Raw genomic sequence first — 72,089 nt, forward strand, 5'->3', positions numbered from 1 at the left:
TAAACAGCATCCAGGAGGACAATCAAACTGGCAGTGGAGATACAATATTCTCGGAGAATGGACAGCTCAACCTTTCTGTGAAGGACAATCAAACTAGCAGTGGAAATACAATATCCTCAGAGAATGGACAGCTCAACCTTTCTGCAGTGGACTTAAAAATCCAGTTGGAGCTAAAGAGACTTGAGTTGGAGGCCAGGCGTTTGGCGATAGAAGCCAAAGAAAAGCAGTGTCAGAGGAAGCATGAGAGGGAAATGCTGACTCTTTGCCAAAGTCATGGAGGTAATGTGGAAGGGAGTAACTAGACCCCAGAAGCACAGCAGGTCAGTAAATTTCTACCACAATTTAAAGAGGGGGATAATTTTGATAGTTTCATTCACATGTTTGAAAGGGTATGCAAACAGTATAGTGTTGACCAAAGGCTCTGGATACCATTCCTGACCCCCTTACTCCATGGGAAAGCTGTAACTTGTATATCACAAATGCCTGACTCTGTTTTGATTATACTGCTGCAAAAAATGTTTGTTACAATGTTTTAAGCTAACACCTGAAATGTATAGGAAAATGTTTCATGAGCATAGACACAAGGCAGATGAAAATGTATGGGAATATGCTGTTGAACTGAGCACTTATTTTCATAGCTGGGTGAGTGGATGTCAGGTCACCACTTTTGAAGGACTGGCAGACCTTTTGGTGAGGGAACAAGCCCTTAGCACTTTGCCTGAGGACATGAGGATCTGGTTAGCTGATAGACAATGTGCTATTTCAGATGAGTTGAGAAGGAAGGGAGACCTATACCTGGCCAGCAGGGCAGCCCTGCACAGGAAGGGGACCCCCAGTACTGCTCATGGGTCTAAAGGAACCCATGGTGGGCAGCACAGACTGCCCTAACAGAACCCCCCAGTAGCAGGAGAAGCCACTAGTCCAGGTACACATCCAGGACCTAGGCTGAAATGTTTTGAATGCAACCAGTGGGCCATGTGGCATACAGGTGTCCACGGTGGCAAGGTGGGGAGCCAAAGGTGAGGCAGCCAGTAAGTGGGAAAGACAAAATGCCAATAGTAGGTTGTCTTGAGACAACCGGGGTATGGAACTACCATCCTGCAGATGTCCTTAGAGGGAAGGATTTGGATGAGGCAGTCCCATGTACTTATGCAGTTACATGCAGTGAGACTAGGAGATAAGCATTGTAGGTCTGGTAGCCTGGGGGAGACCCAGACAGACTGCATACTTGCAGCCAGGATTGCTGAGGTGGTTACTTCAGGGAGTGAGCTACACTGCAGCAGTGAGACTGAATGTGTGCCATAGCTGCTTATGGGTACTGATGTTCCCTTGGACAGGGTAACTGCAAAGGTAGAGGTGAGTAGTAGTACCCAGGCTGACAGTGAAGCACCACTGTCAGAGGATGCCAGACTTCCAGTGGAAGGGGAGCTGGCAAGGGTTACAAGGAGGGAGTTGAGACAGGCTCAGCTCTCAGACCCTATGTTGCAAGGCCTGAGGCAGGTAGCTAGGGAGGCACCTGATTCTCAAGGGAAGGAGGAATCTGTATACTGGGACAAAGGGTTACTGTACAGAGAGTGGAACCTGAAGAAGGGCTAGAAGGTGAGAGAGTACAACAGTTGGTAGTGCCTAGAGCTTTCTGTCTGGCACTTCTAGCCATAGACCATGATATTTCCTTTGCAGGTCATATGGGCATAAAATGTACAAAGAGGCGTATTATGCAAAACTTCTATTGGCCTGGAATTTCCAGAGATGTAACAGGATACTGCAGGACCTGTGAGCAGTGCCAAAAGGTTGACAAGGCAGGAGACAAGTTGAGAGCTCCTTTGATGCCTTTCCCTGTGACTGAGGAGCCATTTCAGATGGTAGCTATGGATATTGTGGGTCCTCTGAGTATCCCAAGTTCCACAGGGAAAAAATATATCCTAGTGGTAGTGGATTATGCTACAAAATACCCTGAGGCAGTGGCTTTGTCCTCCATTAAGGCAGAGAAGGTGGCAATGCTTTGTTAGAGATTTTCAGCAGGGTGGGCTTCCCAAAAGAAATACTGACTGACTGAGGTGCCAATTTCATGTCAGACCTGCTGGCTTGTCTGTGGAAGTCCTGTGAGGAAGCACATGAAGACGACCCCCTACCATCCCCAGACTAATGGTCTTGTTGAGAGGTTAAACTCTACAATCATGTCCATGCTACGAGCAATTGCGGATCAGTTTAAGAGGGTGTGGGACAAATATTTGCCCCATCTGCTTACAGAGAGGTTCCCCAGGAATCCACAGGTTTTTCACCCTTTGAGTTGCTGTATGGGCATAGGGTGAGGGGACCTCTAGATTTAATTTGAGATGAGTGGGAAGGTGAGTGTGAGTCTCACAAGGAGTCTGTTGTGGCATACATCCTAACCCTCAGGGCAAGGCTCAGAAAACTCATGGGCTTGGCCCAGGAGAACCTGGCAGAAGCCCAACAACAGAAAAAGGTGTGGTATGACAGGAATGCTCGAGCTAGAGAGTATGCTGTGGGGCAGCAGTTAATAGTTCTCATTCCTGTCAGACACAACAAGCTGCAAGCAGCTTGGGAGGGACCCTACAAGGTGGTAAGAAAGGTAAGTGATGTTAACTACATGGTGGAACTGCTAGGCAGATGGCAGGAGCACAAATTGTGCCATGTTAACATGATGAAACCTTACCATGATAGGGAGGCCCTTGTGCTGAGCATTTGCAGTGGATCACAGGAGAAGTCTGAGGGAGATCTGGGGACTGATCTCCTCAGTGAGGCTTGAGCTGATACCTCGGTGGAAGGGGTAGCAATGTCCCAGCAGCTATCTCCTACCCAGGTTCGAGAAATCCAAGTGGTGTTGCAGGAATGTGGGGACGTGTTCACTGGGAAACCAGGGTGCACCCACCTGGTGCAGCACCAGGTGAATACAGGACCCCAAAGGCCTATTAGGCAGGCCCCTTATGGGGTGCCTGTAGGAGTCAAACAGACTCTGAGGGAAGAGGTACAGGAGAGGTTGGAACCAGGGGAGATTCAGGACTCCAACAGTCCCTGGGCCTCACAAGTGGTGTTGGTGCCAAAGAAGGATGGCAGCACCAGGTTCTGTGTGGATTACAGAAAATTAAATAGTCACACAGAGTCAGATGCTTACCCTGTGCCTAGGACAGATGAGGCCCTAGACCAAATGGGTGGGGCTAAGTATCTTACAACCATTGATCTTACCAAGGGTTACTGGCAGCTGCCCTTGACATCCATTGCTAGAGAAAAGTCAGCCTTTGTGACTCCTTTTGGCTTGTATGAGTTCACAAAGATGCCCTTTGGGATGAAGAATGCTGCAGCGACTTTCCAGAGGCTGGTGGATAATATCCCAGCAGGAGGGTTTGCCCCTGCTTACCTAGATGATATTGCCATCTACAGACATTCCTGGCCAGAGCACCTTCAGCATGTCAGGGAGGTGCTGGGCAGACTACAGAGGGCAGGGCTGACCATTAAGCCTAACAAATGTCAGGTGGGTATGGCAGAGGTCTCCTACCTAGGACATAGAGTGGGGAGTGGAAAGATAAGGCCAGAACCTGCCAAAGTGGAAGCTATTCAGGCATGGCCTGGACCTGTTACTAAAAAGCAGATGAGGGCATTCCTAGGGACAGCAGGGTACTACAGAAAGTTCATCCCTAGTTATAGTACCATAGTTGCTCCTCTCACAGACCTGACAAGGAAGAACAGGCCAGATAAGGTAGTGTGGACCCCAGCATGTGAGCAGGCATTTCAGAAGCTTAAAGACACTTTGGGAGGACCCCCTGTGTTAGCCAGTCCAGATTACAGCACAAAAATTGTTGTGCAGGTGGATGCTTCAAACCATGGGGTGAGGGCTGTACTTAGCCAGATTTCTTCAGAGGGGGAAGAGCACCCAGTGGTTTATCTCAGTCATAGGCTCCAACTCAGGGAGGAATGCTATGCAGCTGTAGAAAAGGAATGTCTAGCCATAGTGTGGGCACTGCAAAGACTTCAACCTTATCTATATGGAAGAAAATTCACTGTAATGACAGATTACAACCCTCTAATATGGTTAAACAGAGCCAGTCAGCAAAATGCCAAGTTGCTAAGATGGACCCTGGGGTTGCAAGCATATGATATGTTAGTGCAGCACCACAGTGGGGTGAGCAATGCCAATGCAGATGGGCTCTCAAGACAGGGAATGGGGTGAGGTGCCCTCAGATAGACCTAACCCTCTCAAGCGGCGTTTCTAAAGGGTTACTTGAAAAACTAGCTTGAGTTCTCCGGGGGGGGGGGGTATGAAGATTGGAGAAAGATGGGCGAAGGCTGCCAGCCTAGTCAAATAGAATTTGATACATAATTCTATCATTTGTATAAATAAATGTAAAATACAGGCTTGTATTCTTAAATGAAAGAAAACACTGTAAAATGTGAACTTCAAGATTGTTGCAACATTGCCATCTGCTGTAAGGAAAACCAAGCCAAGCATTTCAAATGTTCTTTGAAGTTACAATTATCTAAAAAAGTGGTGCCAAAGCATCTGGCTGAACACATTCTTTCTATTGTTTTAACTTAAGGAATAATTGTTAGAATATACATGTGAAATTTCTTTTATTGATGTAGTTTCCTGAGCAGGTGTTAGCTTGCTAAATAATGCAGTTTGTTTGCCTGGGAACTCCAGACTAAGTGTCAAAATGATGTAATTTGGAAGGGCCTTAGCAGAGCTGTTTGTTAGTGTTTAAAAACTATTGTTCAGTGAGAGACTAATAGCATTTTGTCTTGGACCATCAACCTAGCACTGCTTATGCTCTACATGTCTATAAGTAGGATTATAGCACTGTGTTTTCTCTTAAGATTAGCTAAAGATTAGAAAGTTAGATTGTGTTTTTCTTTGACATCAGACCTGTCTTACTGTATAATTTTAAGTTTCTGTGTGATCTCTCAACTCTTAGATATCTCTGTGGTGTAATAGTATTGTCTTATGTTTTAATTATTTATCATTAAATATTTTAAAAACCTTTACCTGTGGTTGGTTTGTGTAGAGTAGGCTCTAGAATACATTGCATATTCATAGAGTTTACCGTAATAGTCCACTCTAGAATACGCCTTAGACTGAATAGTCACATTACCAATTGGATAATAATATTACACAGTAATAATTGGACACCCTTTCCTCTTCTAAGAGACAACCTTCCTGGTGTTAGTGGTGAGGATTGAGGCTCCTTGATTGCTGGGCCAGGGCATGGTCATCACAGTATCTTTATGTGTATTTATATGCATCACCATCTTCTTTCGGCTGTTCCCGTTAGGGGTCACCACAGCAGATCACCTGTTTCCATTTCTTCCTGTCCTCTGCATCTTGCTCTGTCACACCAACCACCTGCATGTCCTCTCTCACCACATCCATAAACCTTATCTTAGGCCTTCCTCTTTTCCTGTTACCTGGTAGCTTCATCCTTAGCATCTTTTTCCCAATATACTCAGCATCCCTCCTCAGCACATGTCCAAACCAACGTAATCTTGCCTCTCTGGCTTTGTCTCCAAACCTTACAACTTGGGCTGACCCTCTAATATACTTATTCATAATCCTGTCCACCCTCGTCACACCCAGTGCAAATCTTAACATCTTTAACTCTGCCGCATCCAGCTCAAACTCCTGCCTTTTTGTCAATGCCACTGTCTCCAACCCATATAACATAGCTGGTCTCACTACCCTCTTGTAGACCTTCCCTTTCACTCTTACAGGTACTCGTCTGTCACAAATCACTCCTGACACTCTTCTCCACCCACTCCATCCTGCCTATACTCTCTTCTTCACCTCTGTTCCACACTCACCATTAATCTGAACTATTGACCCCAAGTATTTAAACTCATCCACCTTCGCAACCTCTACTCCTTGCATCCTCACCATTCCTCTATCCTCCCTCTCATTCACACACATATATTCTGTCTTAGTCCTGCTGACCTTCATTCCTCATCTCTCTAGAGCATATATCCATCTCGCCAGAGTCTCCTCCACCTGTTCCCTACTCTCACTACAGATCACAATGTCATCTGCAAACATCATAGTCCACGAGGACTCCTGTCTGATCTTGTCTGTCAACCTGCCCATCACCATTGTATTTATATGCATATATTTATTTATTCTTTATGCTTGTGAACATAATTTATTTAGTACTTATATATATTTCTAAATCAAATTTAAAAATAAATAAATACATATGTATGTGTATTTAGATATGTATTCATTTGTGTAGGAGTCTATGTGCTTGTGTCTTTAAATGTTGTAGGGTTTGTGATTGATTAACTAATTGACTGGTAAATGAGATAATTCAGTTAAAGAGTTTTATATGTAAAGGCTTGTTCAACTGTTTTAAACATTTTTGAACTCTAAAGGCGTAAGCCAAGGCACTAGTTCAGAGTGTTATGCTCGTTGTCCTAAAACAAAGCTGCTTCCATGTGACAAGTGGTGTTTTGATAACCTGGAGTACAGTGAAGTTGTTATTTGGCACAGCTCATGAAATTTGTGTGTGTAAAATTGAACTATACTGGCTCCCAAGTCTGAGGCTTGAAATACTTTGGTGAAGGCTGTCACCAATTCTGACTGCCATTCCACTCACTGGAGAACAGTGCAGACATCAATTTAAAGACCTGAAAAGGAGCAAGAGGAATACACTCAACCAGTGGCTGAATGAGTTCAGGACTGGTAACATCCTACAGCTGTCTAAGTATACTGATAAAGAGAATTTATAGTAGATAGAAAGCTGCATATGGGCAACAGTGCTATGCATAATGCTCTTCTCTTGTTCTCTTCTCTTTATTCCACAGCTAATGTAGAGATTACGATGAACAGAGAGGTCCATTCTGAGCATCTAGAGAGACTGAAGGAGGCAAGAGCTATGTATGCAGCACAACTGAAGTATTATTTTAGCTCCTAAATTTATTTATTTTGTATACAGTTGTAGCAAAGCAAGCATGCATATCCTAACTGTAAAAGCAAGCATGCATGCTTCAGTCTGTAGCACAAGCCAACTGTAGGAGTCAAGTCTAAGACTGTACTCAGATGTTGCGGGTTCAAATACAACAAATAACAAATTTAAAATAGTAAAATCCTTTAAAATATTACATAAATTAATTTCCACACAACTGCCCTAAATGTCCTTCTGTTAAGTTAATCTGTATAAATGAACCAAGCATATATGCAATATATGCACACTGCAAGGATTACTTTGAGCAATCCTTAATTATAGTTTGTAGTTCTTAAGAAGTATACTTAAATGTAAAAAAAAAATATTATATGATGGTACTAATTTTATCTCTTTTCTCTCACCCCAACTCTTATCTTTTTTTCTTTCTATGTGTTGTCAAAACATTTCATGTCATCCATAGGTTCATAGGTAGGTACTAGGCTATTGACCCTAGGGCCTATATAAGCCTAGCCAAAAAGGTACCCTGGTTTTCATCACCCAGGAAATTATTTTCATGTGCCCCTGTCAAGCAGAGCCACAGAAGTGATCCCTGGGGTGAATTTCCTATCTCCCATACAATCATCAAGATTTTTCTTGAAGAGTGCTAATGAGGAGCTTTGTTTGATATAGATAGGTAGTTTGTTCCAGAGTATGGGAAGTCTCTGGGACAGGAATCTATCCCTCCAGCATGTTCTGTTTATTGTTGTGACAAGGTTTAGGTCCCTATAGCGTGTAGCTTGGAGGGATTGGGATTTCTTTAAGTGGAGCATGTCCAGCAGCTCTGTGTTTGACATAGCTTTGTATATTAGGCAGAGATCGTCTCTGAGTAAGCAATATGTGACGGAGTAAAGCTGGAGGTTTTTGAGATGGCCTGCATAGCACATCTGTTTGAGGCTGGTAATTCTCTTTGTGAGGTATTTCTGTGGCCTTTCCGGTTGTTGTACATGTCTTGTGAGGTATATACCAAAAGGGACACTGTATTCTATAATGGGTCTAATGAGTGATGAGTAGAGGGGAACAATAACCTCTTTTTTCTTGGATGAGAAACCTTTTGTGATGAGGTGTGCCACGTAGAAGGATTTCCTGACTACTGTGGTGATTATGAAAGGAGAGACTACTGTCCACCTGTGTCCCAAGGTCTCTTATCACACTTTCAGTGTTAAGTAGACTACCGCCTATCTGGTAGTTCATGAGTACAGAGATTTTACCAAAAGGGATGACAATGCACTTTTTGGCATTCAGCTTGAGGCCATGGATTTGACACCAGGCATCTGTCTCAGTGAGGCCTTTTTGTAGAATGTCCACATCATTAGGAGTTTTGATTATGGCTCCTAGTTTGCAGTCATCTGCGAACTTCATTAGCCAAAGACCTGTGTTAGCTTGTAATTCACAGAAGTAGATACCAAACAGGAGAGGACCCAGGACTGAACCCTGTGGTACTCCACTTGTCACTGGTCTGAAGTTGGATTTAGAGTCTGCTACTTTCACAATGAGGGTTCTGGCAGTGATCCAGTTGGCAACCCATCTTGTGACATAGGGATTTATACCTAGTTTAGTGAGTTTATCTATAATTCCAAAGTGGAGGATGGTGTCGAAAGCCTTGGCGAGATCTAGATAGCCTGTGTGAACCACCTTACCCTCATCTACGGCTTTGGTGACCACTTCTAAGAAGTCTATCAGGTTTAGGAGACATGATCTGAATTTTACAAACCCGAACTGGGTGGGGTCCAGAGTTTGGAGATTACCAATGTCATTGTTTATAAGTTCCATGATGATACGTTCCATAGCCTTGCAGACCAGGCTCGTCAGGCTAATGGGGCAGTGGGATCTGTCCTGGGACCCCTCTTGTTTGGCATTTATTTCTCAGATGTTAAAGCAAACATGGGAGGGTTGTGGCTGACAAAGTTCGCAGATGACTGCAAACTAGGTGTCATAGTCGATACACCAGCGGACACATGCATCCTACAAAAAGGCCTCACAGAAACGGACAACTGGTGCCGGAGTCATGGCCTTAAACTAAATGCCAAAAAATGTATAGTCATCCCCTTTGGGAAAAACAAAGTACCCACAAATTATCACATAGACAGCAACCCACTGATTACGGAAAAAGTAATCAGAGACATAGGGACCCAAGTCAACAGCGACCTCTCATTTGACACCCATGTTGCCAAAATGGTTAGAAAAACATTCTACCTTGCACACCTTATCATGAAGGGATTCACATCCAGATCCAAGGATGTCATTGTACCCCTATACTCCTCCCTCATCAGACCCATGATTGAGTACAATGACCCATTTGGTATGTACCTCACCCGGCACTTGCAACAGCTGGAGAGACCACAAAAGTACCTCACCAAGAGAATCAAGGGTCTCCAACATATGTCCTATTCTGCCACACTAAAAAATCTCCAGCTCTATTCAGTAGCATACCTCCTGATCAGAGGTGATCTCTGCCTGACATACAAGGCCATGTCCAATCAGGAACTGATGGACATGCTCCACCTCAAAAAATCCAAATCCATCAGGACCACGAGAGCTAAAGACTTAAACCTCGGCACAAGTATGAATAGGACATGCTGGAGGGATAGATTCATAACCCAGAGGCTTCCCATGCTCTGGAACAGGATCCCAGTTCATGTTAGGCAGAGCCCCTCACTGACTCTCTTCAAGAGAAATTTGATGAGTGGATGGGAGATCGTAAGTTTACCCCAGGGGTCACATCTGTGTCACTACTAGACAGGGCACAGTAAACTAATTCTATTATATAAGGGGACCTTCACTGTGTCACTACTAGACAGAGGCACAGTATTCTAAATCTATTCTGTGCATTTTTTGGGGTGGCGAAAGCCACATCACTATGGCTAGGCTTACAAATGCCCCAGGGCAGATAGCCTAGTACTAAACTATGAAACTATGAAACTATATGTAGTTCCCAGGTCCGTGGTAGCTCCCCCTTTGTGGAGTGGGATGACTGTCGCTGTGTGTCATTCAGTGGGCACAAAGCCTGAGATAAGGCTATGATTGAACATGGTACTTGGGTGGGGTGCCAGTTCATTCTGTAGTTCATGCATTATGCAGCCTGGGATGTTCTCAGGTCCCATGGATGCTGTGTTCTTGGCTTTGGAGAGTGTGGTTTTTACCTGTGCAGCCATGATTACAGGAACTTTGCATTCTTCTGGTATAGAGATGGGCTCTTTAGGAGGTGAGAGGAGGAATAAACTTAGCACTGAATCTATCTGCCGGGATGTTGGCAATATCAGTTGGTTCTGTATATTTAGTGCCATTGTGTTGTAACTCAGAGCAGATCTGAGTATTGCCATTGAGATTCTTGACATAGCTATTTTGTTTTCATAACTAGCTTTGGAGGATCTTATGAGGCATCTCAGCTTCTTATTGAGGCTGACCAGGGAGTTCCTCCAATCATGGGATTTTACTCTTTTTTGCAACAGTTTCTTCTTCTGTTGTAGAGTTTGTTTATGGCAGGGGACCACCAGAGTGGCTTCCTGTTTTTGGAGGATAGCGTCTTGGTTCTGATAGGGATTGCATGATCCATGCACTCATGTAAGTGCTTATAAAGTGCATTTGTGTAGGATTCAGCAGTCGTACCTCTATTGTGCGTCTGCATGGGTGTCGTGAAGTTGCCACTTCTGTCTTAAGAAGCATGAAGTTGGCTTTGGAGAAATTCTTTACGGTGGTTTCCCTAATGGAGGGTGGGGGCGAGATGAAGATGTCTAGGATGATTAGCTTGTGGTTGGATCTGACCAACGAGGAAATGATCTCTGGTGTGGAACACCAGTTGCCCATGTTGGTAATGACCAGGTCTAGGATTTTGATGCCCATGGTGGGGGTATGGATAAGTTGATCGAACGCGTTGGAATTTATGAATTCCAGAAAACATTGAGCAAATGAGTTGCCACATTAGTAGTTTTCCCAGTTAATGGTGAGGTAGTTGAAATTGCCCATTATTAGGGTGTTAGGTTGTACCCTAATATTTTCCAGTGTATCAAGAAATGAGGAGTGAGAATGCTGGGGCATGGTGTGGGATCTGTAGCAAGCTTCAATTTGGATTGCGGTCTTGCCCAGAGTTAGTTGCACTTGGATAATCTCAGATGCATTATGCTGAGCAACTAGCCTGGAGGTGTGGATATCCTTAAAGAATATGGACACGCCTCCGCCTTTAGTGTTTCGATCAAGGTTAGGTGGCCAAAAGGTGTGGTATGAATTATAGCCTGGTAATGCAGGGGTCCTCTCTGGAGCCTTAAACCAGGTCTCTGTCACTGCACAGATGTCGATGTTCTCCATTTTAAGGAGTGCCTTGAGTGAGTGCATTTTGAGGTTTAGACTTCTAGCATTGAGTAGCATTACCCTCAGATTTTGCTTGCTTGTACCTATTATGGTGGTGAATTTGTGATTTGAATCTTGCCTAAAAAAGGCACTATAGGAGTGGCAAAAGCCTTAGCCAGTATCCGGAATCCCAAGGGCAACAGGTGCAGGCCATCTCTGGCAAAGCATCGTGGTCTGTCGATCATGTCATCCCAGGCAGACAGATACTGGATCCCCTTAGAATGACACCAGAAGCTTAGCCAATTGTTGAAGTCATTCATTTTGTCCTTGTACTGTGGTAACATTCTGGGTGATGGCAGGATGCTACTCAGGGCTAGGGTCACACCTGCCTAGGGTACAAGATCAGAACGCTCCTCCATGTCTCTTTTCATGTAGTCCAGGGAGGTACATCTCAGGTCATTCACACCAACATGGACAATGACAGAGTCATATTTGTACTTGTTGTGGAGTGACCTGCATGTTTTATATGGTGGATCCTGGCACCCGACAGGCAACTGACAGTAACTTTCTCCTTGTTTAGCCTGTTGAGTAGAACATCAGTGTGCCTGACTATAGAGTCACCTGTGACTAGAGTGTTAAGTACGTTGTTATCCCTTATCAGCTGTGGTTGAGTGGCACACGGAGTTTGTGGGCTATGTGTCTTTTGGGTTGTGTTGGGGGGTGGAGGTTGTTTGTGTTTTTGCTTTGGAGTTCCCTGTTGCTTGGGCAGATTTTTATTGAGAGCCTCCGCAAATGTAGGTGTGAGTTTTGTGTTTCTATGTGTGTGTTTTGGTTGTGTAGATTTTGAGGGACTATGTGATGAGTGTGGTGTGGTGCAAGTGTTTACCTTATCCTCTTGACTGTCTAGTCCAGTCTTGCGTGAAGAGAGCTTTGCTTCCAGTTTGGCTATATAAGTGCATCTCTCACAGGTTGTAGAGTTGGGTGGTAGGAGGGGATGGTTGTCTGTGTACATGAGGCAATTGCTGCATTGCCCCAAGATGCCCAGATTCATCAGGTAGACAGGAGAAAACACTGGGAGCTGACTCTTAGTCATGCCTGGATAGGTGCTTATTTATTAAGTACTAAAAATTGTTTTCCTCTAGACAAGTGAGGAAAGTTGAGTGCTGTAGTAATTTGTAGCTTATTTAGTGCTTACAATGAGTTCTGAACAAGAGCTGAGCTTAAAGAAACAGATTTAATTGCTAAAACCAAAACTGGCTAGTTCTAAGGGAAAATTCGAAGAGCAGACTTTATGGCGCTGGGAATACTTTAACCCTAGCTAAGCGGTGATGCATAAAGTATTTTTTTTTACATAAGCTACCTAGTGCTTACCACTCCCACTGATAAGCTAGGAGGCTTCCCTCCAACACAGAAAGGCTTGCAGTCTCAGAAACTTACAAACAGTCCTGGATACAGCAAATCTGTATCTGGACTAGACTACCTACAAAGGCAGGAAACAAGCTTAGAATGTTTTCAAGGAGGAGGAGCAGAAGATAATTCAAGGTTAATAAACTAAGTGGGTTGGCCTTCTCAAATGTTCTCCCTGTATTAGGTAGAATGATATAATGACACTAGACTGGTAGGAGTGTCCCAGATCAAATTTACAGTAGGGGTGGGCAACTGCAAAGTCACCAAGTATAAGAACAGGATACCAATAGGGAGGGAGGGTGTTAAACAAAAATCAGAACAAACAAACCCAAACAGATGGTTAACAATTGTAGAAAATTTCTAGTTAATACCTCACACACAGTGAAACTAGCTAGAAAAGTATGCAGCAGACAATACAAAATATGTTACAGCATGGGGAGGTAGGCCAACCCCAGTGGCTCATCCTGCCCCTGACCCACCAGCTCTGGCACTAAAGCCCATTACATCTGGGATCCAACCTGGCAGTACTTCCTCTGCTGCCCCTGCACTACCTGCACCCTCGGGTAGCACTACCTCAGCAGCTGCTGCTGTGGTACCCTCTGGGAATACTGGAAGAAGTGGGGATTTCATCACCTGCCAGGAGATGCCAGGGTTGGTGCATAGGACTGTGTACAGCACCATTGGTGCATGCCTAAATCAGATGGGGAGGCTGCTTGCCCTTATGGTCCATAGGAGAAGAGGTCAAGCTCTCCAGCAGCCAGATGAGTAAGGTGATTGTGATGACAGTCCTGTGGATGAGAACTAGATTCTCACTGTCCCCATGTTTGATGGGCCTGTTGTCCCTCCCTAACCTCAATCATGGTGTCCCCAAACTGTCGTGCCCCTCGCCATCCCTGTGTCTTGTCTTGCTTACCCTGTTTGTTTGCATCTGCTTCCTCACCTACCCTAATTACCTGACCCAGAAATATCTACGTCCATTACCCAACATTCTTCTCTTACTAAAGTAAAAAAAAAAGATGGGCATCTGTCCCACAAATAAATATTGTCCCATACATAGCTCTCTACTTCACACAAATGTCTTCTTGAGACAATTGATTCAGTCCAATTGGCTATACAACATGAATGCATTGTTGTCACACCTCTTTGTTGAGGTGACAGTCCAAATTCAGCCAATATTCTATACATATTCATTTTACACTATATAAAGTGGATAGCTATGTTTCTTTCCTCCCTTCTTCCTGCACATTCCTATATTACTTTCCCTTAGTTCTCCCCCATGCTTGCCTCCATTTCACCACTTTTATCTACCCCCATTTTAACAATTTTATCCTGGTCAAATAATAGAATCACACACAACACACATAAGTTAAAAAAAGCAATGGAGTTCTTCACTTTTTGTCCTCTGTGTTTGCGTGGAGTTTAGAATCGCTCAACAATGCCAAGTAACAGTGAACGGCTCTTCAGTGGTGTGGTTACCTCCATGCAATGCCACTTAAACACACTGCACTCAGGTAACACACAGTGAATGTAGAATAAAGAATTCTTTCATTGCTTTATAAATACGTCTTTAAAACTATTACATACACCTGGATTCAAACACTATATCATCTGGTCTCCAAAAGAAATGTGTCAATGCATTTACACCTGCTGCCACAGAGTCAGTTAAACAGCTGGTGTGTTTCATACACTCAATACTCAGAACTCTCATAATTTTTGTAATGAGGCTCACATTTGCTCACCACTTAACTATGAGCAAACAGGGAAAGCAGTGGAAATGTATATCTCACATGGGCAAACACTTTGCCTTGGATTGTGCAACACCACTGCTAGGAACTGCGCTATGGAAAGTGCACACTAGCATGTATTACTTATGTGTATTGCCCATTTAGTCTTCATCCCATGAAAGTACATATAAAAACACAAAGGGAGAGCATGTTTTAAGGAAATAACACATACTTACAATACAGCTATCTGTTACCTCCACCCATACACCTCAGACTTGGCATCTCAGTACTTGTTCACAAATATATCAACTGCACTACAGAAATGAATAACACATGCTTTCTTATATACCATACACATCTTTATAATGACAATACATATTCAGATTTTCCAATATTTGTAGTAATGTGGACAGCTGTTTGCAAACTTGTTTTTAAGTTATACCTGCACATTGGAAACACAACAGCACACTCATCAATGTGGTAACATGCAGATCTTTAATATCTTCACAGTAGTATACGGCTAGCTATCCATTCCAGACAGGCCTCCCAACATCTTCTATCCAACATCCAATGTGCTTGCATTAAATAATAAGTTCTCCAGTCTATTTAGTTAGGTAGGGGTTCTAATATCACTGTAGTCAACTGGTGTGTCTGTCTAGTCAGAACAGCATAATTGTGTATCTTGCAGTCATCAGTTTAATCCCATGGAGTACCAATATTTTGACAGTTGTGCATGCCTACACATCCTTTTCATTCAGGCCTACCAACATCTTCTATCCAACATCCAGTGATAATGTCATCAACTATAAATTGTCCTGCAGCCTTGTAAAAGTCAGACTTGTGCTGTAGAGTTCTCCAGTCTGTGTTCTTAGATAGGTAGTGGTTCTGTTCTCACTACAGTGAACTGGTGTGTGTGTGTGTGTGTGTGTGTGTGTGTGTGTGTGTGTGTGTGTGTGTGTGTGTGTGTGTGTGTGTGTGTGTGTGTGTGTGTGTGTGTGTGTGTGAGTGTGTGTGTGTGCATGTGTATGAGTGTGAGTGTGCGTGTGTGCGTGTGTGTGTGTGTGTGTGTGTGTGCATGTGCGTGAGTGTGTTTGTGTGTAAGAGGGTGATAGGGGTGTGTGCATGTGTGTGCATGTTTGTGTGTGTGTGTTTGTGTGTAAGATGATGCTAGGTGTGTGTGTGTGTGTGTGTGTGTGTGTGTGTGTAAGAGGGAATTAGGGGTGTGTGTGTGTGTGTGTGTGTGTGTGTGTGTGTGTGTGTGTGTGTGTGTGTGTGTGTGTGTGTGTGTGTGTAAGAGGGAGGTAGGTAGGGGTGTGTGTGTGTGTGTGTGTGTGTGTGTGTGTGTGTGTGTGTGTGTGTATGTGTGAGGGAGGTTGGTAGGTAAGGTGTGTGTGTGTGTGTGTGTGTGTGTGTGTGTGTGTATGTGCATGTGTAAGAGGTAGGTAGGTAGCATACTTCTCAACTCTCCAGATGTTTGCAGAATGTTCAGATTTTTGCCACATATTTTCTGTCTGTTTCTGATAAAAAAAAACTGAAGTTGCTAAATAATGGCAGAGATTTGAGTTTCAGTCTTAATATCCTTTAGAAAAATGCATACTAACACAAATCCTGTTACTCTAGCAATTTTCTAAGTTCATGAGAGCAATATTTATAATCTGTGCCTATTTCTTTGAGGCTTTGTCCAGATTTCTTGCACTAAGCGGTCGAGGTGTCTGTGTGTGTGAGTGAAGTGCCCTAGTTAGGGATAGCAGGTGGTTAGTAATTTGCTTAGGTTTAGACCCTGTATCTTAGACGATTCAGGCTCTTGCTTCCTGTTAACTATCTCAACTACCAACCTGCATTTTCAAGGAATTGTGACCTTCAAGGGAAGAAGTGTTTACTGCTGCTCGTGCTAAGTCTTTTTACAATGTGCAACTGTTTTGATTAGCAAATGGTATCACTATTGTTGTTTAGAATTTAAAAGCAGTGTTAGTAGTATAACAGGTAGCATGTTTACTTTTGATGCAGAAGGCTGTGGGTTCTACTACCACAGCATGTAGATGGACTGCTGATACTGTGTTGTATTTTAAGGAGGGTTGGGTGCTGCAGTACTGAGTATGTCCTCCTTTGGATTAGATGCCTAGTAACTGTGAACCTGTTATCCATTTGCTATCCATTCCCCATTGCAATATTACCAGCTTGCCATTTTTTTAATGTAACAGGCAATTTATTCTTCAAGGGCAGCAGGCACTGAATTTGTAGATGAAACAGCTATTGCTAGCAGCAATCTGTTCATTAGTTACAGATCTCTTTAATGTGAAATTATTCAGATGACTTTTACTTCTGCAAAGATTGTGCATATTGACTGATATTGGTGGATTGTAACCAAAGAAGTTTGAGTGACGTTTTACGGTGAAATGTTCTGAATTGGGCAGTTTTGTCATTATTGATTCATATGTTTTGTTTCAAGGCTTACTGGAAAATGTTCAAAACTATAAATTTAAAACATGCTCTAACAAGTGGTGCTGTATTATACAAGAGATATCATTTAATACAACCATGAAGGTGAATCAGAGAAATCTTATATGTTTGCATGGTTCTAAAACTGTGTGCAGGGGGCCTACCATTTGAAAGCAGCCCAAAGGTAAACTTAATCCACCACTGGCCAGTCGCATTTTTGTGACTGTGGGTTTTGATGCTGTTTCAATGAATGTGAGTTTCAAGGGCAGTGAAGTTTTAACCCTAAGTCTGTTTTCATTGTGACTGTATTGCTTTGTTTAGCAAATGTCTATCAGTGTTTACTATAAAATTTGAAATAAAAGTTTTAAATTAAATCCAAATATTTGTAATCATTGTAGAAGTAAAGCAGAAAACAGTATACACACTGAGAGTTTTGAACAGTGTTTATGGTAACTGGGGAGAAATAGCCAAGTAACGGGCCAGCCACTGAAATGGCTGGGGGGTAGGTTGTGTATGGGGAGGCCTGATCCATTACCCTGCCTAGGGCCGCATTTGACCTTGATCTGGATCTGATGTTGCTACTGTCACATTGCATGGCATTCATATTCAGTGCCTACACAGGTATAATGAACATATCAGGCGCAGTGTACTGCTTAGTATTTGGTTGCTGGTACATTATGATCATTGTGTAACCTTTGGAATAGCTCTTTATTTCACTACCACTTGGGGTACCATTCACATAGCCCCATATATCCTCCTTTGTCCACTAGCCACATGACCTCTTTCCTGCAGAGGAGCAAAGCATGTCCTCATGTCAAATATGCACACACACATCATGAAGTGGAGCCCTTCCATGAGCCTATGCAGGACATCTCCAGACCACTCCATGTGTGATTGTTAATTTTACCATGGTGTGGTGCATATGTCCCATATAGACAGTGCCAGAATGCAATGCAATCCAACAAATATACACATACACAATAGTCTTACTATCTTCCATAATATACATATAGGCATTTTTGCTTTCATTTTATAATAATGGCTAGGATTTTATGTGACGTTGGCCATCAGCCTAATAGTGTCCTATGATCAGTTGGCCTGCCAATGTTGCTATCATTGACATATTCTATATTGAGGGGTGGACGTATAGTATGGCTACAAGATGGTATTACAATCTGTGATGTGAGCTAAAGTATTGATGGCCATTGCTGCCATTACAGTACTTACATGCTCCTTCTATAACAGCTGTAGTAATATGACCCCTGAGAACTGTTGACATAGGTTCATAGTTTCAGAGGAGGATACTAGGCTAATGGTCCTACAGCCCTTACAAGCCTAGCCATGTTCAATGCAAGTAGCCCTAATTGTCCTTATTAGGTGGACATAATTCACAGAATAAGTCTATGGTCAACACTGACTACCGCTATCCATGAGGGACATGGGAGCTACCTCTGAGGTGAATTTGCAGTCTCCCATCCATTTATCTAGGTTGTGATTGAATAGGGTCAGTGAGGAGCTGTGCTTCACATGATTTGGAAGTTTATTTCATAGAAGTGGTGATCTCTGGGAGATATATCTGTCTCTCAAGCATGTTCTGTTAATATCACAGCCTAGGTCAAGATCCCTAGAATGAGTGACTCTTGTGCCATGAGATTTGCAGATGTGTAGCATTTCCATTAGTGCAGGGTCAGAGCCTGTCCTATAGGCCAGGCACCAGTCACCTCACAGAAGCCAGTACAATACAGAGTACAGTAACAGGGTTTTCAGTCTATCCAGGTACACCATAGCATGGTTGGAGGCCCTGTATTTTCTTGTTGGCAAACTCCTGTGGTCTCTCCAGCTGTTGCTGCAGGTGTTTGTTGGGGTACATGTACTCTATTAATGCTCTGCTGAGGGTCAAGTATAGTAGTGTTATAACATCCTCAGATCTGGATGCAATGTCCTTACTTATGAGCTACACAATATAGAAGGCTTTCCTTACCACTGTGGAAACTTGTTGGTCGAAGTTCAGATTGCTATCTACCTGTGTTTTGGGAGTGGATTGGAGCTTGGGGGGGTGTTATCAATACATTAATTCCACTTTGCCAAAGGCAATAATAATGGCTTTTTTTTTTTTTTGCATTTAGTTGTAGACTATGGCTTTGGCGCCAATCATTTGACTGTACTAGCCTCTACTGTAATATGTTAATATTGTTGGTGGACCCAGTGATTGCATTTACAAGCATCAGCCAACTTGGTAAGCCAAAGGCTGTCTAATGTAGCCTGGACTTCCAAATAATAGATTCTGAACAGTAAAGGCCCCAACTCTGATCTTGTGGTACTTCACTGGTGACAGCTTCCCTGATAGATGTTGAATCACCAACTTTGACACAGTGTGTTCCAGTTGGCTATCCATCTAGTGACATAAGGGTTAATCCTCAGCTGAGAGAGTTTCTCAATGATACCTGAGTGGGGGGTTATGTCAAAAGCCTTGGCCAGGCCAAGATATGTGGTATGCATTGTTTTACCTTCATCGAGGTCTTTGATGACTTTCCCGAAGAAATCTACTAGGTTTAATAAGCATGATCTACCCTTATCAAAGCCAAATTGGTTTGGGTCTAGAGTTTGAAAGTCACTTCTGTCCTTGTTGATAATGTCCTTGATGATTCTTTTCATGGCCTTGCAGATGAGACTGGTTACATTTATCAGTCTATAGTTCCCAGGGTCATTTGATGCCCCCCCCCCTTTGTTCAAGGGGATTACTGTTTCTGTATTACACTCTTCTGGAACAAAGGCAGTTCTCAGGCTACAGTTAAAGAGGATGCTAAGTGAGTCCACTAGGTCCTCTTTTAGATTGCTTAGTAAGCAATCTGGGATGATGTCTGGTACCACTAGGCTGTGTTTTTAGCCTTGGAGAGCACACATATGACCTGATTTCTAGAGATACTTGGCAGAGGACTGTTGTCAAGTATGCTTTGGGGTATGGCCTGTGGGTCCAGGGGGGGTAAAGTTTTCACCAAATCCATCAGCTAGCAGGTTGGCAATTTCCTCCAGTGCAGCTTCATGCTGCATTAAGCAGCAGACCCTCGAGTTTGCCTCCAGTGGAGTTTTTATGTTGGAATTTATGTTGCCTTGACATTGCCTAAAAAAGGCACTATGGGGAAGGCAAGCATCATTGTCTGTATCAGACAGCCTAGAGGACACAGGTGTAGACCATCTCTGACAAAGCAGTGTGGCCTGTCACCCATCGCATTCCAGGCTGAGAGATATTGGATACCCCTGGATAAACATCAGAAGCTAAGCCAGTTGTTGATGTCAATCATTTCTTGTTTATATTGTGGCATCTTCCTGGGTGACAGTACAGTCTACATATACATTTAGTGTCCTGTCCGTACTGTATCATGCTGATATATGGTTAGTGTTCATGCTACAACAGTCTTCACTGACATGCCCTCATCTGCTATACATTACCCTGTTTCATCTGTCCTCTTTCCCTGTGTTCACTCCTACAAGTCATCTGTGTGTCCCTATTGAATACACACACTTCCACTGAATGTTTATTTATAATACAGTCTATGCACCCTTACTGATCACTTACACAACCTTTTGTTCAGTATGCCTGAAACAGGTTTCCACAATACTCAGCATTGTATACACACACTGTCATGTAATGTGTTGGAAATACATATATTGCTGTATTAATAATCCTAGTTTCTGCCTGTAGGTAAACAGGTTTACATGTCTGCTGCTGTCTGTGTTGCTCTACACTGTTGCTAGCCATGAAACTGCATTTGTTCACGTTTAAACATGGTGCACGGTATGAACATGTAATTAGCACTGTTGCTCACTGTGCAAACATATAAACTCTGTGTAGGCTTCATGGTAAGCCTACAAGGAGTTTATAGAATACCCAGTAGAGACGTTTTATTTTGCCTTCCCTGAGTCACTGTTAATTCCATTTTTAGATATAAGAAATGCAAAGCAGTCAAAATGGTTAAAGAATAAGTTATTAAATAAAATAAAACCTATAATAAAGCAACATTTAACTGATAATACTTTATGACAGTACTCTGTCAGATAAAATACATGTAGGATGTGTACAAACAATCTATATGCTTTTAAACACTGTATGCTTGAAAAAGTATTTGTACATACTTGAGTATATTTTCTTTCATTTTAGGTAAACAACATGTACAAATTCATAGAAAGACAGAAGTGAAACATGGAGCAAATTAGTGTTTGTTTACATTGGCTATTATTTAAATCTTTTTCCAAAGTATTAGATGTGTGGCACATGTCAGCAAGGCAGGCATTAATTTGTTCAGCATTTAAAGATGCTCAGCCAAAAAATGTCAAAGATAATTTGGATATAAAAGACACCCTTCCTATACAAGAATGCTTTTCATCTTCAGTCATTCTGCCTTGACTAAAAAGTACTTGCATTGATAAACAGCTACATTTTTCAGCCTGTGTTATGCATATGATGTACAAGTTCATTATAAGTCATTTTAGTTAAGCTCCCACAAATCTGGGAATTTAAATCAAGATGACATCAGTAGCATTTTGTTTCTGTAAATGCATCTTGTAGAACAGATAAAAAAGTGCATTTTAATACAATATGTTAAAATATGTTTCCATTTAAACAAATCACATAATTTATTTTTACAAGGTTCAGACATTTGTAGCAGTCCACAATTTGGGATATTCACTAATGTTTCATGTTATTTTTACCTTACTTTTCTGTATTATATAACTCTTTAATTATGTATCTCTCTCATCTCAAATGGAAGGGCCATACAAAGCAGCATGTTTAAAGCATCACCGTCTTACAAGGATCTTCAAAATGTTGTATAACTCTTATGTACTCTAAAAACAGTGGAAGCACTAAAATAGTACATTTTTAGCTGATTTGTTGGCATGTTTTGTGTCACATATAAATCATTAACTGTTTTATAAACTTTTAAAGCCAATTATGTTTTGCACTACATCTGCTAATAAAGTAACTTAAAACAGGAAATACAATCTAAGTCTGAAACATTTTCCTTTGTACCACTATATAACTGTTATCTCAACTTGATAAAGGCATGCCACATTTTTAAATGTTTCTTCTTAGGAGCATAATATCAGTCCAGATTTTACATTTTACTCTTAAATCTACTGTGGTGGTGGTGGTGCTGCGGTAGCGTTGTCGCCTCATAGCAAGACGTTGTCCCGTTCGATTCTCAGCTAGAGCGTCTTCTGTGTAGAGGTATACGTTGAAGGTTGTGCATCAGGGCTGGTAACCCGGTACATAAAAATCCACTACCAATCATTAGCGGACCAGAGTTCTGCTGTGGCGACCCCTAACCGGGAAAAGCCGAAAGACACAAACAAACTCTTAAATCTACTCTTGCATTATTTGCAAATGCAGTATAATTCAGTGCAAATGTTCTCTTAAGTTAGTGGGTCTGCTCACATTACTCGTATTAATGATAAACATCTAGTCCTTGTTAAAGTGTAAAGAATTATAGCCATAAAGTTTGATCTTCCTGACCAGTTCAGAAAGCAGTCACTGCAGACTCCATTCTATATTACACAGTGATGCTGACAGACAGCTAGTCAAAAGGAATAAGCAATCATGACATATTTCTAAATGCTTCTCCTGTTCATTCAAGGTAAAGGCATTCTCTGACAGCCATGTATTTATGAAACATGTTCAAGGGGCTATTGCAGTTTGGATATGGGTAGTTAAAGGGAGTGCATAAAAAAGCGGGAGACAGAAAAGAAAGGCCAGACTAAGGAAGAATATAGACTGGTTAACAAAGAGGGTAAGAGGGCAGTTGCAATACTAAGAGCAAGGCACCAGAGGCACTCTACCGGTTTCTGGAAGGTGATTCAGTGGATGGCACAAAAAACTCTTATCAGGTTTCAAGGCAAACACTGAAGGATAAAGAAGATAGTCACTAGACAGCCTTCACAACCACTCACCAGTGCACAGGACATCAAAGGCAGAGGGAAGGAGTGCTTCCAATAACTTCTGAATGAAGAAAAACCCACATAAGCTGCAGTGCCCCAGAAACAGTCTATAATGAAAGAAAAAGATGAGCCCTCCCTAGAAGAAATAAGAACAGCACTAAGGAGATGATGTCAGGGAAAGCAGCAGGCATAGATGATGTCACAGCAAATATGATAAAGATGTTGAGTGAGATAGGAGAGAAATTTCTTCTGAGGGTATAGCAGTATAGAGAGAAAGGTGTATCCCAGATGACCAGAGAATAAGCATACTAGTGCCAGTGTACAAGAACAAGGGACATTCACAACTATGGGCAGTTTTAAGGTATCAGACTTCTGTCATACTGTACGAAAGTGCTGGAGAGAGTAAATGATAAACAGATACACAGAGTAGTATAAAGTAAGATGGATGCATAGTTTGGATTCAGATCAGGATGCAGCATAATGACCCAATGTTTGCAGTGAGACAGATAGTTTAGAAGAAGCTAGAGTTGAGTAAAGAGTCCAACTGGGCATTCTGAGACTTGAGGAAAGCAAGTAGGGTCAGTGGCTCAAAATAGTTGAACAGGTTAACAGCTTCAAATATCTGAGAGTGGTGCTTGAGGAGAAGGGATGTCTAAATGAGGAGGTCAAAGACAGAATCAGAGTGGCTGCAGCCAAGTGACACAGAGTGTCAGGGGTAGTGTGTGACTGAAGAATTCCAAAGAAGTGAAAAAGTGTACAAAACAGTTGTGCCAACAGTACTACTGTATGGTACAGAAACCTGGGCAGTAAAGATAAAGCAGTTGAGGAAGCTAGAGGTGATGGAGATGAGGTGCCTGAAATGGGTGGAAGGGTGCACATTGTTGGACAGACAATGAAATGAGGGCATCAGAGCAAAAGCCAATGTATTTCCAACTACAGGGAAGGTCAAAGAGAACAGATTATGGTGGCTCAGGCACGTGTGCGGGAAAGCAGAAGACAATCTGGTGAAGAAGATTTGGAACAGACAGGAAGACGGCAATAGGAACAAGGGCATCCAGCAAAGAGACAGATGGATTGTGTGAGAGAAGACCTGCGACATTCAGATATGACTGTCAAAAAAGGTAGGACAGTACCATTAAATCAAGAGAGATGGCAATAGTCTGACAACCCCATGAAGAAATGGAAAAAAAAGTCTGTTAACGACGATGATGACAATTTAGAAGAATTGTCCCCTCAAGTCCTATTTATAATTTAAGCTGTGTTTTCTTTTTAAAGTTTAGGATTGCCCTTTTTTAATATAACCTTTGCAGGAGTATTACCATTTGTCTGTCTATCTCATATTTATGTTTACCATAAGCTCTTTCAGTTAACCTAAACTTAGAGTTACATCACAGACTCTCTATTCTACACCTTTGATGATTACTGTTAGTATAAAACAGACAAGAGTCTGTTAACTGAACTACATAGTGTCATGTTAGTAAAGATTAGCCCAACAATATTATAGGCATTTTTTTCTATTCTAACTTTTGTTAATAGGTTCATAGGAGATTACTAGGCTAACAGCTCAAGAGACCTTATAAGCCAAGCCATTATTACCCAAATTTTACCAAATTTTCAGTCCCTAAGGGCTAGAGGATGGCTTAGGTTTGTGCCTATGCCTTTGATTTTTTTTTACAGACTACCCCTGTCCATAAGGAACATGGGCACCACCCCAGGAGTGAATTTACAATTCCCCATCCATTTATCCAAACTACATTTGAAGAGGGTCAGAGAATGGCTCTGCTTTACATGAATAGGAAGCCTGTTCCAGAGAAGGGGTAATCTCTGAGACACGTATCTGTCTCTCCAGCATGTTTTGTTCGTGTCACAGACCAGGTTTAGCTCCTAGGTCAGGTGCCCCTCATGCAATTTGTCTTGCAAATGTGTAACATTTCCATCAGGACTGAATCTGAGAGTGCCTTTTACGTTAGGTATTGATCACCCCTTAATAGTCATTAAGAGACAGAATAAAGGGATAGGGTTTTTAGTCGATCCACATATGACATGTTGTGAACACCCAGTATTTTTTTGTAAGAAATGTCTGAGGCTACTCCAGCTGTTGCAAGTACCTGGTCAAGTAATGCATTGTACTCAATTATTGGTCTGATAAGAGATGAATACAGTAGGGCTATAACTTCCTTGGATCTGGATGCCATGCCTTTACTGAATAACTGAGCCCTCTTCTGCCACAGAGTGCAGACTTTGACCTTCTTAATGTAAAATGAATGGTTTGGAGCCAACATGTTAGGGAACCACAAAAAATATATGCCTAAAAGGACTAAAAACAGCAATGTATTTAGAGTACTACAATTTCACAGCAGAAGCTCTTACAGCAGTGGAAAATGCACCTTAAAACTCTAAGGAAATGCAGGAAAAACAATAAATAGCACAGAAAAATTTGAGATTGCAATGAAAACAAGCAATACAAGTGCAGAATAATATCTGTAATGTCTGTTTGCTTGGGAGTCATACAGCATAAGTGTTAAAATATACTGCAGGTCATATAAACTCACATTTATTAACTGTTGAATTCTCTTCTGCTATTTTCTAGATTATCTGGCCATTATCCTATCAAAGTATAAAATATAATCCTGGGATATTCCAACAATGCTTTTTTTTTTTTTCTCAGCAATTCACAAACAATAAGATCCTTACTGCAAGAAGGACACAATGAACACAAAAGTACAGATGAGCGCTTTCGTTCCTTTTAATTGATGTAACACTCTTACAATATAAGGGTGAATCCCAGAATGTCAATTTATCTGAAGTTCAATATGTCAATTAAAAGGAACAAAAGCGCTCATCTATACTTTCGTGTCTGTTGTGTCCTTCTTGCAGTAAGCATCTTATTGTGTTTTTTTTTTTTTTTTTTTTGCAGTCTGGTGAAATGAGTTATGGTTGAGTTAAGGCTGATTCTTCTGCTGCAGTGCATCAGCCCTGCCACTTTAGTCCAAGTGAGTGTATGTAGCTTTAACTAGCTTTATTATCAGCTAGGATTACCAGTCCCTCCTACAAAGTTAATGAATGAGGCCTCATGGGAGGCAAATGGCTAGAGAGCCACAGCAGTTGCTTGCAGATGTATTTTGCTTATGGTAACCGAGTTCTTATCCCCTACACACTGGTACCACCAATACTGGCCACTGTTTGTTCATAGGTAAATACTAGGCTATCAGTCTACAGACTTTTACAAGCTTAGCTAATAACTTGAAGTCTGAAACAAGTCCTCTACTTTGTATCTAAGAGGTAAAGACCTTAACCATCGTGTCAACCTTACCCCCCAAAACTCCTCCTCTTTCGTGTGTTAGAGGAGTGGCATTCACAGGCCCTGATGAGATTTGAACTCATGACCTCTGGTTTACAACCCAATGCTCTAATCTCAGAACTGCAGAACCAGGCTTTTATTAGGTGTGGAATAGAACCATCCCTGCCCCTCCACTAAGCCTGCCCCAGCTGTTGTTTTGATTCCCTCTCTCCACCAGTACTGCAAGAATGGTTCACCCGCACCAGTACATTACCTGATCTTACTCCTGAGGTAGGTGAGCAGACAAAGCTTCATCATTCCTCACTCCCCACTGTCAACACCAGCAGGTACCTGAGCTGCAAGCAGGGTCATTTCTGGACTTTCTCCTTCTATGCTAATGAAGCAAAAGGGCACGATGCAGCTGTTAATGTTAAAGTCTCATTGTGATTTGAAATATTTTATCAATTGTTTGGAATTATTGCATAATAGACTCCATTTACTTAATGCAACAATCATTTCCCTTTTTTTTTACTTTTTGTTTTTAAAATCACATATAAGTATACATGAAATAAGTCAGTGTTTCTCTAGTTTGAGAGGTCTACCTTCTCATACATAGTATCCAACATCTTTTACACTGAGAAAATGTAATGGGATTTCTATTAAAGAGCTTTAGCAGAGACCACATACAAACACACACACACTTTGCCCACGTGAAGTTCACCACTGAAATAAACATATGCTTCTCAGCAGAAAAAAGAATACAGGCAAAATCCTTTCACACCCAACATACATCTCTTGTCATACTCAGTCATAATCATTTAGGGAAAAAGGGTATGTTGAGAAATCCCAGAGGATGGATTAGTCTCTGCTGGAAAACTCCACAAATGACAGGGATAAAACTGCCCAATCTGAGGTGCAATAACAACATTACTGCAACAAAAGATTCAGTTTCTTGTAAAATGTCAATACCTAGAGATTTTACATTTCCAGTTTTACAAATTTATACTAATGGATTAAAGTTGTTGATGTACTCCATCTGCAAATGACACACCCTGATACACATTCACATATATTAGGAGAGGCACATTCACAGAACACCACATAACCTGAATATAGCAATATTACTCTGCTAATCCCATTAGCAATTACATTCCCTGCTAGCATCTCACTAGCTACCTCTCATTTGACATGACTTTCTGAGATATCCCTGAGATTTTGCTTGAAAGTTTACTGTGTCCCTCCCAAAACTGGTGACTTTTAGGGAAGAAGGTGGCAGATTATAAACCATAAACAATAATAATCAATACAGTTACAGACATCTTTTACTTCAGAAAATAAATACTAATTCAAGTCTTCAGTCTGACAATTTTTAAAGTATGCAGTGACAGTAATTAAAAAAGTATCCCTGATTCGGGACCTTTTGTTACGGATGACATTTTAAGTCTGTCCCTTATTCAGGATGTAAAAAATTTATGAGCTATTCTAGCTACGTGTTTTCTTTTCCTGGACTTTGCCTGGCCTTACTTTGCATGCGCAAATGTCTTAATTGATTTTTATTTTATTTTATTTTATTATTTATTTATTTATTTTATTTTTTTTACAAAAAATGAACTCATTCTACTAAAATTTCTACAGATTCCTACAGACACTTTAGAGGGTTCTTTCAGTGCACACAACCAGCATTTATGCTCCAACCACAGATTTTTAGCATTTAAAGAAATCACTTGCTATAAACTTGATGCACACACGTGGTCACATCTAATACATTACCTACCTTTATATATATATTTCCATACTATCTGTTAGCAGCAAGGGGGAAAGTATTGTTATATTTTGTCCTAAAACAAAACATACAATATATTTCCTTGCCAAGTGTAATTAACAAGAAAACCACCAGAGAGAGCCATAACAGCACATTTACATCAGAAGGTATTCCTGCTTTTGTTTGACAGTCTGTCTAACTAATTTGAGACTTAAAAACTGCTTCATCTCCTACCTGCACAGAAAAGAATCTGTCAGCAGCAAATTATAATTCAGTCTTACAATACAGTTCCTCTGATCCCAGTGGAATCTTCAAATCAAAGAAAAGCTCCTTAAGCATACTATGGCATCCTTACTAGAAAACTTGAAATGACATGTTATTTAAAAAAATTAACCAACTGTTCTTGGTAGAAGAGTGAATTATTCATAACCGCTATAGTGTCTAAACAAAATTCAGCAAGGTACTATCTCTTTTTTCATAAATCTAATAAGTTATTTCTATGAGAAGATACAATTTTCCACCAATTACCATGACAATAGGTCATTTTCTTAATTTGTTATGGAACAAAGACAGAAAAATAAAGGTTCAAGAGGTTCGTATTTGCAGTTCTCATGGATCCTAATGATGCCTGTCTCTGTCTAGATAGAACTGAATTTCTCCAGTACTGTCGATGTCCCCACCCCCACCCCCACATCTTCCACTCCTTTCTTGGGATCAAAAGTCTATTATAGAAGTTATTTAATTTTCTCATTAAAGTCTTAAATGTGACTGCAGTATCACCAAGTGTAGCATGTAGTCATGCAAGAGTACAGCTTTCAGTGCAACAGTTTCTGCTGTTACATTTTATAATAAAATAAAAAAGCTTAGAAATATAACTTTCATTTATAAAATGCTCACACATAAAATGCTACACATCAATACACATTTAAGACTTCATTTCTATTATAGCATTCTAAGTGTATTCCTATATCAATGAATATTATACCATGACCCCCCCAAAACGTGCACGCTGATTGGCCAGCGTGCACATTGTAAATCGAGTTATACTAATGGAAAAAGGTCCGGTCGCCCGGACTTTTTTCCATTAGTATAACTCTACTTTTAAAACACTGTCTCGCTATGTTAAATGGGTTTAACATAGCGAGACAGCTTTAAAATAAGCAACGGAGATCTCCGTTGCTTATTTTAAAGCTGTCTCGCTATGCTAAACCCATTTAACATAGCGAGACAGGTTTTAAAAAGCAACGGAGAAAGCAAGATCTCCGTTGCTTTTTATTCGCTATGTTAAATGGGTTTAACATAGCGAGACAGTTTAAAATAAGCAACGGACATCTCCGTTGCTTATTTTAAACTGTCTCGCTATGTTAAACCCATTTAACATAGCTAAACAGTAAAAAGCAACGGAGATCTTGCTTTCTCCGTTGCTTTTGCTTACAACTCTGATGTACTGCGCAGGCGCGCAGTACATCAGAACTGCCGCGGATGCCAGACATCTGCGGAAGGTCAGTAAACAGGCATTATACTATGCCATTATTTAAGAAAAGTAATAGTTTCTTTTCTTAAATAATGTCATGGTATAATAGCAATAACCCACTTCTGGGTGTGGGTAATGCTGTATTTACCCACGGTTGGCTTTGTTTGGTCCCTCGGGCTTCGCCCTCGGGACCAAACCACGCCAATCGTGGGTAAATCCAGCATTACCCACACCCAGGCGTGGGTTATTGCTATAATACTTCATGAAGCTATAGTTTCATACTAGTTAAACTAGCTACTTTAATGATATATTATGCATGCAAATATCTATTTCATTAGAAAGCCCGTTTACTCTTCTGTATTTTCTGACATTTCAAAGCATGATACTTCAGTCAGCAGCATTAAGATTTTCAATAGAAATGGGACTTGAATCCTAATTTCAGATTTTTTTCCACACTTACTCCCATGGGCTCACAAATATCATATTGGGCCAAGCACTCTTCATATCTGATTGATTTTTCAAAAACATCCACTATTCTTTGACTGCAGACAACTCTCCTCCCAAACAGAGCTTTTATTCATGCCTTTGGCTTCAAAAACTTGACAGGACCCCACTTTAGACCTTCATTTCTTCTACTGTTTACTTGCACCAGTTCTAAGCAAACTCTCCCCTGTTAGGCAATACAGATTGTATGGAATGTCTCTCACCATATCTCAACTACCAAAGGAACAACCCTGATCCTTATGAAAATACTCACAAACCCTCATAATCACAGTCTTAAAAAAAAAAACTTTAAACCAGACTATATTAGCTTGTTACAGCTGCCAAGCTGTCCTATTGCAGAGCTTAACAACAGCATTTATTAGGCAACCCTAAACTGTACTGGTGCGAAGTAAAAAGCTATTTGACCAAAACAAATGTAACAAACAACAACTACTCAGAGACTCTAGTAATAAAACATTATCTGTTACTAAAACAACAGAAACATTTAAAGACTCCTTCCTCTGCAAAATAACCACTTGACTTCCCCAACCAGATTTCTCATTGCACAATACTCTGTATTTACCATTTGACTTTAACCCCCTTTCTCATAATTCAGTTCACAAATTTATCACCAACATGCCCATTTACTGGTTTATTTATTCATTCATTCATTTAAATGGGTAACTAAACTGAATCTTCTCAGCCATTTCGGTCAGCTGGGTGACAAGTGTTAGGGGTAAATCCAACATATACATGGACAGTTTTAGTGCACCCAGTCGACTAGCTTGAGTTTAGGATGTGGGAAGAAATGGGAGTACCTGGAGAATACTGATACAGGCACATGGAAAACGTACAAAACTCCGCACTGCCAAGAAACCACCGCAAAACCTGTAGTTGTGAAGAAGAGAACTTACCACTAAACAACCGTCATACATCTCAACCTCTTAGCATAAGAATTCTGGGCAAAGCCAAACATAATGGTGGGACAAAGGCCCAAAAGTAAGGTAAGTTTTTAAATATTGCCATTATAAACTAAGGAAGTTGATAGAATAACAGGTTTTGCATTAGTCTGCATTTTCTGAGGGGTATGAAGTCTGGGGTCTACTTCAGAAGACTGACAAACCAAAAGACTGAATCCCAAAAGATTGAACATTCAAAATACTGAATACATTTTTAATGCAGGGGGCAAGCCTCCCTGAACCCCTTATGTGGGAGGCTGAACCCCACCACACCCCCCTGCTAACTATATATACCAACTCCAAGATCACAAAACAGTGGAGAAGGGGCAAATTCCACCATTAAGGATTTTGAATTTTCAGTCTTTTGAGATTCAGTCTTTGGTTTGTCAGTCTTCTGAAGTAGACCCGAAGTCTGAGACTCAAATGTATGTGATTATTTAGTGACTTTAATCCTAATAATTTGCCAGAAAACAACAAATTTTATGAGGAACAGGCCAAATATATGAGTCAAAAATCTGGACAGTTGAGAGGTATGATTGCCATGCTAAAATTATAGCAAATCTGCTGCAAATCTTGCAGCCAAGTATGAATCCTTAGCTAACTCCAGAATGAAATTAGGGGAAATATGTATTTATTCATTTATTATATTTTAATTTATTTATCTACCTGAATTTGCTCTGTTTATATCACGCTATCGAAAGATGAAAATAGCAAACGCTATTTCATCGAACCTCAAATATCTAAACCACATAATATTGAACATTCAGAACACCGAATTTTTTCCTTGGGAAAAAATTTGCTATTCCGAAACACATACACACAACACAAGCACACCTAAAAAACATCAATCCACACACATACACTTATAATCCTACAACTAACCCTACACTAAACTGTACATACACTACTATCCATCCACTTGCCTTAACCCAAACCCTAACCCTAAGGTCCGTCACTATCGCACACTCACCTAACCCGCCCCCTAACCCTAACTCACTTAACCCGCCCCTAACCCTAATTCAACTAACCCGCACCTTAACCCTAACTCACCTAACCCGTGCCCTAATCCTAACAACTACACAATCACACACTTACCTGAACCCGACCCATAAATTTCCACCATAGCGCTAAAAATAGTGAAGCCACAGAACCGGCCAACCAAATTCTTTCCTTAGGAAAGAATTCAGTGTTCTGCAGCTTTGCTATTTTTAGCGTTTGCTCAAAATGGGTCGATATTAGAACATTCGAAGTTTTAAAACTTCGATGTTCTGATATAGACCCAATTTGTTAACCAGGGTAGAGAACATATCAGCATTAGCCAATTCCAGTTCCATCATGAGAGTATACTGACAGCAACATTATAGATGGCAATGCAATGAATAGATGTTATTCTACAATGGTGAACATAAACTACAATGAAACCTGGTTCTAAAGCACAGTGAATCCCAAATAGAAGCTACTGTACAATTTATTTAGTGCTTTTGTCTTGTGCCAGAGCAAGACTTCTTCAGAATAAATAATAAACAAAAATGACCCAACTTTATATAAAAGCTTCCCATCAGATTATAAAAAACATCTAATCACATAAATAAAAACCTTCCACTCTCAATGATAAACATAAAATTTGGTTTGTTGGTTGGCAGAGGGTTAAAGCTGTGAGCTGCAGTAACTGTGGTACAGGGTTTGATTCCCTCATCCATCATTTTCCTGCTATGTCACCTAAGCTGACCTTGCTCCCAGGTCACCCCCAAAAATGAGACTGTGTATCCAGAGGGCATACCTGGTTAACAAATGGGTATCATTATTATTATTAAACACAAGAAATAATGTTGTATATAACAGCAAGTAATAAACATATAAAAATTTACAACAGAAAGTAGGAGGAAGGAGTTGAGAGGGTAGATATGGTTGTGATGGGTAGATGTTATGTTCAAACCTCCAACAGGTCCACAAGTACGGCAAGTGCACAAGCCAAGTAGTAGATGTTACGTTGTCCCTGTAAAGATGGACAGCAAGAGTTCTGCAGAGCTGAGTAAATGTTAGGGAGATATTAAACTAAAAGAGGCAGTAGGCAGAACACATTGGGTAATTTAGACTATGTGTACAGTCTGAGGACTCCTACAATTTGCCTTTGTGCTGAGTTGGATGTTTTAACTGGGTGTGGAAGATGGTGCAGTCTTTCCTCTAGCTTCCCCTAACTACTCATTGATTATATTTTTTTGGGGTAAATAACCTTTTGAATTTGCACCATTACAATTTAGAGTTGCCTAATTAATTTTGTTCAGTAAGTCTTTCTATCCCTTCCTTCTCTTTGTCCCATATTTTTAAGAAATCAGCTGTCCACATCTCCTATCCACTAACCTACTTTTCTAATCTTTCACTGCCAACAGGAAATTATGCTGCAGGAATGGAAATGTCATACCATCATCTCTGTCGCTAAAAGTGTAGCTCTCACCCTCCCTGAATACATCTGTCCAAGAGCTATCTTACCCCCATCAGCAAACATCTTTGAAAACCTTCTGTATAAACAAATAGTACAATTATTATAAGATATTTACTCTTAGTTCCCAGTAACACAACTTCAGTTCTGCCTATAACACATCTACTGTTCTATTATGGCTGCTAACACTGTTTTTAATAAAATGGATAAGGGCCTTTACACAGTTGCAGTTTTGGTAGACTTGTAGAAGGACTGTTACTCCATTGGCCAACATCAAAACCAGCTACGTCTCATGTGATTCTCCTCTAGACATCTTACTGGGTTGACTAATTAGTCCTGTAACGGACTATTCCAAGTTCAGCACTAGCATGCCCTCTCTTCAGACTCCTCATTTATTTATGGACTATTCCAACAGTCTTTACTCGGACCCATGCTATTCTTTTTTTCTTAGCTCCCACCTCTTTGACCTTTACCATATTGATATGATACTGAATGCAAATTATTCATTTTATTTCATCCAGTAAGCTCACCTCCCTACAACAATCCCTTAAAGATGACGTCCCTATCAGTTACTTCTGGTTCTCTGACTACATGCTGATAGTAAATGTGACCAACAAAATCACACTTTTTGACACTTCTGATAGATTTTCCAATACCTCTAATCTGTCACTAATTCCACTGGAACTCTCCTCAATCTTATGGAATAATACAATTATCTAGCGGTCGTACTTGACCTCTGTCTAACATTTAACTAACATTTTGAAAGAATTGCCATCACGGTTCTGAAACAATGCAAACTCTCCTATAGAATCGCCAGCCCCCTGTCCTGTAGTAATAGTATTGAATTGCCAAAAATGTTCTGCTCCCTAAACTAGAATATTCTCTAACATTAGTTATAACAGGAAATTCCAGAAGCACTGAACAATACAAAACACTCTAAACAAGATCAGTCACTTTATAAGACTTGACAATAACAAGACACCGCTGCAACCTACTTCAGTTTAACACTCTTCCCATCAGTCTATGTGCAACCCTCCAATTCTTCCTACTATCTATAAAATGACCACCTCTCGCTTTAATTCCTAACTACAGTAAATTTTACTCCTTAAGAAATATAGACTCAGATGCTGCCATTTTGTAGTATTCTGCATTTATTCTAAGCACTGCAGGAAGGGCCATTAACAAATTAGCTTCAGCAGTCTGAAACTCATTTCTAGCAACAGCTCACAATTAACCCCTTACTTCATTTAAAATCTCTCCAAAATTCCATCTGTGTCACATCATCCAGTACAAATGCTTTAATGAACCACCAAAGCACCAACTTGTGTTTATATCCATTAGAACCTGGACAACAGCTACTCTACAGTGAGGTTTCAAGTGGGAGAAGGTGTGAATCAGGGTTCAGCTCTGAGTGCACTGCTGTTCAAACTGGTGATGGACTACATTAGCAAACAAGTTGGAGGGGACAAATCAGCAAAGTTGCTGTATGCAAATACTGTTGCATTTCAAGCAGATCCTGGACAAGAATATGAGCAAATGATAGGGGAATAGAATGAAAAACTGAATGCACAGGGGATGAAACTGAATACAGTAAGACAGTTGGAATAGTAAGTAGCAAATGGGGGAAATCAAAAGAAGCTGAGAATTGACACAGAAGTGAAATAGTGGAACAGATTAGCACATTCAAGTATCTGGGATGGGTGGTTGAGAAGCAGGGAAGTCTGAATGAGGAGGTCAAAACTAGAATCAGAGGGGCTGAAGCCAACTGACACAGAGTATCAGGGGCAGTGAGTGACAAAAGAATGCCAAAGAAGCTGAAACCTGTGACCAGTACTGGTGTATGGTACAGAAACATAGTCAAAGAAGACAGAACAGTTGAGAAAGCTACAGTTAATTTAGATGAAGTGCCTGAGATGGTTGGTAGGATGCACACTGCGGGATAGATAAAGAAATAAGGACATCAGAACAAACACTTAAGTAGCTCTAGTTGCAGAGAAGGTCAAAGAGAACAGATTACAGTGCTTTGAGCATATGTACAGGAAAGCACAAGACAATTTGGTGAAGAAGAATTGGAAAAGGAAGGAAGAAGGCAAGAGAAAACAAGGGTGTCCAGCAAAGGGATGGATGGATTGTGTGAGAGAAGATCTGCAGCAGTCTGGCATGACTATAGGAAAGTGGCATTGAATCAAAAGAGATGGAGATGGTTGATGCAGCACCCTTACCCCAAGTAGAAAAATGGGAAACAATGGGTTGATGATGATGAAATCCTTTATAAATAAATATACTGTATTAATGTTTGTTTTTGTAACTTGTCGGTTAATTATGTTGCCCTTTCACATAATATTTGCATACAAAATGTTCTCTATTTTTATATGCCTCTGGGCTATCTTGGGGGTGAAAAGGGAAATCAGACCAGCTCATCTACCTGATTATTAATTCTGTAAGCAAGTAAGTGAAGAGATAGATAGCTAGATAGACAGATAGATAGCCAGATAGATAGATAGATAGATAGGTAGATAGATATATAGATAGATAATAGATAGATTGATAGATAGATAGATAGATAGATAATAGATAGATAGCTAAATAGATGATAGATAAATTGATAGATAGATTAGATAGATAGATCGATAGATAGATAGATAGATAGATAGATAGATAGATAGATAGATAGATAGATAGATTACTGGAAGAATACTAAGCTATAACTTCAAAGGCCAGATATAGCTCCTGGCTGTCATACCTTGGAGAACTGCCATGACAAAATTGTTTCTTGCATTGTCAGCACTATGGCGCACAAGGGTAAAAAACAGACTGTAACCAAGATAAGACAGGATTGCTTGGCAGCCCATGAACTGAAGGAGCCAATGAGAAAATGTGGAAGTCAACAGCCAATTGCAACTATCCATCTTGAGAGGAAGGAGGTGTTCTGGCCAGCTCACTGCAATGCTAGTACCTTATGGAGAATGATACATGACATATAACACATGGGCTGGGAAAAAAAAAAAAATATATATATATATATATATATATATATATATATATATATATATATTTGCTCTTTAGAGCTGCATCTACATGGGAGATGTTATGGGCTCCAATTAGAATGTGCACATCCCCAAGAGCAAGTTCTTGCTTCTGTGCTGGAGGGAGGGGTTAGGGCCAGAAATTAGAAAATCCCTCATGGCATCCTGGATGACAGCTATGCTGTGAATGATTCTCACCAAAGCAATGTGAAATAAACGTGTATAGTCATGGATGATACCAGATGGTCAATAGGTACAGGAAATGGGAAGAAATACACACAATATACCTTACCTTGTAATCAAGGTCCCTTTATAATGCACGGACTAAAGAGCACATGGCTGCTGCAAACACATTGCTGCTGCAAACACATGGCTGCTGCAAACACATGGCTGCTGTGCAAACACATTGCTGCTGTGACTTCATTGAGCAAAGCCACACAATGTGTCAGTCTTTCCTGTGGAATGTACTATGACAGATCATTGGAAAGGGTTATCAGCTGAGCATAAAGGAAGCAATCCAATTCATTGTGTCTATTTACCCGCAGAAGTTTCAAAATATGGAGAGCAAAAGCAGCAAACGCTGGTAAGGTTTCTTAAATGTCTTTGTTTCAGAAGTATACATGAAGAGTCAATTGATTTCTGCAGTCCATGATATCTAAAATACATTCACCTGTATCCTTAGAATGAGGACAGAAGGAGGAAAGCTGGATCTTTTGGTTGAAAGTACCTACACATAAAAGAAAGGATGGTAGAGACAACTGCCTACTTTTATAGAAAATTGTTTAAGGATCTGAACACGCAACAGTTACAACTCAAAAATGTTCAAGAGGTGACTGCTAAAAGTATTATTTTCCAGTTAAGGCATTAAAAGCAAATGAAGAAAGTTGGAGAAGGCTACTATGGAAAACAGGTTGATAACGCAGATTAAAAAAAACTTTAATAAAAGAGAGTGAGAGACTTTCATAACCAAATAAGAAATATAATCTATAATGTTAAAAACTGAACTTGAAGATGTAACAAACTTTTTTCAAGACACCAGTAAGAATTTTTTTCCATTTTGAAAAATAAGGTGTTTTAGTAGTAGGTGTTCTAGTTTTCTACAAGACCTTTGCTACCCATGGAGGAAACAAATCTCCTTTTATTATTTCAGCTTCCTGCAATGTATAGAGCTATGTATCTTTTAAGATTCCCTTCAGGCTACAGAGCATGAGAGATGTCACATGATGATGTTCTGCTCTTCAGTTACTACCATGTCAATAAAGTGAATAGTTACTTACATACTATCACCTAAATATCTGTGTTTGCTCAGCATTTAGTAGGTTGTCCACATGGAAAACCTGAACCCAGTAGGTGAGAGTGCAGTAAGTTGTGTCAGGTAGGACTGTAGCATTCAATACAGCTTTGACCTTGAGACTTAGACAGTCTTCTGGTTTGCCTTCCACTTGCCATTGTCTTCTTGGTCTTCAGCCTTATGTGGGTCTGGATTTAATAACTACAACATTTGTTCAACAGAATTCCACTAGATCACCTTGAGCAATTTTGCTCCCAAACGATCACACCAGTAGGTAATCAGCACACAAATTCACAAAATGAAGAAAGTATTATTAAATGGTGCAAATGTGTGTAAAGCAACTCAGTTAACCAACATTCAGGTGAAAGAGCTTGCAAAAGATGTGTAAGTATATACATTTAAAATGAATCTAAAGTATGTCAGTACAAAACAATATTGTAAAGGCAAGGTACAATGTCAGAAATGCTTCAAAGAGTACATTAGCAAAGAAGGTTACTGATGTGCATAATTCTGATGGCACAGTTAAAATTATTAGCATTCAGCTCAGCAATAACTAGTCTGTTCAAGTTGTGGATATCATCACAAGAAAAAGCCATGTCCCACTCTTAGTAGAGAATGTAAGAAATGTAGACAACACAATCATTTTCTTCAACTTTACAAGTTATGAACAAAAGGTAGAAAACATGTTTTGCAAGCAAGTGATACAAATTAAATAGATGACTGCATATTTGCTGACTTGGCTAATTCCCATAATGGGTCAAATATGGCAGAAAATGACATGGTTTTGAATTCAGCTTTGTGTGTGTGGAGAATGTGTGCACAGTTTATTCAATGAGCACAGAAAAGCATCAGTGTTGTCAATAGCAAATCACTTACTGAAAAGCTCTGCATAAATGGAGCATTTATTACATTTTAACTAAACTCAGGGACAGAGTATAACATTATTATGGAAACTGTTCAGATAATTTAGCTTGAAAAGGTAACTAAGTCAAAAACTTTATTACTGAGTTATTCTGGTCATAAATTAACACCACTGGCCTGGGTCATATTGAGCTGTGTTGTATGTATAAAGCCAAACCATGCAAATTCTTATTTCAGGGTTTTGTCGTTGCAGCAAACAAATGTATTGGAAAGGCATGCTTGTAAACACAGGGATATGATGACGTGAATTTACAGTGTGCAGAAGTGAGTGTAGAAAACTAGAAGTCGCAATGCAGTGAGACACAATGATTCACTTGTCACAGAGTCAATGATTTGCAGGCTCAGAGACAATAACTTACACAACCAAGTCAGTGATTCACAGATTCATCATGAACATGTTTTACATGTTACAGTAATTGCTGCAGAAAATTGTTAACATGTTTTACATGTTACAGTAATTGCTGCAGAAAATTGTAACCTAAGCAGACATTTCACAAAGGTTAATCTCATACCTGCTGAGTGTTACAGTTCCCAGAATTATTTCTCTGTACTTCCTAGCAGATAAATTTATAAATACTCTCTCCTCACCCTTTACTACTACTGACTGCAACCACCTTCTCCATCTCAAACTCCTTGCTTATCTCTGCTCGTACCTACTCCTGACTACCAATCTTATCATTAGTATCCACCTCTACTGATTGTTTCTTGTCAAGCCATTTTACTACCTGCTTCAACCCGCTCTGTTCGCCCTGCGGGCCCACTCCGCTCCCCTCCTTACCCCCTATTCCCACCCACCCCCAGAGGTCCTAGCCTTATAGCTCCCTGGACACACCCCCTACTCTAATCTTCCAATCCTTCTTCTTCACACTCTGCCTCCCACCCCCACTCACACCCTTTCACAGCCATACACTCACACTTCTTCTATCTATTTCTCCCTCTAATTTATTCAACATACCCCTCCTAATTTTACTCCTTTATACAATAGAAATACCTACTCCTTTCTCTGTTTTACTAATATCCCCTCTTGTGTTATCCTAAGTTGTTCTATACTTTTACTTAACAATAAAACACCCCTTTCTACTTCCTCCTCTCATACTCTTCTTACCTTTCTCTAATACTCCTACTCCTACTATGGCGCCATACCTGCCAACCCAGCTTTTACTCCCAAATCTACTTTTTTCCACCCTATGCTCAGTTTACTTCCTATCCATCTATGAGAAACCATTGTATGTCCAACCTTTCAATCCACATAAACACACTACAACATTTCTCATTCCACTTAATTCATATCCATATACTTCTCCTACCCCTAACTATCAACTACCTAAATTCCACCGATTTTCACATCTCAAATATGTCTTGCCTTCTGATAACAAAACTAAATTATTAACCTTTCTAAAATGTAACCTCACTATGAAACCTATTAATCTTACCCTTCAAGCTGGAGATATCCACCCTAACCCTGGTCCTACTTCCCCCTCTCCCCTAATATCCATACCAAAACTCAATAACACCTTCCTAATAGGACATCTTAATACCCAAAGCATAAACAATAAAATACCCTACCTGCATTCCCTCCTTCACATACATTCATTTGACATTCTTTGCCTCTCTGAGACCTGGCTAAAGTCTTCCACTAAAGACACTGAGATTACTCCCCAAGGGTATAATATGGTAAGACTTGACCGTCCCAACCATAAAGGTGGGGTGTTGCAATTCTTATTAAAAACCATCTGAATATTACTACCCTTCCTGCCTCTCCAACTCAAGATAGTAAGGTAGAAGCAATCATTGCAAAACTCGAATTAAATTCCAAAAAATCCCTTTATATTATATGTATGTACCTACCACCTGGTAATAATATACCAATCCTCGAAAATTACCTTAGCTGGCTATCTGCCACATATCCCCAAGAAACCATTATACTAGGTGACCTGAACATAGACTGGAATAGCATTAATGCTGATAATCCTTCTTCTCATATCAACCTCCATGGTTTTACCCAAACCATTACCTCAACTACTAGGCTCAACAAACATAGCAATAGAGAAAGCATCTTAGACTGGATTCTCATAAACAAAGTCAAAGATAGTTACAAAGTAGGAACATTGCCAGATGATGTTAGCGATCACTCCTTAACATTCATAACAAGGGAAAAGGCAGATTGTGTAAACCCCTGCACTATAAGAAATATACGCACCATCAAACATTTTAACCCTGAATTGTTTCAGTCTGAACTAAGTGCATGTAACTGGAACCCCTTAAAAACACTCCCTCTCGAAAATGCAGTACTATACTTTAACTCTACTTTCTTATCCATTCTTGACATTCATGCTCCTGAACGTATCATTAGAATTAAATCTAAAGCAGCCCCCTGGCTCTCCCATGAAACCAAACAACTTATTCTCACTAGAAATAAAGTCTGGGCCACATGGAGTTCCCACAGAAATAACCCTGATCTTCTACACTTCCGCCAGCTTAGAAATTTAACCAAAAAGGCAATAATAGCTGACAAAAAGAAATTCTACTTCAATCTACAACAAACTCACCTTAATAATTCTAAACTTTTCTGGTCCTCAGTCAATAGACTCCTCTCCCCAGGAAGTTCTAAAACTCCTTCCCCACTTAATGCTGATCCTGATACCCCTCAACTAACTGCAGATGCCTTCAATACATTCTTCACTGAAACTATACAAGCTCTTGCTAAACAACTAAATGCCAATAACTCACACACACCTTGTAACCTTACAAACTCTTCCTTTAAATTCTCTCTACATCCAATCTCTACATCTTACACATATAGACTCCTTCTCAAACTAAAACCTTGTACCCCCTCTGCTGACAAGCTACCTTCACTCTTTCTACAAAAAGCTGCCAAGGTTATCGCATATCCTATTTCCATTCTCATAAATAGGACAATCAAAGAAGGAATCATCCCAGATATCTGGAAGGTCTCTCACATTATCCCACTCCATAAAGGTGGTAACTCCATAGACTACTCCAACTATAGACCTATTGCTCTCCTCTCTCCTCTGGCCAAAATTATGGAGAAATGTATCCACCATCAGCTTGTACAACACCTCTCTCTCCATAACATCATAGCTAACTGTCAACACGGCTTCAGACCATATCATAGTACTACTACCGCCCTGCTTTCCTTTGTAGACACTATTAATCTGAACCGTAACAACAACCTACACTCTTCTGCCATCTTCATTGACCTCTCCAAAGCATTCGATATGGTTAACCACTCTTTATTAATCAATACTCTTGAATCCCTATCTTTTGATATCCCTGCCATTAGATGGTTTAATTCTTATCTTACAAACAGAAAACAAGCAGTTCTCTGGAATAACCACATTTCTTCTCTTTTGCCTGTTTCTATAGGAGTTCCACAAGGCTCCATTCTTGGCCCACTTCTCTTCTCCCTCTTCATTAATGATCTCCAAACAGTAATCCCTCAAGCTACCTGCATTCAATATGCCGATGATTCCACACTCATCTGCTCAGCATCTTCCACCTCAGAACTTATCTCTCATACTCAAAAAATCTTTAATACCGTTGAAACATGGTTCTCTAGTAGATTCCTCTTATTAAATGCTAAAAAAACTAAACTTCTCCTCTTCACCCCCACTACCAAGACCCCCCCCTTAAACTTCACCATCTACTCCAACAATGCCACTGTCATTTCTCCCAACTCTACCACTAAACTGTTAGGTATTACAATTGATAATAATCTCTCTTTCAGCCAACACATTAACAACTCCATAAAACTTGTCAATAGAAAAATAGGATCCTTATATCGGATTAGACCATTTCTGACACCTTCCACTAGAACTAGGATTGCTCACTCCCATCTTCTTTCTACTCTTCTCTATGCTTCTCCCATCTTTACCAACCTCAAGAAAAACAACCTTACCAAATTGACTACCTGCTACAATAACATTGCTCGCTTCGCTACAGGTAACCCCTACAGAACACACCACTGTCTCAACCTAAAACCACTAGGCTGGCTAGAGTTTCAAAACTATCTTGCAATCCAACAACTCACTATTGCCCATAAAATTCTGTACCAACCAAAGAACACCCCTATACTCTCTCAACTCTTAATCCCCTATAACAACCTTAACTCTCTCCACTCCTCTAGTAAACTATTGACTAGTTCTATAAAATCTAATAATACTGCTGGTGACTCCCTTTTTACAAATTCAGTAGGTACAAAATGGAATTTATTACCTAGCAACATAACAAAGATTACATCATTGCCTCTTTTCAAACAAAACATTAAACTGCACTTCCAAAACCACTGGCTGTGCTCCTGTAGTAAACCTGATTAACTTTCCACTACTTATACTCTACTTTGAACTACCTCCTACTTCTCACTGACTCTACCCTCCACCTGGCTTTCTTCTTCTACTCCCACTTGTCTTCCAAATTACTTCTTTGCTTGTTGACTGTCTTACTTGCTCTCCTTTCCATAACTTATCCCTTCCTACTTCCCTTATTCTCAGCTCTCTTCTCGCTCACTTCCTACCCTGTATCTTTATCTTACAAAGTATTTTTATCTTTATTCAAAGTTTTTCAACTATGACTGTGTGTGGTAGTAATTATTTTATATAGTATCATTTAGTATCTTTATCATACTAAGTATTTTATGTTTGTATAAGTTTTTTTGGACTGTAACTGTATGAACTGGTAAACTAACTCATTTAGTAATAATAGGAAGCTGAAGAGTTATAGTTTTTTGTCTTTTACGAACTTTCTTACAAACACTATGATATTTTTCTTTATTGTATTCTGTGTGGAGCTTTTCTCCCCGGGCCTCTACTGAAAATGGAAATATCTCCAGCTAGACTAGCCCGGTCAACAAATGTAAAATAAAAATAAATAAATGTTCATGAAACACATAATCCATATGGTTGAAGAGACAGAACATCACAGATTCATACAGTACAGTTTATTAAGCCTCTAAGTGCAATGTTCAGTGATGAAGAATCTCAGAGTACAAATGCAAACTTAACTTCAGATAATACACTTGCTATGTTTTAATGTCATGTGTTCTAATCACTGCACTTAACATTTTTGTTTATGACTTCACCTATGACACTGAAAATTACTTAAAACCAAAAATGATCAAAAACATGCCAGTTATAGTAATATATAGGAATAAAGCCCTGACTGTAACCCGGGTGGCCCAGGTTAGATTTGTGGCATGAACACCTATGGGAACTGACTGGAGGAAGAACCCAAGTCACCCAGGTTAGACTAGTGGCATGGACACCTCTATGGGAGCTGACTGGAGGAAGGAAGGAATGATGAAATATTGCCTGCTTGCCTCTTCTTGGAGTGTAGAGATATGAAGGGGTATCACAGTTTTGGGGCTCCTGTAGTGATACCAGGTCCAGGATGAGAGCTGATGCTGCAGAAGTGGGTGAGTTTTCCATTGTTGTACAGCTGCACACCAAACTAGTGACATCATTCCTACATGTCATATGGTTAAGGTCTAAAAAAAGAGAAAAAACACTGGTGCAAGTAGTATATTTGATTCTGCAAGTAACCTGTTTTTCTAGCCTCTTACACCCCAGTATTCTCTTCCCTTTCCCACCCTGCCAAAGCAGCTCTGTCTAGAGGTAGTAACAGGCTAGCTCACTGATCAATTTCCCCTTCCTCCTTGTCAAGGCAACCCCAGCTGGGTGTAATACAGTTAGAGGAGGCAGGAGAAACTAGATGGGTGCCTAACCACTGATAGACTAACTGCATCAACAGAAATCCAAAAAATAAATGCTTAAAAATACACTACTAACTGGATGGTGAGAAAAAAAGTTTCATTACTTGTTCGAGTCTATTACACTTATTGTGATGAAGTCAGGAGTCATAAGAGCTGATGTTCTAAACCAGTATAGTGATTGCACAATACAGATTATCTAACCAAATGTTGGAAATATTCCATGAAGTACACTAGGGCATTGTCACGTGTAAAGAACAGGCATGTGACATAAAATGTTTGGACTTAGAAAGTCTCATCCAATAGTATTTATAATCAAAAATCTTTCACATCTATAATATATATCATAAAAAAAACACATTAAGGACTCTGTGAAACCTCAGAAATGCCAGATGACAGAGTAAAACTAGCTTTGTTTTAGTTCAAGTACAGTCAGCATCTCATATGTTTTGTAAAGTACCAAAAGCTCCATGAGGTCATCAAACTGAAAAGATACCTCATATCAGTCTGCCATCACATTTACGAAATTCATTTTTTAATCCCATAATATGTCTGACATTCTCATCTCTGATAATGTTCCTCAGGGAATTTCAGCATATCCACTGTCTAATGGTCAAGTAGAGTTATCCAAATGGTAAAAAAAAATCATAAAAATGTATTACCATCTCAAAACAAAACTATTACCTTGCTCTTCTCAACACAGCATCAGTGTGTGATCAAATTTCACACTTGTATGTAGAGTCTCACCAGACATCAAACACTTGTCTGAATTCAAAAGCTTAAACTGAGAGTGCTGATGTGATTCCTGGTGGATCCTCCCTTACCTGAGTCATCAAACTCATCTTGTTCTAGGGGGAACCAGGGACGGAGATTCCTTGGTTCCAGGTACAACTACAATTTTATGGCCAGGTAAGTCAAAGGTCTGTTCCCTATGACCAAGCCAATCACAAACATGTTATTTTTGATTGAACATGGAAGCAGTATTTCCTACATCCTGGGGCACATACCCAACAAAGTGACAACAGAAGATGCACTTCCCTCAGATCCCTTGTCATCTGTTGTGTTGTTAGATGGGAACTCTTACTAGCTCAGAACAAGCGCACCATGCAAGGACAGCACATGGTGGTTTCTTACATGGACCTATCTTCAGAAATGTTTTACAGAAGCTTGACCTTGTTTCTGTCCTTTTAATAGTGTTCTGGTAGAGACCTGAGTGTGTGTGTATGACAGTCTTACTCATCCTAATTTGAGAAATGTCCAGCCACTGTCTTTCTAATGTTAGTGAGGGAGACCTGGACTTTCTCCTTCTGACATTTCCATGTGACTGTGTCTAATTACGGTTACTTATGAATGTCTAATGCCATTGTCATCTCCTAATCAGTAGAGACAATGCAGGTCATAACTCATTATTTAGCAGTCACATAAGCTCAAGATTTCTGTTGTTGTTGTAGGCATCAAACTCAGGAGCTTTTCCAGGATGCAAGTCAGGAATGCTGCACCAAACTCCATAACTTCTGTGTAAGTTAAGAAAGACGCAACAGACTCTGGAACTTTTCCAGGATGTAAACAAGGAATGAGATCCAAACTGTGCAAGCATCAGGAAAGCACTGCCATGATCATTGTCTAGGTATGATGTCATGGAATGCATTATGCTCTGGTATATGGTGCATGTGATCTCAAGCATAGAAGCCTCTGAGAAAAATATCATAATTGAATGGGAAGAGGGTGAATCGAATTGAAGACCAGCTAAGCAAGACCTAGTATTAGATCAGAAGGTTCACAGATTACACTAAATCCATCAGCTGTATCACTAATCTATAAAACTGGTGCAGCCTTGTTCCTCTCTGTTTATGTGCCACATGACTGTGTCATCGTTAGTGACCACCCATAGAACCCCAGTGTGAGGACAGTGTTTGAATTCTCTGGTTGCTTGAAGCCTCAATTGTTAGAATCACAGCTATAATCCACATCAGATGGAGGTACACAGGGCAGTCATTTGTGGCTGTGATCCCCAGGTGATCAGTGACACTAAGTACTAATGTCATGACTGTGTGAGTAACAAGTGTGCAAATCTGTGTACGTCTGCATTATAATTAAAAAGTTAAAGGATTGTAGGGGGCCGCAACCTGAATCTAACAGTTTCATGACAATACCCTAAGGCAATGGCAAACTCAGAGTTAGAATAATAATACAGAGTTTGGGGTGCAGAGGAGAAAATTCCCCACATAAGCATGAAAACTCAAAAGTGTATGCACCTTGTCTTTTAATAGGAGATCAGGAACAGAATCAGGGAAGGTTTTTGGTCTAAGCTGTCATTGCCTGGTCCCCAAACACTTCTCAGATAAGGAAAAGATTTTCCCAAGGGAAGCCTGGAATTTTTAATCATCTTGAGGCTGACCAACATACAGTATATCAGAAAATGGGTCTATATTACAAGACTGAAACTTTAGTTAATCAAATAACTAAAGATTGATCTTGTAATATCGAAAGCCAAAAGCCTCGAATGGCCGATTTAATGCAGGGAAACTTTTCCCTTGACCGTTATGGGGGATTATGCCCTTTTCTCCAATGTGGAGTGATCTTGGAGTTGATATATTTAGTTAGGGGGTGGGGGGCACAACCCCCTCCCCCCACATCGGGGGTGCCCGGGGTCAAACCTCCCCCCCCCCACACTTGGTTTGGGATTAAAAGTTTTTTTTTTCATGAGGCTAAGGGAAATATTTCCCTGCATTAAATCGGCCATTCGAGGTTTTTGGCTTTCGATATTACAAGATCGATCTTTAGTTATTCGATTAACTAAAATTTCAATATTGTAATATAGACCCTCAAAGAATAACTAAGGACATCCTGGCTGATAATTTGAATTAGTGCATATCTTTCTGAAACAAGATACTAAGCAGTGTATCCTTTCTTGATTCAAAAGACATTTTTTGTATGTTAACCAGCATAGCTATCAAAATACATCCAAAAGAGAAAAGTTATTAGATGTGACTTTTTTCATATTTACTGCAAAATCCAGGGAGACCAGGAAGAGACCAGTTATCCTTAAGCTATCCAAAAGTTGATTACCAGACTGTGCTTGAAGGGATAAATATGCTGAAAAATATGCATTCTCCTCAGTTCATGAACCACCTAAGCATGGAGCTAGAAACTGAAAGAAAATGTTAGGCGAAATGGAAGAAAAGTGAATGAGCTACATTGACTGCAGGACAAAGCCCTAGCTGTGACCCAGGTGACCCATGTTCTACCAGAAGCTCAGGTACTTTTTAGAGATGGTATGGGGAGAATGGACACACCTATCCTGGAGAGGAAGGAGATGGATGTGGGACACCCAGTGCCACGATCTCTTGGGGACACAAGAATGGCCCTGTGTCGGCATTCAGTCACTAACTCACCTATCGGGAAGCCTTCATTGCTGGTGCATGGAAATATGAGTTCACACAAGGAAAGGGGTAGCGGCCATGGAAGTGAAACAGGCGACATGTCCCTGCCGATGGAAGGTGTTAGGACCTATATTATATACCCTCATTGCCAGAATGACAGATAGGGTAGAAACCAATCCCACAGCCACCTGAATGGTAGCTCTTCTGGGTATCTCTCACACGTGTGCTGGGGATACCCATTACAAGAGATAATGAGGGTAATTCCAGTTGCAGAAGGCTTGATGGTCAGCTGGCGTAGTAGCAAAAACCATGGAAAAAATGAAGGAACAGCAAACTGAAAATGTCATTTTAAATATCACAAGATATGTACAATTATTTAAAGTATCATATGTCAAGCCTGTTACATAATTTAGTTCTGAAAAAGAGTATGTTAATTATGGATAAAAAAGGCTAATAGTTTCAATAAATGAATCCATTGTTTGTTCTACTGTCTTTTTTTTGTTGTTTTTTTAGTAACTGTTAGTTTCCCACCTGAATCACGAATATTTCCTGTGTGGATTAAATACCAGAACATAAATCAGTAAGCAACCTTCAGATCTAGAGTGCCTGTCCAAACTTTAGAGAGGTAGAGCAGTCTGGATAGTTAGCATATTGAACTTTCTGACTTTGAGATGCCTGTTTTGATTTCATAGTTTCAAACCAAGAGTGCAAGAAAGAAACTATGGGAACATTTTGTTCTGTACAGAGAAGGTACCATTTATCATGTCCCCATAAAATGGGTCTTGTTAAACTAATTCATATGCGAGTAGTAGCCTTTGTTTTATCTTCATTAAGAGGATTGGTGGGTCTTGATGCAGAGAATGCATTCCACAGAGTCAGCTGGGATTCTATGATTAGAACAATGTCAGCATTTGTAGTACCTAATAGAATAATATGGTTAATTATGAGGCTATATGAAGGGTCAGAAGCAAGAATTAAGGTTGGAGGGATCCTCTCTGACAACCTGTGTTTGAACAGAGAAAACAGGCAGGGATGTCCTCTTTATTTTACTTGCTTTATATTTACAGCCACTGCAAAGAAAATAAGGGATTCACAATTCAATGATATAACTGATATGATACTCAAGAAAACTTAGCTTTATTAGACGATGATAGTATTTTGTATTTGATAAATCTGGACAAGGTCATGTTGGTGTTGTGGAACATTCTGAGTCAGTTTCAAGTCTTTCTGGATATAAGATTAATGAAAATAAAACAGTAGCTATCAAGGTAAATTATATACCCACACATGACTTGTTTTAGCAAGATCCATATTTACAGGTACGTGATAAGATGAAGTATTTAAGGTGCACTGATTGAAATGGATTCTGTTATGACAGCTAAGGATATGTAGGAAGAGACTAAACAATAATGCAATAACTAAGAAAATGAAAGCTCTTAAATACGGATATGGATAGTAAGATACAAGCAGTAAAAATGTTTCAGTCTTTCTAATTTTATATATAGATCAGGTTTATATATCAATCAAATAATAATTGTAGGGATTCATTTCTGGGGGGAAGAGGCCAAGAGTAAAGTGGGACAGGTTGCTTCTCTCTATAGAACAAGTTGGTGTAGGACTCCCTGATTAGAGGGTATACTTTAGAGCTGTGCAGTTAAGGCTGATATACATAACACAAGCAGATGGTTATAAATCAGAGTGTAAGGAGACAATGATGAAATGGGAGGGGGGGCTTCAAGAAATAAGAAGAGAGTAGGACTTTGGATGTAGATCAATAAGGAGATTAACAGCAACCATACATAGCATTATATCCGCTTTTATATTACCTTGTTGAAATTTTACTGCATCGAAGCAATAAATGTCGAACACAATTGATCGATGCAGTAAAATATCGAACGAGGATAAAAAAACAAAAACCAACAAAAAAAACTAAAGGATGTAGACAGGGGGCACCCCACACACCCCCCGCTACTTAAATATACCAACTGTGAGACCGCACTACATTGAGGTAAACGGAAATCTCCCCCTACAGAGATTTCCGTTTACCTGGCCGATATTCTTCGCTTTCGATATTGTGCCAACAATATCAGATTCGATATTGTCAGCTTGCAACAATATAATATAGACCGTTATATCCACACAGTAGCAGAAAATGTTCTAAGTACAAAGCCATCAAGGGAATGGAGAAAACAAATTTTTACCAACAGGGATGACTACAATTATGGGTACAGAAAACAGGCAAAAGGGAGCTAGAATTGAAAATTAACAAAGGAACTGGGGTATTTGGAGCAAACAACTAGGGAGGGTAAGGTAATAGAGCGGGATGAGGCCAAGCAGAAGTCTGGATTGCAGGTTAGAGTCGACCTTCCATACCAAAGACTGATAACAGAATATAGGCAAAGAGAAAGGGATAGGGGAGTGAGAAGTACAAGCACTTAGAGTCTAACTGAAGCAGCTGTTTGAAAGGAATAATTATTAGGGGGTATAAAGTATTGCATGATAACTATAATAATCAGAGGAGGGTAGAAAAGATTGGAAAGAGAGACTAGAAAGGCAATTTACCAAGGAACAATGGGAAGACATCTGTATGTCTCTTAAGTATGCAGCAAAGTCCAAAAGGTTTAGGATTTTTGTCTGGAAGATTTTGAATAGATATTTTTATACACCAAGCAGACTTCAGGGAAAGTTTCCTCAGACAGATAGCAAATGCTGGAGATGTGATGGGAAAGAGAGACAGTTTAATATGGAATATGTGTTTTGGAAATGTAACAAGTTGGTGGATTTTAAAAATTCCCTACAGAGTATTTTGTCAATAATCTTGGAAGATCAAATTGTTGGAAGTTAACTAAGGAAATTATTATTTTGAGCTAGGACATAGGATCTGAATTGCTTAGACAGAGTAAGGTCTTGTTAATGCTATTGACTGTCAAAAAAACAATTGCTAGCAAATGGAAATTAAAATCTACACCAACTGTTACTGACATATTGAATATTGTAAATGAGATAAAAATAACTGGAAATGGGACCTTTAGAAATGGGAGGTGTAAATTACACGAAAACAATAGAATATGTGGGAATAATACATTCAGAATAATGTTCAGGAGAAGGAGGGAAAGATTTAAAGGAGGGCAGGAATTGAACAATGTATGTAATGGAGTGAATGATAACTTTTTAAAAGGAATGTGTATATTACATGAAAACAAAGTTACTATGGTTTGTTTTCTTTTCTAGTATGTGTGTCACTGTTCTAGTTGTGATTTAATAAAGATGTTTATTAAAAAATGTAACTAATAAGTCAAGTACTCTTCTATCATGCCCTTATTCTATAAGTCATGAGTCAAGGAACTTGCATTAATTCATGGAGAATGCCTGCACAGACTGGAAAGCTTCTAATCTTACTTGCTACATTCACATAGTAAGGCTGACCAGTAAGCCAGAAATTGTCATAACCATAACACTGGTAACGCATTTAAAAGCAGAATGTGTGGCATTATCCTCAATTTGTAATGGTATGGAGACAGACAAGATACAGTGTTGCATAACTTCTACACTCTGGAATAATATCTCCTCTACTGTATATGTTAATAGTTATCTGAAATCCGTGGGATAATTAATCAGGTGCATAAATACATTTAAAGTTCTAAAAGTCATAAAGTTTGAAGAATACAATTTCTTGGCATACACATAATATGCTTTAAAGTCTTTTTATGAAAGGGTAGAAACTTCTAAATCAGTTTCTTTCCCTGTTTAGCTGTAGCTAGGCCAACCTTGTCAACATCAAATACCAATATTTGAATCACAGTTCATTGTATTTGTCTCTACTGTAATAATTTTCCGAACATTTTAAACCATAAGAAATAAATAACATATATATTTATATCTATGAAGAGGATACAATACTTGGGTTTATCCTTTTCACTAATAAGCATTCAGCACCTTTTTCCAAAAATTCTCCTGCATGCCTTGATGTTTTACATCAGATACATTAGCATGCTTGCTCCCATGGTAGCCGATTTCCCCTTGTCACGAGCAATCATCCACTTGGCAAATAAGCACAACAAATAAAGATTTGTCACTCTCATTACAAACCAATGATATAATAGTACATACCTACTCAATTTACAGAGAAATCCAGCAGCCAGATCTGTAGGGCCACTCAACCACAGCATTATGGAAGGAAGGTATTCATATCCCATCAAAAAGGATTCCCAATAATGGTCAGGTGATACATTATACACTAAGAATGCATCTGCTCCCCCCCCCCCCATATTTTACTTCCACAGTCTCTTGATTATCACCCCCCCTTCTGGCCAATCAGCTTATTTGTTTCCCTTCATATTGGTGAAGGTTTGCCAGGAAGGGACGTCATTTAGACAGCCATCAGAGGTGCAAAGCATTTTTCTTATTTTTTTCCCCAGCCCTAACTAAGTACACTCATCCAGGTGTTGTGGTTGGCGGCATGCAATGGACTATCAGTGGAAGACATCTCACTTTTAAAAGGTGTTCAAGAAGCCCTGCCACTCACATCGGTACATGAGTAGTGATTTCTCCAGATTTCACCAAGGATATTATACAGTCCAGTGTGACCTCTCCCACACCCGTGGAAGAGGCAAAGGGGCCATACCCCTTTGCTAGTCCCTCTTTCTATCTTGCTCCTCCAGTACAGGGCCAGTAACTGATCCCTGGTCACCTGGGTCACATTAAGGCCTCCATTTCTCTGAATCATGGAGCCAGGCATAAAAATGTGACTTTTATATTTAATAGTTAGGACCCTTCTTGATGAGTCCTATGGTTCAGATGAATCCCAAACTGCAAATCACCTCAGTGGAATGAACTTGAGCATCAAATCAGCAACAAGCCCCAACCCTATGGCTGCAGACAAGAAAGACTGTCTGAAAAGGGAGAGCTGCATGTTCCAAGGGGTTGCAGCTGACAAGCCTAAAAGGTAGAGACAGGTCCATTATTAGTCCATAAAACCACTGTGATTGTATCACAACTCCCCCAGCACATATGGCTTGTATCAGACATTTCTAGTATACATACACTTGAAAGTCTTGCATTCAACCCTGTACAGTTTAAACATAAGTACAGCACAAAGTAAAACACTATATCTCTGTATCCTGCACAGGGACCCAGACACCCTTATTTTATTATTCTCACTCCAAGTCTGTTGTACTTCAGATGAAAAGTGATCAGTAACAGTCAAAGAAAAAATCATCTTCCTCTTTCTTCAGGAGGCTATAAGCTCAAAGAACACACAAAACAACACCAACACATGACTCCTATTTGAAGTAAGTAATAAGCTATTCCCTCAAGAAGTAAAGCTTAAGTAACTATGATTCCAAGGACACAGGGAAATGGATACTTTGCATATGCACCGGCATACCTCTCAACTGTACAGACTTTTGCAGAATGTCCAGATTTTTGCCTCATATTCTTGGTCTGTTTTTCATAAAATTATGGTTTTCTGGCAAATTACTGGCAAATAATTAAAGATTTATGTTAGAAAATAATGACAGACATTTGAGTTTCAGATGTCATACCATTCAGAAAATGCATGCTAATGCAAAACCTGTTATCCAATCAATTTATTTTCTAAGTTTGTGCAGCTAAAGCGAAGAGTTCAAGAATCCACTGGTTGGGTGATATGACGAGACGTATAATTAACTGAATAAAACCAAGTTTATTAAAAACATAAAACGGTTAAGCGCTTTCATCTATTACCATTTAGACTTCATCAGAAACATACATAAATATTTCCACACTCTTAAATAGGCATGTCTAACATTTGAAAATTAATTCCACCAATCCCAATGCATTTTCTCCTCCATCAATTTAAAAGCCCCTTAAAGCATTGTCAAAATACAAGTTTTTCTACCATGATTTACATAAATAGTCCTTACTAGTAATTAATATACCATATATCTTATAAATGAACATCTAAATATATACAATAAAATATGTTACAATAAGCTTTAATGTGTTATCCTATTGATAATACCACTGCTAAAACACATATTCATACTTTGGCTTGTAATATAGGTTTAATAGAAATATATTCATTGATGCCAGGTGGAACAGTAGCATTTAACAAAATCTGCCACCTAGCTTCTTTCTCCCCCAAGGTATATTTAGTACAGCCACCCCTCTGACTTGCTTGTACTAACTCTAATATGGCAAACTTAAAAGTTCTACACCCACTACTATCCCTAACATGCCTATACAAGGCATTATTGTCATCCTTCCTTTTTATAGCATATAAATGCTCATATATTCGATCCTTTAAGTGTCTCCCTGTTTGTCCTACATAAAAACTGGGACAAGATGTACAAAGGGCGAAATATATGAGGTTTTTGCTATAACAATTGCCTTGGCAAAAATGTACTACACTTTTACTAATACTGTGCACCTGTATGTGAGCATCCTCCATTATTGCCCCACATTGGTTACAATGACTACATTTCCTTGTACCAGTATGATGTACTTTGGTCCTAATGCAATTCTTTTCAAATTTTCTCTTCAAATTGGTTCCTATACTATTAACAAACCTTGGTTCCGTCCCTACAATAGAAAATACTTTATCATCACTCCTTAAAATATTCCAATTATTTTTAATAATATTTTTATATCTTCTGTATATCTACTATATGGTAGAAAACATGCTGTATTATATACACATTCCTCATTACTTGTATTTTTACTATCATTATTGTCGAACGGCATACCTAATAATGGTTTGTATCTGGTACCCCAATGTTTGCTTACATAACCTATAGCATCTTTTATAACATATTCGGGGTATCCCCTTTCCCTAAACATAGTGCCTATAATATTCAATTCCTGTAACATTTCACCATGTTCAGATGTCATGCGGGCCGCCTGGATACATTGACCCTTCACAATATTATTCTTTAATCTAACAGGGTGACAACTATTATATTCCAAATAGGCATTGCTAAAGGTCTCTTTTCTAAAAATATTAGATTTAAATCCACTGGGTGTTAAGGAAATGTAGGTATCTAAGTATGCTATACCTTCCAAGCTGTACTGATATGTAAATCTCAAATAGGAAGTAGAATTATTAAGATACTGAATAAACTGTGGGATGTCATTGATGTCCCCATCCCATATTATGAAGACATCATCCATATAATGGACATATCGTTTAATCCACTGCATAAATCTACCATTAAATATAACTTCATGTTCTCAATCCAATAGGACCATATTGGCATATATAGGGGCAGAAGCAGTCCCCATAGCCACACCTTTACTCTGTCTGTAGTATTCACCCTCATAAAAAATATAATTATGATCCAACACCAAACTCATAAATTCTTCTATTAATTTTATTCTATCCCATGAAAAATCTGTATATTTTCTAATACTACAAACAAATCTATCCATCCCTTCGTCCCTAGGGATACACGTAAATAGATCTTTTACCATTGCATAAAAAAGTGTTTTTACCCCTCAGATACATCCTACCTTGGGGAGTTTTGAGAAGATAGTGTTGGATCAGATGTACAGTTATAGGAATATTCAACATCATTCTTTTTACAACATGAGTAAGGATGAATATAAGCTTATGTGTGAACTGTGCAATGACCCTAGTATTAGAATTATGCAACCAGATAAAGGGGGCGGTGTTGTTCTATATGATACTACGGATTATAAGAATGAAATACAGGTAATATTACATGATATAGAACATTATGAAATATCTTCTATTAATGAGGTAAATATAGCCTATAGTAGAATATATGCTTATTTGGAAGAATTTTTGATAGAGAATAGAATAGATCTGGAGTTATATCAATTTTTAAAAGTAGATTTTCCTATTATAGCTACTATTATAGGTATACCCAAAATACATAAGGATATAGAACACCCACCGTTTAGACCCATTATTTCTGGTAGTAGGTCTAAAACATTCCCTTTTGGGAAAGCAATAGATCTATGGCTTAAACCCATCTATTCTAAGGTTGAACATTTGGTTAAAGGTTCGTGGGATTTCTTAGGTAAATTATCTCCATCTATTTGGAAACCCAATTTGGTATTAGTTACCATAGATGTAAAAGATCTATTTACGTGTATCCCTAGGGATGAAGGGATGGATAGATTTGTTTGTAGTATTAGAAAATATACAGATTTTTCATGGGATAGAATAAAATTAATAGAAGAATTTATGAGTTTGGTGTTGGATCATAATTATATTTTTTATGAGGGTGAATACTACAGACAGAGTAAAGGTGTGGCTATGGGGACTGCTTGTGCCCCTATATATGCCAATATGGTCCTATTGGATTGGGAACATGAAGTTATATTTAATGGTAGATTCATGCAGTGGATTAAACGATATGTCCATTATTTGGATGATGTCTTCATAATATGGGATGGGGACATCAATGACATCCCACAGTTTATTCAGTATCTTAATAATTCTACTTCCTATTTGAGATTTACATATCAGTAAAGCTTGGAAGGTATAGCATACTTAGATACCTACATTTCCTTAACACCCAGTGGATTTAAATCTAATATTTTTAGAAAAGAGACATTTAGCAATGCCTATTTGGAATATAATAGTTGTCACCCTGTTAGATTAAAGAATAATATTATGAAGGGTCAATGTGTCCGGGCGGCCTGAATGACATCTGAACATGGTGAAATGTTACAGGAATTGAATATTATAGGCACTATGTTTAGGGAAAGGGGATACCCCGAATATGTTATAAAAGATGCTATAGGTTATGTAAGCAAACATTGGGGTACCAGATACAAACCATTATTAGGTATGCCGTTCGACAATAATGATAGTAAAAATACAAGTAATGAGGAATGTGTAAATAATACAGCATGTGTTCTACCATATAGTAGATATACAGAAGATATAAAAAATATTATTAAAAATAATTGGAATATTTTAAGGAGTGATGATAAAGTATTTTCTATTGTAGGGACAGAACCAAGGTTTGTTAATAGTATAGGAACCAATTTGAAGAGAAAATTTGAAAAGAATAGCATTAGGACCAAAGTACATCATACTGGTACAAGGAAATGTGGTCATTGTAACCAATGTGGGGCAATAATGGAGGATGCTCACATACAGGTGCACAGTATTAGTAAAAGTGTAGTACATTTTTGCCAAGGCAGTTGTTATAGCACAAACCTCATATATTTCGCCCTTTGTACATCTTGTCCCAGTTTTTATGTAGGACAAACAGGGAGACACTTAAAGGATCGAATATATGAGCATTTATATGCTATAAAAAGGAAGGATGACAATAATGCCTTGTATAGGCATGTTAGGGATAGTAGTGGGTGTAGAACATTTAAGTTTGCTATACTGGAGTTAGTACAAGCAAGTCAGAGGGGTGGCTGTACTAAATATATCTTGGGGGAGAAAGAAGCTAGGTGGCAGATTTTGTTAAATGGTACTGTTCCACCTGGCATCAATAAATATATTTATATTAAACCTATATTACAAGCCAAAGTATGAATATTTGTTTTAGCAGTAGTATTATCAATAGAATAACACATTAAAGCTTATTGTAACATATTTTATTGTATATATTTAGATGTTCATTTATAAGATATATGGTATATTAATTACTAGTAAGGACTATTTATGTAAATCATGGTAGAAAAACTTGTATTTTGACAATGCTTTAAGGGGTTTTTAAATTGATGGAGGAGAAAATGCATTGGGATTGGTGGAATTAATTTTCAAATGTTAGACATGCCTATTTAAGAGTGTGGAAATATTTATGTATGTTTCTGATGAAGTCTAAATGGTAATAGATGAAAGCGCTTAACCGTTTTATGTTTTTAATAAACTTGGTTTTATTCAGTTAATTATACGTCTCGTCATATCACCCAACCAGTGGATTCTTGAACTCTTCGTTTTGGCTGCACAATTTGGTGGACTGAGTTTGAATATTGTTATATTAGTAGTTATTTTCTAAGTTTGTAAGACTAATATTGACAAAATGTCCCTATTTTTGGGCCTTTGTCCCACTTTTATCTATGGCTTTGTCCAGATTTCTTGTTCTAAGACATTGAGAGGTATGATGCAGCCTCATACAAGCAAACTCTGTGGAAGATCTACATCCAGAAGACTACAACATACTCAGGAGAGAGGGATACCATCACAGCTCCAGATTCCTATAATCTATTTTCAGACTGCAAGAATCAGGGGGATATGACTTGTACAGAGAGAAATTTTAAAACAAAAGAAGAGGGTCACCTCCCACAGTGGGCAAAAAGGGACCATTATGCTTCATAGCAGGCCTCATAGATCCCAGAACCAAAGCACAACCAGCAGGTAGATTCACAAGAAAGGGGAATTTGACCTCTCATGCACTCTTAAACTACAAGACCAAAGGAACTTATGTCTGGCTCGTGTCAAGTCAGAAATCAGGACTCCCAACTTTTATGATATAGAAGCAGTGTCTACATAGCCAGCAAAAGATGACTATCATATTGCCACTCAGTAGAAAGTTAGAGTAGGACCCACTTACAGCTAAGTTCTGGAGGCTTTCCAGTTCAACCTACACAGGAACAAGTGTGACCAGTTTATGTAGGCAGCAACCTGTGCCTGCTGCCTACATACAGGGTATTGACTGCAGACAAAAAACAAGTAGTTAGGTGAGGTTGCACCAACATGGCATTCTCAAAGACAAAGGCAAGGCCTACTTAATCCCAGACTCAAGGGAGGGGGTCTCCAGATTATCCAAAACATTCCACTGAAAGTAGACAGTAATGCCAGGTATGGACTCATTGGTCCAGTTGTTAAGACTTGTAACATAGTGATGATAAAACATATTGTGAATAGTTAATACCTGATCTCAGGTAATATTGTAAACATTTAAGGTCTGTGTTTGAATGTTTTTGTTTAACGGGTAATATTAAATCAGTCTGGAGATCAAAGACTAGATGGAATAGTTGTTTGTAATCACATAGATTTACATGTTTAACAATGGCAAATTATTGAATGTTAAATGTAAGCACTGACAAGACGTTAGTTTATTAGTATCATATAAGCATATAATTATAAAAAGGTTCCATCAGCAATCAGTGTCAAAATAACAACTGTGCCATGCATGGGGATTGCACAGTATGCAAAAATGAAAATGTGATACTTGATAAAATGTTACTCATAAAAAAATCAGGAGTATCTGGTACATGGACAGATACGAGAAGCGGAGAGTAGAAAGATCTAAGCCCTGACATGATAACGGAAGACACCTTCTTACCCACTTTTTTCCCCTTTCAGGCTACCCTGTCTACCAGTGGGGTTCTAATGCATCCCGGGTTTGGGAAACATCAAATGTTCACTAAGACTACAAAGAGGTCAGCTACAGGATGATAAGACAAGCTCTTACTCCAGTCTGCAGGACAGTACGTGGCATCAATCTTCCTAAGAGCAGGAGCAGCAGAGTGGGGGAGTATCCAGGTTTCCGTGATAATATCAAGAAACGCTGGCAACAGGATATGGACAACCACCAAACTTCCAGGGATTCACTCCAGACTTACCTTCTGTACCTAGGTACAACCAAGCAAGCACTCATGTACAAAAGAGCCTGCTTAACAAAGACTTTATCACATGAGGAGCTAGAGGAACTTAGGGACCTTGAAGTTTCATCTATCTCAGAAATGAAAGCACATATACTCTGTCTTCTTCTGGACCCAACCAAAGAGTATATCCTGAGACCCTTAAATCTAGAGTCGCATTGTGTCAGGATATGATCAAGCACAAAGATCACTATCTGCAAAACGTTAGGCCAGGTGAAAGCCCATGGGTTGTCACATGCACAGCAGGGTTGATACGTGAAGAGAAGAACAGGCTTCCACTGGTTTAGGCCCAGGCATCCAGCAGAGGTCCCTTATGGGTGTAGTCTGGACCTGCAACTCTTGTCCTTACAAAGAGCTAAACAAACATTCAAAGTCTCTTGGAGTGATGCCTATCAACTGCTATGACTAATGCACAGAGCTACTATTTTGGCCCTCGAATTTAACTTTGCTCCACCCAGATTTACTGATTTTCTCATTTCCTCATTAGTGCTTCTGTTTTGTTCCTGGTGAGGGAAGGAGCATAGGGTCATTATTTCCTGGAGACTACTGATCAGAATAAAGCCTGATAACTACTTCATAGGTGCCAGTTTGGAATTTATGCTAATAGATTGCTCGTAGTGGCAGAAGGAGCAAAATGCATTGACTCCTGACTTTCTCTGACTGGGTAGTTAGTGTCTGTGTGGGACCTTCATGACTGATCTGGTTGCTATTCAATGCCTCTACCAGGAAAATACTACAACAAGCCTACAGATCTCTGCATCATTTGGGATGAGACTATTGATCACCAAAAAGCCTGTGGCCTGCTTCTCATCCTAGGATTGGTGTTACCGTTTTGCTTCTGACATGAGAAGAAGCAAATGGGCGTTGTATCCCAACAGCATGAAGCTGTGTGAGACCAGCATTAGTGGTAGCCAAGCAGTAGCCAATCAGGTGGAGCCCCTCTTTTCATCTTTCTTGACAAAGCTAATTCTTTTCCATGAGTACTGCTTGATTAGTTGCTGTAAAAACCTAACTTCAGAATATCTCCATAAATACTTCATCCATAAATTATCAGGGCCTACTTTAGTAGTTTCTTCTCTAGTCTTAGGCAGAGCCCTGTGTAGATGCAGACATCTTGAATTTAAATTTTTCCTGTAAAAGCACCCTTGAAATATATCCAGTACCAAGTTGCACACAAGGCAACTAGTTTATAGTGACAAGCACCACCATACCCCTCAACCGTATCGAATTCCTCACATTTACCAGTTTTGAGATCCAAATAATGGTGTGCCACGAATTCCCAAGTGGCCCCTTTATTCCCAAATTTCCCAGCTTTTTCTTTTTAGTCTTTTTTTTTTACAGCAATTTTCTGCTGATATCATCACATGCAGAGGCATGCACGATGACATCAGCTTTGTGAGCAGCCTACCAGTCTATCAGAATTTGGCTGAGGGTTCAGGGGGTGTCACTGACTGACTCACTGTACTTTGTTTATGTTTATGGACAGCAGCAGTGTAAAAGTAGCATGCATGTGTTGACTGCAGGTCTGCAACAGCAGCAGAGTTTCCCCAGCTAAGGAGGACAAGTACTGTCATGTGTGATTAGGGTCCCCAGGCTCAACCCCTGTACCTTGGGTACAAGGGGCAAGAGCCTGAATTCTCTACCCATACCATCAGTTGTGATTCAAGGAGTTAAGTCCATAGCTCTGAACTGTCCAAAGTTTCATAGAATATCTGGAATGTTTGGCTGATGGCTCATATTTTTAGTTTGTTTCTCTTAAAATTTGTGGTTTTCTTGAAAATCAGTGAGAACTGAATTCACTAAATAATTATAGCCATTTAAATTTCAGTCTTCCTATCTTTCAGGAAATGCATGGTAACACCAAAACATTTTATTCTAGCAACTTTCTAAGATTATACAAGCAATGTTTAAAATGTGTTCTACTCCCTGGTTTTGGGCCTTTGCCCCCCCCCCCGCAATAAATTTTGGGTTTTTCCAGATTTCTTGTGTAAAAACAAAATGAAGACTCCAGCAAAGCTAGAACTTCCACTGAGTGACCTCCCAAACCTCTTGTATCAGATACACATGGGATATATGCAAATGACCCTTAGGAACATCAAATACGCATATCCACAGCTAGTGGGGTTTGGCTTTATTGGCCTGAAATTGTCCATTAAAATGACGAAACAAGTCATGGGCATTCAGAATTGCCAATTAGCTGAAACACCTGATGTTCATAAGGGTCATTTGCATATATCCCATATGCATCTGATACAAGAGGTTTGGAAGGTCACTCAGTGGAAGTTCTAGCTTTGCTGGAGTTTTCATTTTGTTTTTACTAATTGGTTTTTCAGTGACCTTCTCACTTATTGTTTTAGATTTCTTGTGCTGCAAAGTTCTTCAGGGGAAAAGAAGCTTAGTACAGCTTATGCCAAGTCTGCTTGCATTGTTAGTAGCACAGCAGGTAGTATACTTGCTTTTGATGCAGAAGGCTGTGGGTTCTACTCCCACAGTATGTACATGGATTGCTGATACTGTACTGTGTTGTATGTTTAAAGGGGGTGGATGATGCAGTCCTGAGAATGTCCTCCTTTGGCAGAGATACCTAGGTAACTATGAACCTGTTCTCAGTTTGCCATTCACTCCCTATTGCAATATTACTAGCTTATCATTTTTTTTAATGTAACATAGGTAATTTATTCTTCAAGGCAACACGCACTTTATTTGTAGATGAAACAATGAAATATAAAGTTGTTTGCTAGCAGCTTCCTCTTCATTAGTTACAGATCTCTTCAATGTGGAATTATTTAGATGACTTTTACTTCTGCAGAGATTGTGCATAATTACTGATATTGGTGGATTTTAATGACAGAAGTTTGAGTAGACGTTTATGATGGAAATGTTCTGAATTGGGCAGTTTTGTCATTATTGGTTCATATATTTTGTTTCATTGCTTACTGGAAAAATGTTCAAAACAATAAATCTAAAACGCGCTCTAACAAGTGTGCTGTATGTGTAAGGGTCCTATGATATGAAAACAGCCCAAATGTAATCTTTATCCACCTTTGGCCAGATGCATTTTCTTTGAATGTGGGTTTCAATGCTGTTTCAATGAATGTGAGATTCAAGGGCAGAGAAGTTTTAATGCTAAGTCTGTTTTCATTGTGAGACTATATTGCTTTGTTTAACAGATGTCTATTAGTGTTTGTGCTATAAAATGTAAAATAAAAGTTTTAAATGAAATCCAAATAATCATTGTAGAATTAAAGCATAAATCAGTATGCACATTACAGTGTTTATGGTAAATGGGGAGAAATAGCCAAGTAATGAGACACTGGAATGGCTGCAGGGGGGCCAGTGTATGGGGGGCCCATTTGACTATGATTTTGTGAGGGGAGAGGGGCAGAAAATTCAAAGACAGCTCCAGGTGGCACAAATTCTAGCTATGGCACTGATCAGTAGATTATGGAAAATGACTGAATTTTGGAGGTCCTAGCAAACTATAATATTCTTTTGCTAAGATTAAAATATTGCCTACCATTAAATGCCCTACTTTTACCACAAAACCCATACACTGCAAGTCACCAAAAACAAAATCTTAAGGTTCATCATTTTCTCCCTTCCCAGTGAACATAATTGCTACACATTTAAAAAAAAATCATTATCATTTACTACAGGAGACATTTTTTGTGGAAATGGCTGACTTTTATACTTTTATATGAGAGTTGCTGTGCACCTTTGCAAAGTAAGTTTATATTTAAATTTACTTCTTATTCAGTTAGACAACACGGAAACTAAACTACTGAGACCCCCCCCCCTTTAATATTTACCTATAATGAAAAAACATTTTCTAAAATTTTCACTGAATCTTGTAGAAATGTATCTCAGAAAATTAGACAAAGTGAAAATATTATCATTTTAAAAAAACAGCTAAAGGCAATGATAGTTCAGGAGCCTAAATGTAAGTGTTTCAAAGGTAATGTTTTGTATGGATAGTTCTGCAATAGATTGCTTAGTTATTTTCCATAGAAAAAACAAACAAACAGACCAGCACTGTTAGTGAGAAGGAAATTAGATTTTAATCAAAAGTCAAAACACAGCCCACAGACCGGTTTTCGGCCCTAAGCCTTTGTCAATGTAAATTCATACTGTGAAGCAAAACCCTTATTTATAGGGTAACATAAGCAAACATAACCAATCACCATAGCTTTATTATAAATATTCATTTAAGCCAGGCAGAAGCAACCCCCCTAGTCTGACAATCCATGCCTTTTCTTTTCTATTTAAAATACTATCAATAATAATGAAATGGAATTGGGCAGAAGAGTGCTTTATGGTGTGCTTATATAATGCATTGTTACAATTTTTATTTCTGATGTTACTAAAATGTTCGAACATTCGAAATTTGATGGGTCTGGAGGTTTGTCCTACATAAAAAGCTGAACAAGTGCATAACACTAAATAAATAACCCAATCTGTGCTGCAATTACCAAATATATTAATATTAAATAAATGCGGTGTAATTTTAGATGTAAACTCTTTTGTCTGAATCATATTTTGGCAAAAAGAACAGTACCCACAAGGGAAACACCCAGCCAATTGATTACCCTCAAGTGTGACCTGTGTACAATCTGGAATTGTTATATTACGCTTATAGTGGTTGAAATATCCACTCATAGTTTTTCCTTTTCTAAAAGAAAAACAGCACTTGTTTTCTAAAAGTAAGTTTAAACCATTCATCAGACAGAAGAATATCCCAATGGTTTTGTACTACATCCATAGAAATGTATTCCTGCCAAAACTGGTTATGAACCTAATGGGACAATGTACATGAGGATCATGATTTTTATATTTCAACGAATCATTCATATCCATTCTTTTAACCTGACTACTGATTTGAAAAAGCTGTGATTTATTATATCCACATTGGGCAAACCACCTTGCAAGTTCTTTGTCTTGATTGTAAAAATCTTCCTCACTATAACAGATTCTACAAATTCTCATGTACTGGGACTTGAGGATGTTACGGTTGATATGTGGTGGATGACAACTGGTTGCATGCAACAAAGTGTTGGAATGAAAAAGTTTACAATATAATGTAGTGACTAGTGTGCCATCTGGTTGTCTATTCACCAGCACATCCAAAAAAGAAATTGAGTTCTTATCAAAATTTAAGGTAAATTGAATACCCCATTTGTTTTCACTGAGATATTCAACACATTCATACAAATATTGACCGTCTGATTTCCAGGGTCTATATTAGAACACCAAACATTCAAAATGTCAAGTGTTCTAATATCGAACCCTAGCAATCGAAAATTCAAAACATCGAACATTCAAAACAGCAAATTTTTTCCTAGGGAAAAAATTTGCTATTCCAAAACACATACACACAACACAAGCACACCAAACAAACAGCGATCCACACACATACACCTAAACTGTTACACCTAACCCTACACTAAACTATACATACACCACTAACTATCCACTTACCTTAACCTAAATCCTAACCATAAGGTCCATCACTATCGCACAGTCACCTCACCCGCCCCCTAACCCTAACTTACCTACCCCGCCCTAACCATCACATCCACACAATCGCACACTTAGCTGACCCACACCCTAACCCTAACTCACCTAACCCGCCCTAACCCTCATGTCCACACAATTGCACACTTACCTGAACCCGACCCGTAACTTTCCACCAGAGCGCTGAAAATACCGAAGCAACAGAAACGGACAACCAAATTCTTTCCCTAGGAAACAATTTGGTTTTCTGTTTCTTCGATATTTTCAGTGTTCGCTGAAAACAGGTCGATATTAGAACACTTGACATTTTGAATGTTCAGTGTTCTAATATAGACCCTATTTCCACACCAGCCAACAATCGTCCAAAAACCTCCTCCAGATGTCAGTTTCATCTATAAATATATTATGACTGTTGTCATAAATGATCATATGCTCCAAGTAACCCATGAAAAGGTCGGCATAAATGGGGGCAAACAAGGCCCCCATCACCGTACCTTTTAATTGTAGGTAGCAGGTGCCATTGAAATAAAACACATTCTTAGTGAGCACATGCTCTGTCAGACAAATAAGAAATGTGTTAAAATCCTGGACTGTATAGTGAGGTTTGGTCTAACCAATATTGTAAAGCATTATGGCCATGTGGAATACTAGTATAAAGTGAAACCACATCTAATCTACACATAATCCAACCATCATCTACTTGAGTATCAGAAATAATGTTAAGAAACTCAGTAGTGTCTTGTATCCAAGCTCTCACATTTTTTAATAATAGTTTTAAATACCTGGTCAGAAATTCCGATAAAGGTTCCGTGAGAGACCCATTGCCCACAACAATGGGTCTCCCAGGAGGCTGTGTTGCATGTTTGTGGATTTTTGGAAGAAGATATAAGTGTTGTGGCACTGGATCTTTAAACTTTAGATGAAATTAAACTTTATCTGTAATGATGCCTTTACTTACTGCTAATTCTAAAAAAGCATCTATTTCACCTTTAAACCTCAAAGTGGGGTCGATGGTCACTGTAGTATAAAACCTGCCATCTTTTAGTTGTCTGTCAGCCTCAGCTACATACATGCCCCAATCCATAATAACTACTGTACCCCCCTTATCAGCATTCATGATTACAATGTTCTTATTCTGTCTCAAATTATTCAGAGCAGTAAGTTCTGATTTTGACAGATTATTAGAAAAACATTTTTTATCATCATAAGTTCCAAAATGTAAATCTTTTAACACACATTTATAAAAAATGTCCATATGCTTATTCATTGGGGGTACAAATGTAGATTTTAAGGAATGTGAAGGTGGGTGCTAAAGATGCAGTAGTATCATTTACATTATTATATAAAAACAGTTTGAGGTTCAGTAGTCTACAAAAAGCATTCAAATCCTGAACAAAAATATCTTCTGACATCACATAACCAGGTATAAAGTTTAATCCCGTATTCAACAATCCTAATTCAATATCAGACAATGACATGGATGAAATGTTGTGTACATTGTTTACATTTTCTACTTGGGTTTTAGAAAGTTGAGCAAAGTTTCCAAGGATGCATCTCAATTTGTGCTTACACCCTTCCCTCCACCTTCTTCTCAAGGGGCATTGCTTATGTCTCTATTATGAGTGAGACTAACATCCTGAAAAGAACAGCTTTTCTTAGAAGCCGGTGATGTCTGTTGAGAGTCTGGTTCTGTATCTGTATAAGAGGAGGAATCGTCCCCCGAGGTATCACTGACCCCTTTTTTAAGGATGGATTTCCTCCTTTTCCTTTTTTGACTCATTTTTCTCGTCTCATTCTGAGAAAATGTTACATTTTTGTTCTGTTCAAAGGGTTTACCAGAACTGTAATCTTTGATACCCCTGTTAAAATTTCGTAGTTTCCTTTCTTTTCGTTCTCTCTCAAAAGCCAATAAATCACTGTTTAATTTTTCAAAACAGGTTTTGTAAATTTGTTGGTCACTGAACTGTTTAGCCAATTCACAAAGACTGGTTACTTCCGACACCTAACCATCAATTTTACATTCATAGAAGTCATGTAAAGCCTTAACAAAGTCCATAGCAGCAGCTTGTTGTATATCAGACCAAGTGCTTAACAAAATATTGTCAGCTTGTCCAACTAAGGGTTTAATCTTGATATGAAGCTCCCTGGGTGAGATCCCCTTAGATAAATAAGCTTTAAATAGCTTAATATGCCAAACAAAACATCTAAGATTCTGCATACTTTTAAATAACTTTTTAAACAACTCAACACATTGGTTGTCCTGTTAGGGTACCTGATTAACATTATCGCCCATATTGGGGTCAAGTCCAAAGACTTTTATATCATCTTTATCTGCAGAGAGGCCCTCCAAGATACTCATCAGATCCATCTTAAGAATATAATTTGTGGGTCAAAATATATTTTTGTTTATGAATAAACCCCCTATATATATTCACTTTAATTTAAGGACAGCCCAATATAATGTATCCTATACCACTGCTCATACATCACCAGTTGGCATCCACCGTACTCAAACTTACAACCCAATAACAAATAAAAAATGTGCAGTCTAAATTAAATTACAATTCAAAAATATGACATAATATGAAAATATAGCAGCAAAACAATAATTATTCAGATGTAATAACTAGATCTTATTATATAGATTCAATATAAGATCTACAGTGAAATGCACCTAAACCAGTTGGACTTTATCAAAGCCATCGATTACAGTATAGATGAAACAAATGGTTAGTAGAGAACCAAGTATATGGCTACCCCAAAAAACAAGAAATATATAAATTGTTTGTAATTAAAATGGACCGAAAGGCAACAACATAAATAAATGAATACAAATCTTACAAAGTATTGTATAAATAATATTGAAATCTGAATTAATGGCCAGGGTACTCAACCTATATTCCAAATTTGTTGAAAAGATTTTTAGACATATATTGCGTTTACAAATGACTAAAAAATATACCCACAATATAACATTTACATCCACAGGGAACTATCAGATATAAAAGATTCTTATTGCAAGAAAAAACACCAGGAAAAAGTTAATAAAACTTCCCAGGTCTCATCGACAATGGTTGATAATAATGCTCTACAGATGAACAAAACAAGTAAGTGTTAACTCTTAATAGGGTTAACCCAAATCATTTTAGACATTAACAACCAATATACAGTTCAAAACCCAGCCCATGTCCAAATATGAGCAAAAAGTAAAATGTCCATAGGGAATGTTCAGTCAAGTCGAAAAGTTGTGCAAGTACTGCCAAACGCCGACCTTACTTGTTCCCAAGCTTTCACCAGATAACCGCAAAGTCCATCACATGGTCAGATCAAAATAACCAAACCAAATTGTTATTCATTAAACCATGACCTCATAGTTCACCCTTCGAGATGGCCAACAGTGTTGTAACCAAATTATATTGTCCAAATCATATATTCAAAAATAACAAAATGGACCATCAGATGTAGTTTGCTGAATGAAATTGGACTCAATACTTCAAAACGTTAAGGGCCCAATAATAGTGTACAAATTAATATATCTGGTTTAATATTAACATATTTGGTAATTGCAGCACAGATTGGGTTATGTATTTAGTGTTATGCACTTGTTCAGCTTTTTATGTAGAACAAACCTCCATACCCAGCAAATTTCAGATGTCCGAACATTTTAGTAACATCAGAAATAAAAATTGTAAATGCATTATATAAGCACACCTTAAAATACTCTTCTCCCCAATTCCATTTCATTAGTATTGATAGGGTTTGGGGTAAAAGAAGTTGTAAAACTGGCTGGTATAGTATTTTAAACAGAAAAGAAAAAGCATGTCAGACTAGGGGGTTTGTTTCCGCCTGGCTTCAATGAATATTTATAATAAAGCTATGGTAATTGGTTATGTTTGATTATGTTACCCTATAAATAAGGGTTTGTTTCGCAGCCTGAATTTACATTCACAAAGGCTTAGGGCCGAAACCTGTCTGTGGGCTGTGTTTTGACTTTTGATTAAAGTCTAATTTCCTTCTCCCTAACAGTGCTGGTCTGTTTGTCTGGTTTGGCTGTTTGGTTGGGACCTTTGCACTTGCCGTCCATGCAGAGGTGTTGTGTTCACCATTTTCCATAGAAAATATTGTTTCATAATGATGATCTTTGAAGAAATTATATTGAATGTATTCCTAGTGTTAGCTAAATCTGTATATTCTAAGGCATCACAGCTATATTTGAAGTCAACAATCCAAACAATGAGGCAAACGAGCAGCTCAGAATTAATAAAATCCACCATAAAAGTTTATTGCACAATAAATTGGTAAGGACTTTCACTATATAGCTTCCACAGACCTTCTAGCTAAGAAACACTTCAAACAGTTTATAAAGGAATTTAAATGTAACACAACCAATCAGGTGCTTCGCAACATTAATACATTAATTAAAATATTAATTAAAAGCTGCTACATGATTTAAAGTGCTATATATAATAAAAAACAAATAAATACATCCAAAAACATATATATATATATATATATATATATATATATATATATATATATACATATATATATATATATATATATATATATATATATATATATATATATATATATATACATATTTAGATATATAATTCATCTATTAAGTTTCCTACTTTTCAACAAAGGTTTTATTGAGGCTCGCTCATTGAGTCCTTTACCTACATCAGCTCATAGGGCAATAATCCGGTTAACTTCCCTACCTTCCGTAAAATTCTTGATGTCTCCCTTCCTAATACTAGGTTTGATGACTTCAATAACTCTATACTTAAACCTATGATGTTCCCCCATTTGTAAAACGGGTTTAGATAGTGCATTACAAGTGGAATGGGTTCTAACACTATAAAGGTGTTCTCTAATTCTGTCTCTAAATGGCCGATTGTTCTTGCCAATGTAGAATGAGCCACAAACACCATACTCTGCAATATATATTATGTTGGAAGTGAGACAATTGGCAGACACCCCAAATACATACTCCTCATTGGTATCTGGATGTCTGAAAACATTACTAGTACAGATGTATTTACAAAAATTACATCTGCCACATGGCATGTAATAGCATCCCTGTCATTCTCACTATCACCCATTTCATTCTTATAACACAATAATCTTTTCAGATTATTCCTGTTCTTATAGGAGAAGTGAGGTACCTCTCCTACAAGTTCTCCTATTTCTTTGTCTACAGATAAAATGAGCCAATGTTTAAGAAATATATCTGTCAATTGCTTATTATCCCTGATGTAATATAATGGTATTTTCAAAAAAATCTTATTCTCAGTCCTTATATTTCGCCATTCCTCTCTAACGTCTGGTCCGTAATATGGTCTAGCAGTGCTATGCCTCAAATCTTTAACTAATGAGAAATTTACTTCAATTTCTTGTTTTACCATAACCTCTTATTGATAATCTCTCCTCTAGATTTTTAGTCTCACTCAAAAAACCTTGCTTGGCCGGGTTCAATCTTGATGCTCTAAATGCTTGTCCTCTAATTAAATTTCTAAACACAAACCTAGGATGTATACTAGTCCTGGCCAAAAGTGAGTTCCTATAGCTTGGTTTCCTAAAAACTCCTGTATTTATTAGCCCATTCGCTAGTTTCTCCACATATAAATCCAAAAACTCTCTTCTAACTGCTGACAGCACCATAGTAAACTTCAAAAATGTAGTCAGGTTATTCATCTTATGTAGTAATTCTAATAATTGTGTCTGACTTCCAGTCCACAACAAAAACAAATCATCGATAAATCAATGATAAAAAATAACATGTTGTTTAAATAAGTCTGTGACAAACAGCATTGTATTTTCCCATTGGGCTAAAAACATGTTGGCATAGCTATTGGCACATGACATGCCCATAGCTACGCCATCATTTTGCATATAAAATTTATCATTAAAGATAAAAACATTGTTTTCCAGTACTAATTCTAAAAAATGACAAATTAAGTCAATCTTAATAACATCGTACTCACTGTTGGCCAGTAGATAGTCGTGTATATACGGCACACCCCTAGAGTGAGGAATTTTTGTAAAGAGAGATTGCACATCAAATGTGATGAATAAAAAATCTTTTTGGGATGTAGGACCATTCAAATAATCATATAAATCAATCAGAAACTGTTTCGTATCCCTTAACACCATTCTGTTCTGATCAATGATGGGTCTCAAATATCTTTCTACAAACAAGGATAGTGGCTCAGTGGTCCATCCACCGCCAGCAACTATTGGACTCATAGCTGGCCTACTTACATGCTTATGAACCTTAGGTAGACCTTGTATCATAGGAATCAAGGGATTCTCTACTTTAAGATAATTGAACATGTTATAATCAAATAATCCACTTTTCAAATCATCCATCAATGTGCCATGAATAGACTCAATAATACAATGAAACTGTGTCACAGTAATGTGACTATATTGTCTAGCTTCTTCCAACATAGCTTCCATGGCATCAATATACTGTCGGTAGTCCATAACTACTACTGGGCCATCAATATACTGTCGGTAGTCCATAACTACTACTGGGCCTCCGTTATCCACCGGCCTAATAACTATATTTTCATTCGACTGCAGCTTCTTAAGAGCTTGTCTTTCTCTATAAATTAAATTATTTTTATTTTTATTCTTATCAAACTTACAATTTCTACTTTTGATTTGATTTGAAAAGTGGATTATTTGATTATAACACGTTCAGTTAATGAGCTGATGTAGGTAAAGGACTCAATGAACGAGCCTCAATAAAGCCTTTGTTGAAAAGTAGGAAACTTAATAGATGAATTATATATCTAAATATATATTTATATATGTTTTTGGATGTATTTATTTATTTATGTCATTATTTGCTTTTTATTATATATAGCAATTTAAATCATGTAGCAGCTTTTAATTAATATTTTAATTAATGTATTAATGTTGCAAATCACCTGATTGGTTGTGTTAAATTTAAATTCCTTTATAAACTGTTTGAAGTGTTTCTTAACCAAAAGGTCTGAGGAAGTTATATAGTGAAAGCGCTTACCAATTTATTGTGCAATAAACTTTTATGGTGGATTTTATTAATTTTGAGCTGCTTGTTTGCCTCGTTGTTGCTTCACTGTTTGAATTGTTTGCTACATTTATTCTTAACAATGAGGCATTTACCCTACTGTGTAATCTTAATTTCTTGGATTTATATATTTGAAGTCAGTCAATTGCTACACTTCTCTGCTTTGGAAGAACTGATCACATTTCACAAAAAGCGCTCAGTCTGTAAATCTACCTATCTGCTGATTTCCTCTGTGTAAATCCAGCTCATTTATTTTCTGACTGTAGAAGGCTGAAGCAGTTAATTTTGTTTTTATAAAATACAATTGTATTTTAGTTTTGCAGTTTGCACAAGTTCAAAGTTTGATACAAGTTCAAATATTAATATAAATAAAATATGATTCTGCTTGTTTTGTGTTTCATGATCAAATGTCTGTTCTTCATTTTGCATTTAAAAGTTGGTATCCCACAATTCCACTGGGGT

Source organism: Protopterus annectens, chromosome 13.part0 (genome assembly GCF_019279795.1).
Source record: "Protopterus annectens isolate FY-2018-M chromosome 13.part0, PAN1.0, whole genome shotgun sequence".
Taxonomy (NCBI): Eukaryota; Metazoa; Chordata; order Ceratodontiformes; family Protopteridae; genus Protopterus; species Protopterus annectens.